Raw genomic sequence first — 72,089 nt, forward strand, 5'->3', positions numbered from 1 at the left:
CCCACCAGTAGCACTTGCCACCTAAGCCCTAAAAATTAGGGCAACATTCTCTCATTTGCCTATAAATAGGCCTTGGGATTTGTGCAAAGGGAGGAATTTTTGATTAACTAAGGGAAACTCTACTATTTGAAAACTTAACCTTAATCAATGTAAAACTTGTGTTTTTACTTTGATTCTAGGTTTCATTCAATCATCTTTGGTAAAAACTCCCTGATTGTTGATCAGGAAAACCCACAAATAGTCACATTAAATCTAAAACTTGGTTTTGTTTAAAGAACAAAGCTTTTGGGTGTTCTTTGATTCATTTTCCCGAAATTTTCGTCTTTTTCTTTTTATTTTGGTGTGAAAACACCTTTTCTATATTGGTTGGGAGAGAAATTTGTGAACAACCAAAAGGCTTCTAACTATGTCAAAAGTGGCGCACAGCACTAGGTAAGGGGCGCACGCCCCTACGTATGGCACACGCCATTTATCCTACAGTCAAAATGCCTAGAATCATGTTCTATATCTTCTTATCAGAGTAAGCTCCTAGCGCCGCACGTAATGGCACACGTCACTTCTCTAGTGGCGCATAGACATTCATTTCAGAAGCCTAGGAACATGAAACTAATGAAATAAAGACCTAAAACTTGGTTCTGTGACACCCTGATCTGGGTAAGATTCGAGGGCCACTACGTGTGGCGCATGCCACTTCCCTTATGGTGCACTGACATTCATTTCAGAAGTCCAAAACTCCAAAAATTCAATAAAATTATCCCAAGTCGGCATTCCATTGTTCAAGCACTGGACTTTATTATTCTGATCGCGATTTTGACCTATAATGGATTAAACAAACATAAACTAACAAGAAATGGATAGTGACAAGTGTATTTATTCATCAACTATGATGAACATCAAGGCTTTGAAACCAATTCTTATTGAAACTCTTAATTTATTGCTTTTAATTTATTGTTCTTTACTTTTATGCACTTTTAATATTTCGTCCTTTAAATTTATGCACTTTTATTTATTGCTTTCTGATTATTATTTGACTAACCTATTAACTATTAGCTTAGGAACATAAACATGCACCATATTATCATTAATTGAATGAATGTATGTTTTATGATTCTGTGAATATTTTTTTTATTTCTATGCTTGTTCATGGATGACTATTTATTGCTTTCATTGTGTTAAGCTTCATGTAAAGTGTCCATAATGGATTCCTATTAATTATTTGCTTTAATAGTTAATTGGGTTTGAAATATTTTAAGGGGATTAATAGGTAGAATATACATTTAGGAGATGGGTTGTAATTATTTTCTCCTTTCCCCATCTTTGGATGATCATTTTGTGCTTTTGCATGTAATTATGTGCCTATTTGACATGGTTTCTAAATTGCATTAACATTTATTTTACATCTCAATTATAATTAACTCTATTATTAATCATTGTGAATTAATGGACAATAAGGAGGTGGTTTTAACCGGACGGTTCGGGTGCCTAACACCTTCCTGATACCATATCTAATTCTCTTACCCAACACTAGTTTAAAACCGAATTGGTCAATTCCAAAGAATCGATTAATTCGAGAATTTTTCCTAAATAGCTTGGCAACTCCAAAATAAAACTCTTACCAAAGTAAGAGACTTTTAATCCGAGGATCAATGAATGAGTCTAATAAAGAAAACCAATTTTCCAAAATAAAATGAACCAAGCTCGTCCTATTTTTCCCTAGTGCAAATTATAGCATCCTCAGTGGCTATCCGTGAATTTTAAACGTATGTGTTCTAAACCCATTTAAATACTCTTTTAAGTACCCGTAGTCGAGCCCGTTTAAATTTTACTACCTGTATCTATTTAAAACTCGTTTAAAGTACCTTTTTTAAACAGGTAGAATGACAGCGAATCTTAAACTATTCAAATTCGAATTTATTTAGAATATATTTTTTACTAATAATGGATAGGGTACTGGCAGGTACCCACTACTGAACTTGTTTAATATAGCGGTTAATAGGTAGTGGGTATCCAAATATCTATACACATACCCTACCTGTAGTAATTTGACTACCCATATCTGTTCCAAACCCTTTTATAACCATCCATATCCTCTTTAAACGAATCAGAGCGAAGTGGACATCCCTTAAGATGTAAAACAATGTATTAATTATTAGATTAGTTTTCAATTAATTCATGTACTTAGAATTTGATATTTAGACAAATATTAATATTAATGGTACTACAAATTTTTAGAATTAATTTTATTTTTTTGGAATTTTTATGCGTTGATTTCAATTAAATAATGATTTCATCAAATAAAAGAATTGAAAAAAGTTTTGAAATGGTCAAAGAACCGAAGAATATAATCTGCCATTATTGTGGCCGAACCACTAGGCTTCGTGAACCGCAAGCAATGGGTCGTGCATCGATTTTAAATTTATTTAAAACTGCCTCCTTATTCAAGCTCTGGCAATTGTCGCAGGTTCTAGCTAGTGGTGGTTGCTGGTTTTTGGTTTTAAATTAATAATAATAATAATAATAATAATAATAATAATAATAACAATAATAATGTTTATTTATTTAAACCTATAATTTTCCGATGAGACAGTCGTCGTTCGGTCAAGGATGAGAAGCTTAAGTTCTTCTGACCATATTGTGACTGTTCTGGGAGCGTATGATGGCACTGTCGCTAGTCATTGCAAACCTTTCACTGTCGGCAGCAGTAAGGTCTTAATAAAGAAAAAAAAGATGATTTTGAGGGAAAATTATTATTTCGTCCCTGAGGTTTTACATAATTATTTAAGTAGTCCTTGACATTTATACATATATTTATAACGTCCCTGAGGTTTGCCAACGTCATATTAATTGGTCTTTCCGTAAAAAAAATACACTTTTTCCGTTAATTTTGAGAAGAAAAGACGAAAATATCCTTTGGAAAAATAATTATTTCGTCCCTGAGGTTTGCCATAATTATTAAGTAGTCCCCTACATTTATACAAATATTTATAACGTCCCTGAGGTTTACTTTTGTCATATTAATTGGTCCTTTCATAAAAAAATACACTTTTTCTGTTAATTTTGAGTAAAAAGACGAAATTATCCTTTATAAGTTTTCATTGACATTATTCTTAATCATTTTTCTCTAAAATACCTGAAACTCATATTTTCACCATCTTCCTCAACCCAACGTGGTCTTCACTGCCACCACCGTGTCAATGAAAACTATCATCTCCATAACCATATCACCACCAAAACTAAAACCCAACATCCAAACTCAATCAAACCACCATCACCCTTCATCCATTTATCTCTCTCTCCTTGATTAGAGGATTTAGGTTAGTTTGGTCATTCTATTAAAAATTAATAGTAAAAAGTGTGTTTTTTTGGACAAAAGGACCAAGTAATATAACGAAAGTAACCTCAGGGACGTTATAAATATTTGTATAAATGATAGGGACTACTTAAATAATTATGGCAAACCTTAGCGACGAAATAATTATTTTCCCTTTTAGTTTTGTTGGTGATCTGGTTATGGAGATGATACTTGATAGAGATACGGTGGTGGCAATGAAAACCGCGTTGGGTTGAGGAAGATGGTGAAAATTTGAGTTTCAGGTATTTTAAAGGAAAGAGATTGAGAATAATGTCAATGAAAACTTATAAAGGATAATTTCATCTTTTCCACTCAAAATTAACAGAAAAAGTGTATTTTTTTTATGGAAGGACCAATTAATATGAGAAAGTAAACCTCAGGGACGTTATAAATATTTGTATAAATGTAGGGGACTACTTAATAATTATGGCAAACCTCAAGGACGAAATAATTATTTTTCCAAAGGATAATTTCATCTTTTCTTCTCAAAATTAATGGGAAAAGTGTATTTTTTTTGACGGAAGGACCAATTAATATGATGGTGGCAAACCTCAGGGACGTTATAAATATATGTATAAATGTCGAAGACTACTTAAATAATTATGTAAAACCTCAGGGACAAAATTTTCCCCGATTTTGAAGAAGATGACACATTTACTTTTGGTCCCTCATTGTTTTTAAGTTTTTAATTGGGCTTCAAAATCTTTTAATTGGTTCAATTAGGTTCTGAAATTAATTTTGATTAGATATATAAAAATTACTATAATTCTATCAAAGTCAATCAAAATCTATAAAAAAACTTTTACCAATCCTATAAAAACTATATATAGAATTCTAATGAAACGTGGAGAAATCATAGGAAATTTTTTAATACTTTAAACTCAAATTCTTTTAAAATATTACAGAATCCTAGTCCAATACATCCTTTAAACGTCCAATAAAATTGAGTTGGTTAATTAGGTTGATTCCTAGGCATTATTTGATTTGATTTATTTTTCATTTTTGGTTTGTAAGAATCGCTTTGGTTTATTTTCGATTTGAACCCACCCACGGCATACGCACCTTTTAAGAACGAGTGGCCAAAGTAATCTGGGGATTTAACAAAACATGGCTTCGATTAGTTCTTCTGCTCCACCTCTTCACCTCTCTTCCCTTTCCGTGGTCACTTTCACTGCCAACCGAAGACACACTCTCCCAGTAAGAATCATTGTTCATTAATATTTTCTCTTTTTCCTTTTTTGCTTTTCCTTGCTACTCAAACAGCAACGTTGATGTCCTTCAGGTTCTTAGCTCAGTTAGGAATAGGAAGAATCTAATAGGAGTTGTCTGCTGTAGTAACGGCGGAATATCAGAATATGGGCAAGGTGCACCTCTCTCCCTCTGTGTTTGCCTTTTGACTGGTAATATACATTCTTATAATTCCCTTCTTGTAGTCTTGAATTACAGGTGCATTTGATCCTGATCTTCGATCAGTGCTTGAACTCGCCACTGAGCCGGAGTTGTATGAGCTTGAGAGAATCCTTTTTGGTCCCAGGTTTTGATTTCAAACTCAAATTCGAGATTTGATTTTGTCTTCCATGTACATTTTCCAAACTTTTCATTTTTATACGTTCAGTTACTTCAGTCCCTTGCTAAAATCCGTAACAAAGAGGAGAGTAGACATTGATTATGCTGTAATCGAAGAAGACCTAGAAGAGCGGGAAGCTTTTATTGCAGCTCTCGAATCCCGGTTCTTATTCCTTGCCGCAGATGCCAGGTCTACATTGAGGTACTTGAACTTGATTTTTTTATGGCTATTAGCTGAGGACTTCGTGATTTTCCAATGACCATGTGCTATCACTAATTTTGTAATTTTTGCCAACTTCTTTGATTCTACTAGACATTCACCGTATGACAATTAAATGAACACAGGAATAGTCCATGTATATAAAAATGGGTATATCTCCTATAATCTGTAGCCTAATTGAATTTTTATGGCTATTAACGGAGGGCCTCAATATTTTCCAATGTTCATGAATCTAGGTGCACACCCAAGTCAGGTTGAGCTCTGATTTGATCTACTATGTGAAATTGATTTAAGAACTTGTACCTCAAAAGTTGAACTTGATCGAGATATATTCTTCATACTCGAAACTCACCATTAAAAACTCAACCCAAGTTTTTGGTTGATCTGGAATTCAAGCTTGAACCAACTTGAGTGAGCTTCACATTTTGCTCAAACTTGAGGTTTGTCTTTTCATCAGGGTAAGTTGAAACATGACAAGTAATTATTTGAATATTATACATTATTCATATATACAACAACACAACTAAGTCTTATTCCCAGCTGGTTGGTTAGCTACATGGATTTGATTCTTCCAAGTTGCTCGTTTAGCGTTAGTTTTTTAGAAAGACCAAGTATATCTATATCTTTCTCAATCACTTCCTCCCATGTCATCTTGGGTTTTCCTCTCCTTTCCTAGTCTCATCTACTTTAAGATGCTTTATTTCCCTAATGAGGACTACGAGCAGTCTATGGCATGTGGTTTGACCACCTTAATATTCTTTCTCTCATTTTATCCTTGACGGATGCCATTCCCACCTTCTCACAAATATATTCATTTTGAATTTTGTCCAATCTCATGTGACCATAGAGACACTCATCCTATCTTTGTGATTTTCCTTTAATGCCCAACACTCACCTTCAATTCTTGTCCTTAATGTAGCTAGTTTTTTAAGATCTCCACATCTCCTTTCTCTTGCCTTTGCCAACTTGTAGATGTCTCTCTCATTTCGTACCCAATTTAGATCATAAATCTTCTTTAGGGACTTTCCTCATATGCTTCTCCAATTTGAAACTTAGGTAGTTGTATATAGCAATCCCTTTTAGCTTTGATTCCCGTTGCACTTCCTCATTCCAACACCACCTCTTCTTTAAAGGTGGTGCATTACCTTTTAACTCAAATACTACGACCATTGCTACCTCCTTTATTTTAGTGGCCATCTCTTATATCAAATATTATAAAAACATTAAAATATTCATTTAGGATCTCAAGTTGCTCTATTTAATTTTCAGTTTGACTTGATTACAACTAGTTGAATTTGAATATCTTATGACTTGGGTTCAAAGAATTAATTAGTAGCTTAAGTTTGTCATATTCCCTATTTGAACTGATGATCAGAGTTGAATGTATTACATCTTGACTAATATCTGTCATTCCTTGTCGTGGTAGGGGTTGGAGGCCATCATATAGAAATGTCTTGCTTGCTGTTAGGAAAAAGTTAAACATTTCTTGTTCAAGGAAATTGTCCACTGAAGACCTAGAGGCTGAGATTTTCCTTCATCTAGTTCAAGATTATTCAAGGTACCTTTCACTAGTCCTTGCTAGTCATTTTACTGAATTCTTGCATGAGAAATGTTGAAATGGATCTGAATTTCATTGTATCTAATTGCATTCGAGGGAGACGGAGTGAACTCCATAAAAAGTTTGAAGTTGATTATCAAAAAATTAATGCAAAGTGAAACAGTTGGAAATGAAATGAAAATTAGAAGTAATTGATAACACTCATATTTGCATAAAATACAACTTCATGTTCATGATTTAATAATGGCCACCCATCCCTTATTGTCTGAATCATAGTGGATTTTGCTTCTGATTATTTGGGTTTGGGTGAAATGTTGTGATTGCAAGTCCACATTTGTCTCAAGAGCATATTGGTTTTGTGATGCTGATTTGTATAGTGTTGTTTGGGGTGTCCCATGTTTATAGTTAAAAGAAAAATTGTAAAATGGCATATGTTTCAAATGCTCTCCTTACTGACACTAGAAAAGGAAGGCATAAATAGAATCATCCATACTAGCCAATGTTGATTTTTTGTTTTCTTCCAAAAAAAAAAAAAAAAAAAAAGAATAAAAAATCCCTCTTGTTTGATCAGAGGTATTGGTTGCTAAAAGTTGAATAGGGAAGAAGTGGTCTCAATTGTTCAAACTACCGAGCACCATATCAAAAGAATTCTTCTCTTTGTTGAAGAAATTCTCAAAATTTCCACATTTGGCCTACCATTGTTTCCAAGAAGCCTATCAAGGTGGATGGAAGAAGCTTATCAATGTGAATTGTTTTCAAGGCTCGATTTAAAGTTGTTTGTGAAAAAGATTTTGAAAATTTGTAACAAGATTATTAAATGTTCTCAATTTCAAAAATATTGGAAATTGTTTAATGCATACTTATCTTTGAATCAAGAGGAATAGAAATAAAGGAAAGGATTCATATCGCAATCTTGATTAGTTTAGAATTAAGGTATTTTTGTTCTTATTATAATTTTTTTCCTAAAAAATAAAACTACGAGTAATTTTTTACTTTTTTTAATGCACAAAACACATTTAAGTTTAATCGTTTGCTAAATATTTGTCTATAATTTTATATTTTATTTAAATAATAATTTGTTTAAATCTGAAATAAATATTTAACATTTCATGTAAGATGTCCATTGGTGCTCATTTAATATTTCCTTTATTAGAGCTTGTTAATATGAAGGGGAATTTTTAATCCGTACTAACTTGATCTTGTTGCCCCTGGTAACAAACATGCATGAACCATTTCACGAAGTATGTGTCCGGACAGCCCAAAGTCTTGATAGTTAGCTCTCGATCTTCCATATTTCCTTCAGCTATAGTGTTAATACATGATATATTAATCAATTTGTGTTTTATATTGATATAAGTAATTTTAGTGGGCTTTTATGAAAATTCACATGCTGTAATATGATAATATTCCAAATGGTCTGAAACCTGTGGCACTGTGATGATACCACAATCTATATTGTCAATTAAAACTCTAGTCATGGTTGCCTACTGTAGTGTCATTCATATACTTGGCTCCCATGCGGTTGAATATGTGATTATATAGAACTCATTGGTTAGAATGTGATACTGGAGTTTTAAGAAAATGCTAGTTTACCATATCCACATAATTTATATATTTTTTGGCAATTATTATAAATATAAAATTAATAACTTGATCTTTTCCTATTTTCCCTGATCCTTTTGCAATTATCATGAGGTTTTCATAATATTGGTTTAAATATTTGTTTTATAGTTTATAGTTCACTCATTGGAGCTGACTTTAAAGATGAGAATTTCATCTCTCCTAATGGGTAGTGATGGCAATTGCAAAACTCATCTTGTTGCATTGCCTTTTCTATTGGACTTCAATCTTATTATATGATTTCAATTGCAACATCTTTAATAAAAGTAAGATATAAGTAATCATATCTCTAGTGATAATAAAGAATATAAGTGATCTACATATTTCTTTTAAATCATTGATTATATTGTAATTTTTCTAGATGCAAGTAATAATATCTCTCATAATAATAATGAATACAAGTATTCTATATTTTTTCATACATCATTGATTATCTTGCAATTTTTCTAAATGTTAAGTAATATTAGCAGTATCTCAGTTTTATTTTCATATTTCATGCATTTAATAGTCAGTCACTAAGAAGGGTAAGGGTCCCATTGGGAGAAGGTACTTCTGGTGTGAATAATCCTTAGGTACTTCTGGTGTGAATAATCCTTCACCCAATTCATTGTGGAAACTTCCTGCATGGATCAATATGCAGCGTAAGCCTGGAGTAGACCCTAATCGTCACAGCAGGATGATGAGCTCGTCAACATCAACATATTATAATTATATCAATAATTATTGTCTTTTTAAAATATTTCTTAATATATCTATTTTATCAAAAACAAAAAAAAAAAAAAAGAAAGAAAGGAAAAAACGAACGAAAGAAAGATAAATAGAAAGAGAAATATGTGTTTTTCACTATAAAATATGAAATGCTACACATTTTTTCTACCTTTTATAGAAAATTTGCTTCATGAGGAATCTACCTTATTGGAAGAAAAAATTTCTGCTGCCATTTACATTTGACAAGAAAGAGGGGTATTTTACTTAGTTTAAAGTTGTTTTCTTATGCTTAAACTCAACCTTACTTATAATGGATTATCTGGTATGATTAATTACAATGGAGAATGAATTTAATTAATGGAGCCATATATTGAAAAGTAAACTGAAGTCTAATAAAATTAAACAAAATGGAAGTGCAAACAAAAATTACAAATTCTCTTGACTATAGGAACTCCATATGTTTGTATGTCTGCGCGCACACATATTAGATATCAAAGTTAAATAAATTTTAGACTTTTTAATTTCAAAAAGATAAATTCATTTGTTATTGTTATGGTTGTTGTCATTGTAAAGGTATCTATACTATACATAAATGTGGGAATAAGGGGGGGATAATGGGATTTCCGATATCGCTCTTAATGAAATTCGGAATATCCTAAAATAGCCTTAGTTGTAGCCAATTCGAAAATTACATTTTATGTCAATGAGTGTGTGGATGAGTGGTTCAGCACTCTTCCCCCTTAAGTGAGGTTGAGGATTTGATCCTTATGGATAGAGTAAATACTACGAGTTTTGGATGAGTTGTTTGTCACTCTTCTCCCTTAAGTGAGGGCGAGGGTTCAATCCTTATGGATGGAGTAAATACTAGCTGTGAGCACTTTACCCCTTCTTGGGCCGATCCGGTGTGAGTATGATTTATTTTTAGCCAGTAGGCTCGAGATACCTGTGGTTAAGACAAAAAATTACGTTTTATTATTTCATTGGATATAATTTCTAAAAATTAATTTTTAAATAAATACATATAGATAATAAAAAAGAAAAAAAAGTATAATCTTCTTTTTCTGTATGGTTGTAGGGAAAATTGAGGGTTTATTCGGCGATGATAGAACATTTCTTCTATGTAATCTTTTTTATTAATTAATTAACTTATTTATTTATTTATTTTAAACTTGCAATTTAGAAAAATAGAGTAAAAAAATTAGATCCTAGCATTATTTGCTTTGTAATTTTCATTTATTGACTTGGCTATAATCTTTTTCTTTTGTCTATCAACATCAAATTTCATTAAATTTCAGCATTTCCAGTTAAACAAGGGGTTGATTTTTTAAAATTCAAATTGGTAATTTTTTTAATATAATTTATTTCTTGTTATATGTTGAGTTCTGAAAAGGGTTATATTCTTAATAACAATTTTATTTATTTTTTATTTTCTTTTTTGTTACTAAATTAATTTGTAATTACTGTCATTTTAATTTAGTAAGAGATTTATATCTTCCTTGCAATAAATAGATGACCTCTTGATGATTAAATATTATTAATTTTCTTAATATTTTTGCTGATATATTCTAAATCTGTTTGACTTGAAAGAAAATAGTGTCCATAAAACTGGAAAAAAACTAGAACTACACAAGCTAATGAAACTACCCGCACTTTGTTGCAGGCTCGTCTTTAATTTTTTTTCCATTTAAAATTAATTTTATTAATATAATTATTAATTTTATTGATACGATTGCTATTTATTGTGTACTCAAATTTTTATATATTTTTTTAGGGAAAAAGTATATTCATTTTATACTTTTAGATTTTTGGTTTTCTTTTCAAAGAAAAAACTATTGGTATTTTAACTATCAAGAAACTTAAAAAAAAATTAAAATTGCTTATCATAATTTTTCCATATATTTTACTTTTATCGTTGAACAAATACATAGAATATATAGAAATCCAAAAAAGTTAGTGCTAAATATTTTAATTTGCTTAATATTATAGTTGCGAAGAAATATAAAAATGCTAAAGCAATTATTTAGTGAATTGGATAATTTTTAAAATAAAATGCTATAAATTTTTAATTATATATCTTTAAAGTAAGTTAAGTGATATTTTGACTTAAACTTATATCGAGTCAATTCTATATAAACAAAAAAGATAAATTATTTCTAATTATCACAAATTTTAAACTTGTAGCGCTAAATATCAAAGAAGCAAGTATGTGGTCACTGAGTGTTAGAAAGACATTAAAACGGAATTGTGATGTTAAAATGTTAAACATGAGTAGGGGCAAAATGGTAAAAACGGAAGCTAAAACATAGTTCATATGTTGTTGTGTGGCATTCTAGCTGTCACTTGGTAGATGAATAATAACTTTTAGTAGAGGACAAAATGGCAAAATGGCAGAAGCATAAAAAAGGACATGGTTTTCTTGGGTTTTATATTAGTATATATATAATATTTGTGTTTTGGGTCACTTTTTGGGTTTCAAGAATTTGTGTGTATGTGCATATATTACTTTCTCTAATGCACTGGATAAGTAATACTGTCTCAATAGCCAAAGTAATTATCATTATTAATTCAGATCATTTGCTCGTTTCTTTTCTTTACAAAAGTAAAAAATAATTTATTATTATTTTTCATTATAGTTGTACTGATAGCAGCAGCAGAAAATAAAAAGAAAAGAAAGAAAATTTATTGAGAAAGGGGAAAGGTTTGTTTGCTTAGTCCGTATGGAGAGCACTAGACTCCTTACAACTCTAATTAATACTTCAATAATGATGAAATGAAGAGCAAGAAAACGAAATATAAATAATGATAGGAAAGCAAATCAAATCCTAAGTAATTGGGAAAGTGGGGAAGTGGATAAGTGAACTGCAGCAGAAAAACCAGGCAAATGAAGTAGTTTCTGTACTTTGAGAAATTCCAGCAACTGATTAATTCCATCTTCTCCAACAGTTTTGACTTCTTTGAAACGCTCTAAACCCATGTGCAAAGCACGTGAGAAGTTACATTTCTTCCTTGAATAAGTTTTCAGAGGCAGGTTTGTATCATGTACATAGATATTGATTTGTGGTTGAGGGCAGTAGGTTGGAGATTGAGTGACGACTTGATTTTTGTTTTTTTGGGAACTTATTAAGGTTTTCATAATCTGCATTTATAAATTAGAGACTGAAGGACTAAGTATAGGGATTGAGTTTAATTTTATTTTGAGACCACTTTGTTATAAATAAAATAGAATTAAATACATAAGAAGTAGGATTGCGAGTAGTTTGCACGACAAAGTCCAGTACAAATTAAGGAATTAATTTATTTTAATCTAAACAAAAACTTATGCTTTAATATAATATAGATAAAAAAAAAATTAAAAGAGTACAAATATATAAAGAGCACAGTCAACATGCAAGGCAAGTTATATGACTAGTAATTATTATATATTAAAATGCAACACATATTTGTGTAAATTAACTCAAAATCCAATTGTTAAATAAGTAATCCTTATTATGAAAAATATCAACTTTTTATTTCATTGTATAGGATATTTGTATAAATGGCGAAACACTTGCATCTACAAAATCCTGTAAATGCTAAGGTTTTGAATTCTAAAATCTCATTTCAATGGAGCCGTAATCCTAATATTACTGTGATATTATCAGTGATGATATTCCGTGCGATAACCTTTTCCCTCATTCTAATTGAGGAAATTTGATGTAGTCATCAAAAAATCAGATTTAGGATTGTTTATTATTGATCATTTTTCCTTGCCAATTTTCCTATTTAGGACGTGTTTCATTCTAGTACTATCTGGAATTTTCTTTGTCATCAAAGATGTGTTATTTAAAAGGTTGTATTCTTCGAATTTAGTGATTGTTCCTGATTCCTTATTTTCTTTTTCATTTAGTCATACATTCTCATCCTTTTGCGGCCCCTAATGTTCCAATCTAGTGATTGTAAAAGGTGGTAGTTTTCCAATCTAGTGATTGTTCCTTATTCCTTATTTTGTTTTTCATTCGTTCATTCATTCTTATCCCTCTATGTGGCCCCTAATACGCTCTTTCCTCGTTCTAATAAACTTTAATTCGCAACCTGCAAACTGTCCCTTTCTAGTCTGAACTCGGGTGGTGGTGGTGGTTCAACTAATCTCTTATAGTGCATTTCTCTCATGGTTGCATGCTTATTAGCCAGTCATGGCCATTTTGATTTCTTAATATTTAAAGGGCCTCCTACTTCCAGGAAAAGATTAGCTTAAAGTGCATAATTAAATAAATATTCTTTATTTTTAATTTTCTGTTATTCTGTAATGACATTGCCACTTCCTTCATACAGTGAAGAAATAGGAACTTTTCCAGGCACGTGGGAATTGCCTGAGTTTTCAAATGATCAAGGTAGTTTGGAACATGGGCTTAGGCAGTGGAAGGGTGCATCCCTCGATGCTCTAAAACTTGGGCTAGGAGAACTCCAGTCAATGTTTTTGAAGGTATTCCTGTTTTCAAATTGGCTTAATTTGTGGGTACTTTTTAAGCATTAAACATTTCATGGAATTCCCCCTGCATTTTTTTAAAATTTTCCTTCTCTCTTATAGGGTGGTGCAGTGCTTACAATGTCAAGATTTTATCAATTGGTAAGAAAGACTTTTTTCTTTGTTTGTTATCTTTGAGTCTTTCTTCGTGTCCTTGAGCTACTTTGATTTTGTTGTTAGTTCACAAGGAAATTATCAGGAAAGGTATTTCTAGAAGCTGCCAACTATCAAATTAAGAAAGAAGTTATGAAGAAGGTACATGCTTGGCATCCTTGTCTCTAGCATTGAAGAAGCATTTTATTTTTTCTCTCGTAATACATACATATGCATTTGGTTTTTAATCTATTAAATTCAAGTATTTTATTGTAGAATTCTACTTAAAACAAACCTTTATTAAGTCAAGCAATTTTTCTAGCTGCTGTTAGTGTTGAATTTTATTTTTCTTTTGTAATATTGAACTTCAATTTTTTAATTACTCCCTCCTTCGTGTAATTCTTGCCCTACTTTCCTTTTTCATTTGTCTCAAATTACTATCCTATTTCCTTTTGTAGACGAAGCAAATTTTTTAAGTTTCTTATCCTATCCTATTTAATGTGAAGTTTTATTAAGATAATCATTATTCTTGCCACCAATATTAGTCAATCTATAACTTTATCGTCTTGATTCTTGCATTAAACATGAATTTTGATTAGTTTCAAGTGTAGTTTAGTATGAGTCATTTAATTATAATGAAATAATGTAGATAATTTAAGAATTAATATATGGGTACATTAAGGAAGAACTAAGCAAAGGTTACAGTTTAGTATTGACTTAGAGAATCCTTAGAATATCTTGTTTATTTAATTTAAGAAAATTTTTCGGAGGATTCCTTGTTTTTCCCTTTATTGTATATTTTCTATTTAGATAAAGGTTTATATATATATATATATATATATATATATATATCTATATATATACCTTTGATGTAAATCACAAACATAAACAGAAATAAAGAAACAATTTTTCTCCCAAAATCTGTTTTTAATTCAACATTAAACAATATTAACTATATTTTTCTAACATGTGAGTCAAATTAGCACAAAAATTATGGGATGGAGGGAGTATTTAATTTTGCAAATCAATTAAAGTTCATATGTTACAAATCATATTTAAAAATTATAATCTTTTGTTACTTATATGATTTATTCAATACTCTCTTGGATTTACTATCTACAATGTTGCACATTAAAAGGGGATAAAAAAATGCTTTAAGACCATGATCATAGTTGAATAAATAATTACCAACACTGTGGTAGTAGAACCAGTTCTTTATTCTTTGCATAATTATTGTCTTATTATAGGAAAACCTAGTAATCAAAATATGCTTTTATTGTGTGAATGAAGTTCATTCAAGGCCATTCTAACATGTAAACATAATGTTGAAAGATAGGCATCTGCATTGTCGACTCATAGATGCAAGCGATGGTTTGACTTGGAAAGGGAGTAGAGAGTCGTGATTTATGATACAAGATGACCCATTCGTTAAGATTTGTCCAAATATTGTTAGAATACTCTTGCCTGGAATCATGCATTTTGAGTTGATTCTCTACATTTTCAATTTGAATATACCGGCTAAACTGGCAGTATCCTTGAATGCAGGCTGAATTCAGTAAACCGATAGTGAATTGGGTGAATATAGTATGAATTGATTCATTCATCAGACCCTAGTTAGTTGTTGCCTATTTCATGCTTTGTCCTTTTTATTAATATATCAAATGATTTTTTCAGAATTTTTTTACAAAAAGTATTTCAAAACTTTTTTTCCGACCTATATTTTTCTTTGCTTTGGTTTTAATCTGATCAGAGTGGATATTTGAAACAAAAGATTCATATAATGGTTGTTGTGTTTTTTGTTGTACATTCATTTGATTATTTCGGTATTGTGTTAATAGAACCCAATATATCTAAAAAAAATAACTTCAATATTAACATGAAAACCCTATACTTAATCTTAGGAAAGTGTTTTCATTGTCTAAAATTCTAACCCTCTATAGTTCGTGTTTTCCAATTGTTCATTTGAAAAATTAAAAATTGGAAAACTGAGAAGAATAGAGAAGAAATTTAAGGGTTTGTTTACTTGTAGAAAACCAGGTTTGTTTTCTGGAAAGTATTTCATGGAAATTAGAAACTGAAGTTTTGTGTTCGAACTTATTAATTTTCCAAATAGAAATCAGAAAACCAATTTTCCAGTTTTCTAATGTTATAGTTTTAACCAGACTTTGAAAAAACATCTTTGAGATGTTTTCAGTGTTTCCCCATTAAAAGAATTCCTTATTTTGCATTTTAGAAAAACATAGAGCTTCATAATTTTACCACACTTCGGCATTGTTTGGCCGTGTTTCAAATTCTAATTGCAGAAATGAATTTCTTTTTTGCACATTGACTTTTTTCTGAAAACACATTTACTTTGGATCTAATTCTTGCACTGAGCTATTCTTATTTTATTTTCTCTATATTTTTTCGGTAATAATCCTTATTTCAGACTTTTGGTCCCTGCAGCTTGGCTCCAATGCCTAGATTAAACTTTTCCCTTCCTTTTCTAATTTTTGTTTCTCAATGTTTATTTTTTCTGTTTGTTAGTAGATTTCTTTTCTATTTTCAATTCCTTCTGAAAATTTCTAATGTGATAAAAGATTTGGTATAGAATTTTCATGGTTTTTTTATTTTTCTCAATTTCATTTGATATACAATCTATTATTTTTCTAATATATGTGAAAAACAATTTTATTAAAAGTCTATATTTTTTTTTAAAAAATTAAAAATAAGTTTTTTTGCTTTATAAATGAATATATTTCCCAAGTTTTCCAATGAAAATGACCACTCCAATTTCTAAGAAAACTGAAAACAGGAAATTATCTTCTGCAATGAACAGGCCCTAAATATTTTCCATAACTAAACACAGCCAAATATTTTCTTGTGTACTCTTAATGCTAGAAAATAATGTTTGATTTTTGATATTGCAATTGAACATCATAAAATAGGTGATTTTAGATAAAAGATTTCCTCGAAATATTTTTCAGAGATAAATTATTTTCTGCTAAATATATGGAGCCTTATATTGTATTATTATGTTTGAAGAGTAGGAGAGCATCTATAATCATTTTGTTTATAAATGCATCGTGTTGTTATTTTGTTCCTTGTGTGGTTCATATACCTAAATTTTATTGGAACACATGCACTATTTGTTGATATCAGTGCCAAGCTATTATTATATTCTAAACTTAAAAGGACTTATATTGCTGAAAAATCATCTAACTCTAAGGAAGAAAGGATCTAATATTGTTTTATTAGTCAAGGTATTTCATGTAGCTATATTGTTTTTGATCAATTTTGAGAATTGTATTCAATCTTACAATTCAATTTGATTCCCAATTTAAATAAAATGTGGATTTGAATTCTTGATTTGAATCTTGATTTGTCAAGTATCTGGCATCAATTAAATGCAACTACAAAATCGACTTGAGCTTCATTTTAGCCTTAACAAGGTGCACAGGTTTTACTTGCCCATTGCATGGTGAATTTGCATAGCCTACACTGAAGCATTTAGCCCTACGTTGTGTTTTTCAGGTTTTTACTTACTTTGAGACCTTGAGCTTGCCCTCCTTGGTTGTGTAAATGTATCAGTGACATTTTTATTTTGTGTTCTTCATGATTACAGGGCTCCTTTTCCATATGATTGCATCATCTAATTTTTTGGTCCCGTTGTGTAGTATCTTTTTTTTTTTTTTTTCTTTCAATTAAAATATCTTGGATGATAGGATGAGATACTATATGCATGATACTATAGCCAATTTGACCATCATTTATCTATTTCTTTCTTCATACTCAGGGCGGACAATTAGCTGCCATTAATTTGGAGTCTAGAGTGGCATTGCTTGCAGCAAAGCAGGTAAATGTTATATTGGGAATTAGAATATTGATTGAAAATGATCTATTATGTTTTTGCATAAGCTCTTAAAGTAGTCAGCTTAAATGCTGCAACTACAATTTCAAAACTTCACGACAAGTAATCATCCAATTTGATAATTTGCTGTTGAAATTTAAATGAATAAAAAGTGTTTATGTTATTATATCTTGGTTACTTTTAAAAATTTATTTATTGCACACTTCTGTAGTATTAATTGAAAATTTATTAGTTAGAATATATTTGGATGGCTTGGAAAGGATGCAGATAGTATGAAAATCTAGAGGGAAAAGTGCAGAAACATGTGACTTGGTTGGATAAATTGCTCTCATGGTCACTAAACTTATGCATTGTTTTTGTGCATCCTTGAAAATCAGTTTGTTGGAATGAGGTTATTTAAATTGTTGTGTTATGATAGGATATAACCAAGATAATTTTGATCGATCGTCATCAAGTCATGATGTGTCAACCAAACTTCTTTTTTCATTAAAAATTACTTGTCCCACAACCACGCTAAGCTAACCTTTTCTCTCCCAATAATTGTTAAAACGTCAAAGAAGTGTTGCACCATAGCACAAACTTTACCTCTCTCTCAACTCTCATCACGAGAATCACCCCAACCTAATTCACCATATCTCCTCTATCCCATCAACGTAGATTCATTGAACCATTCTAACTCCATCTTTGCCTTTGTCTCAAACAACTACAACTAGTGTCGTTTTGCTGTCAATTTGAATCAAGCAAGAAATACATGTAAGAGAGTGAGTTAGAGAGAGAAAATAACATAAGGAATTGATACTTTAATATGATAGTTTTCTAATGAATCAAGGTTGAGTGTTGTTAGTTTGAAAGGTAATAAGATTGAGGGATGTTTTTTGCTTACCTGAGCATTGAAAATGTTGATTTTGTGAGGAGTTGAAAAATTTCATTCAACCTTGTGAAATAAATTGTTACAAGCCTATTTATACTTAGAACTAGGACTATGTGGAAATACCAAGAATACCTTTTACAATAAAGAATAAGCTCCTAAAAACTTATATAACTACATAAGACAACACTCCCTCTCAAGTTGGTGCATAGATACTACACATGCCCAACTTGCACACACTTGTGAAAAATTTTACTACTTAGCCCTTTAGTGAAGATACCCGCTAGTTGATTATCAGAAGTCACATGAGTAAGCTTCAAGACACCTTGAATGATTCTCTCTTTTATGAAGTGTCTATCGATCTCTGTGTGCTTTGTTCTATCATGCTGAACTGGATTTTGAGCAATGCTGGTAGCAGCCTTGTTATCACAGAACAAGGTTGAGGCTTCAGACTTTGAAAGCTTCATTTCTTCCATTAACTTCTTAAGTCAAACCATGCCCTAGGTTACCAATATGATATTTTTTGTGTTGGTACCTTGAATTCAAAGGCAGAGGAGAATTCTCTGTTATAGTTATGGTTATTCTACCAGGTAAATCATGTCGAGAATAACACAAGTAATGGTGGCCATCAAAAGTATTTACTTTCTCCTCAAGGGCTTTCTTGTCCTTTCTAATTCTTTAAAATTTAAGCTCTTTTCATTTTGCATCTTCCCAATTTCTTGCTTTTTCCTTCCAAAACGATGAATTTTTATGGAGTCTTGAATTTTCTAGTTGAAAGAGAGGGAAGTTTAATATCCGGACTTGTTGAAAATCGAAAGCTAAGACTTTTTGGTTTAGAAAATCATGATTAAGTGTTGAATTGTGACATTGAAAAGAGAAGAAAGGCTAGAATGTGGAGCAGAGCTGGTTGTGTTGGTGTCGTGTGGAGAAGAGGACTTGGATTGGTCTTTCGCATGGTGATATCAATAGGTTATGGGATATGTGGACTTTTAAATTATTTTTCCCTTGCGTGTGTTGACGTCTGTTAAATGGTATAGTTTTATTTTAGTTAATCTTTTTTTTTTTTTAAATATTTAAGAGCAAAGTTTAAAGGTTAATGAAATTTAGATATGATAGGATTTGAAGGGTGTTAAGGATTAGTTGTAAATAGAACTATGTTATGAGTTAGACTTCTAATAGGTTTATAGTATCTTGTATGTATGTGTATATATATATGTGTCCCTATTGATGAATCATAAGTAAGAAAATATTTTTTCCACATTAAATTCACATGGTATCAGAGCCTGTGGCTCTTTAAACTTGATTTTTTCCCGTTTGCGTTGAAGAGTCTGGCGGCTGTCAGTGTTTGTGACCATTCTAGGGTCACTATGTTGTCTCACCGCCTACTTCAGGAACTGCCCCAGCTGCCGACCGGCATTCCCCTAAAATCCGGTCACCGATTCCATGCGCGTGGGCCTCAAGTGCCGATTGACTTTTCTGCTACAGTGCCACTTTCCGGCGATCGGAAATTGCGTTCTGGCTTCGTTTTTAGATTAGCAGTCTACTCAAGTGGTTGTTTCTCCGATCTGGCGAAGCTTTGGTAGGGTCGTTCTCAGTTTTGTCAATTTGGCGTTTCAGGTTACATTTTTTGCTCCTGTTTGCTCCTGTTTGTGTTGAAAGCCTATTTTTTTTGTATCCCTTTTTGCATTGTTGGTAGGGTGTTTAGTTTTTATTAATAATGGACCTTGCACCTACAGATTCTAAAACTACTATTACTGAATTGATCCCAGCAATGAATAAAATCACGGAACATAAATTGAAAGGAAATAATTATTTAGATTGGAGTAAGACAATTAGATTTTATTTGCGGAGTGTTGAAAAAGATGATCATCTAATTGATGATCCACCAATTGGTGACACTAGACAACGTTGGCTCAGGGAAGATGCTAAGTTATTTGTACTGATTCGCAATTCTATCGACAGTGAAGTGGTTGGGTTAATCAATCATTGTGAGTTAAAGAATTAATGGAATATCTTGAATTCTTGTACTCAGGAAAAGGTAATCTGTCTCGTATGTATGAAGTCTGCAAAGGATTATATAGGGCCGACCAGCAAGATAAGCCCCTTACAGCTTCTTTCATGGAATTTAAGAAGATTTATGAGGAACTTAATGTTTTATTGCCTCTTAGTCCCGATGTTAAGGTTCAACAGACCCAGCGAGAACAAATGACTGTGATGAGTTTTCTTGCAGGTCTTGCTCCAGTTTTTGAAACTGCCAAATCACAGGTTCTTTCAGGTAGTGATGTTACCTCTCTTCAGGAGATTTTTGCTAGATTGCTACGTACTGAGAGTTCTCATGCCCCTTCCGCTTCTGATGATAGTGCCCTTGTGAGTTGTCATCACAGGTAGCTAGGCAGCCAGGCAGCCAGGAAACAGAGAAAGAGGAGGAAATAACCGTAGTAATGGACCAATTACTCGGGAGGCAAGTATTCTTATCTGTCATTATTTCCGTGAACCTGATCACACTAAACAATATTGCAAGAAACTGATCAATAAGCCCCCAAAGGTAAATATGGCCACTCAAGATTCTGCAGTTATGTTGAAATCTTTGTGATTAAAGTAAATATTGTGTTTCCTAGTTTAGGTTTATTCCTAATTAGTGCAAAGATTGTGTTTCCTAGTTTAGGTTTATTCCTATTTAGATTACTTCCTATATTGGAACAATTTTTTTGTATATATATAGTGGAGTAGAGGTTGAAAAAAATAACACAATTGAAAGAAATAAAACATATTCTTTCCTTTAATTTCTACATGGTATCAGAGCCATTGCCCTGAAATTTTTCGGCAACGATTTCACTTTGCAAAGTGGTTTGAGATACACACAGCACCGCCAAAAGTGGGATTTGGTCCTCACTGCTCGTCTTAGAAGGAAGAATGACCGCCGAATGGCACTCTGTCCAAACCCTGTTGCTGTCCGACCACGCGCGTGTGCACAAGCGCCTCCAGAAGATTCTGATTGTTCTTCACACGCCGGCGCGCGCTGCTGTTTTCGGCGAGCTCCATCGACGATTCTTGTTCCGGCGACCTCGACTCGGTGTGGCGACTCGGACCTACTGGTTCTTTAGCACCAGTTTTGCCTTTTTTGGAATTTTTTTCCCTTTCCACCACTGCTGCTGCCTTTTACCGCTGCTGCCTTTTTCTACCACTACTGCCGTTTAAATTTTTTTTTAAGATATGGTTGACGGAAAGAAGGTAGATATGGTTTTTCACACAGAGAGCCCCTCACTTCAGATTAGTCCGGTAAAGTTAGATGGAACAAATTACTTGGCTTGGTCTCGGTCTTGTTTATTATTCATTACAGCGAGAGGTTTGCAAGGATACCTTGACGGTGGAGCAACTAAACCAGTTTCGACAGATCCGGCCTTTAACAAGTGGAAATCCGAGAATTCTCTTATTATGTCTTGGTTAATAAATTCCATGCAACCAACTATTTTCCGAGGATATTTGCTTCTTGATACAGCTAAGAAGATATGGGATGCTGCTTCACAGACGTATTCACAAATTGGAAACTATGCTTAGAGGTATGAATTGCGAAAGAAAGTTCACGAAACCAAGCAAGGAGATCTGACAATTGATCAGTATTTTGCTGAACTTAGTGGGTTATGGCTGGAACTGGATTATTAACAAGACTTTCAGGCAAGATGTACTGATGATGCGACTCAAGTTCAGAAGTTGATTGAAGTAGAACGTGTATATGATTTTCTAGCTGGCCTAAATAACGAGTATGATCAGATTCGAGTCCAAGTTCTTGGACGAGATCCTTTTCCATCCTTATGACAAGCATACTCATTTGTACAGCAAGAGGAGACTAGGAGGAGCGCTATGGTTCACAGATCTACCATTGACAAAGCAGGGTTGATTGCTAGTTCTGCAAGAGAACTTATCCAGGCTGCAAAGAGCAGTTCTTCAGATATAGATCAATTATTTTGTGACTATTGCGGTAAGAACAGGCACACTAAGGAGTTGTGCTGGAAATTACATGGATGCCCAACTAAAGGGCGTGGAGGAAAGCGGGCCAGTTCTTCTAGACTACAGGCACACACATCTGATAGTGGAGCTTTATTTGAGGAACCATCAATTGATGGAAGCTTTTCTGATAAGGAGATTCAGTCCCTGAAACAATTGTTGTCACAGCTTGATTCGTCCTCAACTCAGACTGTAGCCTCTAATTTTGTTAATTCAGGTAATGCTTTCCTTAACTTTCTTGCAAAAATTGCAAAACCCTCTTGGGTTATAGGTTCAGGAGCAAATAAACATACAACAGGCTCTATAAAACATTTCCTCACTATTCGAAGTATCAAGGCACAGACAAAATTCGCATTGCGGATGGCTTCTTAGTACCAATTGCTGGCACAGGTTCTATTGACTATACTTCCACTATTAAACTCTCCCCTGATCATCATGTTCCTAGATTTCCTATTAATCTGTTCTCTATTAGCTTAATCATAAAAGCACTTAATTACAAAGTAACTTTTTACCCTACTCATTGTATATTTTAGGAACTAAATTTCATAACTCTCCTACTCCTGCTCCTATTCCTGAACTTGCACCTGCTCTTGCTACAGCATCTGCTCCGATTCCCGCTCCTGCACTAGCATCTGCTCCCCCTCGTTTTGAACAGGTTTATTCCAGGAGACTGGGAATTGTTGACAGACTTCCTTCACCTTTCGCTTCAACAGAAGATCCGGTTCACTCCACTCAATCTGAGCCTGTGCCATCCACTCCCCAGTTAGACCTTGATCTTCCCATTGCTCTTCGAAAAGGTAAACGCAAGTGTACCTATCCTATTTCTTCTTTTGTCAGTTATGATCATCTTTCTTCTTCATCTCGTTGTTTTGTAAGTAACCTAGACTCTATCTCTACCCCTCAAACTATTGTCCAAGCTTTGTCCCATCCTGGTTGGTGTCCAGTAATGAAAGAGGAGATGGATGCCTTAGATACTAATGGTACTTGGGATCTTGTGCCTCTCCCAACAGGTATGAAAGCTATTGGTTGTAAGTGGGTTTTCACCGGCAAAGTGAATTTTGATGGGTCTGTTGCTCGCCTCAAGGCTCGATTAGTTGCTAAGGGCTATTCTCAGATTTATAGCCTGGATAATTCTGATACTTTTTCTCTTGTCGCCAAATTGTCTTCTGTTCGTTTATTTGTTTCTTTAGCAGCTACTTTTGACTGGTCTTTACATCAGCCGGATGTTAAGACTGCCTTTCTTAATGGGGATCTTCAGGAGGAAGTTTACATGGAGCAACCACCAGGCTTTGTTACTCGGGGGGAGTCGGGTAAAGTGTGTAAACTTCAAAAATCTTTTTATGGCCTAAAACAAAGTCCTCGAGCTTGGTTTGGTAGATTTTGCTATGTGGTACATCAATTTGGCATGCAGAAGAGTACTTCTGATCATTTTGTATTTTTCAGAAGTTCTAAGACTGGTTTGATTCTGCTCGTGGTTTATGTTGATGACATTGTTATTACAGGGAGTGATTCAGCCGACATCACATCAGTCGAGTCATTTCTCCAGACTCGGTTCCAGACAAAAGACTTGGGATTGTTGAAGTATTTTTTGGGTATTGAAGTGTCTAGGTGTAAGAGAGGCATCTTCTTATCTCAAAGGAAGTACGTCCTTGACTTACTGAAGAAAACTGGAAAGTTGGGTGTCAAGCTATGCAGTGCTCCAATGACTCCTAATTTGCAACTTTCAATTGATGGTGAGCTATTTGATGATCCTGAGATGTATAGAAGGTTAGTGGGCAAACTGAATTATCTTATAGTAACACGTCCAGATATTGCTTACTCTGTGAGCGTCTTAAGCCAGTTTATGTCTTTTCCTATTGTTATATTTTGGGAAGCTTTAGGACAAATTTTGTGCTACTTGAAAGGTAATCCAGGTCGTGGCTTACTTTACAGTAATCATGGGCATTTGGACATTGAGTGTTTTTCAGATGCAGATTGGGCAGGTTTGAAGGTTGATAGAAGATCAACTTCAGGATATTGTGTTTTTGTAGGTGGAAACTTGATATCGTGGAGGAGCAAGAAACAAAATGCAGTCTCACGATCGAGTGCTGAATCAGAATATCGAGCTATGGCACAATCTGCTTGTGAATTAATTTGGATTCGTCAGTTGTTAGAGGAAATTGGCTTCAAGTCATTCTTGCCTGCAAAGTTAAGGTGTGATAATCAAGTTGCTCTTCACATTGCATAAAATCCAGTATTCCATGAACGAACAAAACATATTGAGATTGATTGTCATTTCATTCGTGAAAGGATACAACAGGGTGTTATCTCTGCAGGGCACGTTAAAACAAGTGAACAATTAGGAGATATCATTACAAAAGCTCTAAATGGACCTCAAATGGACTATCTTTGTAACAAGTTGGGCATGATTAACATCTATGCGCCAACTTGAGGGGAGTGTTAAGGATTAATTGTAAATAGAACTTTGTTAGGAGTTAGATTCCTAATAGATTTATAGTATCTTGTATGTATGTGTATATATATTTGTGTCCCTATTGATGAATCATAAGCAAGAAAATATTTTTCCACATTAAATTCACAAAGGGACCCAAATGAAGTAGATGTTATGTCAATTGGAGAGAGGTAACATTAGTGGTAGAAAGAGGAAGGGAAAGTAGAGACACGTTGACGCAGGGGAACAATATAGGGCAATTAATTCTCAACAATTAGGCTAGAATAGGATGATTTTGGTTGGAACAAAGTAACATATTGGTTTCAAAGAAACCCTTAGAATTAAAATTCTGAATTCATAGATAAAAAACAATCCCTAAAACTAAATGCTGTTGTCCTATTTATATTAGTTAGGAAAAATCCTAATTCTATACTGAAAAGTATTCCTAATTAGTTTAGAGTCCTAGACTGAATAGTATTCCTATTTAGCTAAATCCTAAGTAAAACTGAAAATTGTTCCTAATTAATTAACATTCTTTAATTTAATTAAGAATTCTAAATAAAGAAAACTTCTGAACTAATCTTGGATGCTCCTGCATCACACATGGAGAGTCAGTGTGCATGGGGAGCAGTGGTTAAGCATTTGATAAAGTTTTCAACAGAAATATTAAAAAAATTCTGTGGTGGAAGCCATTCTGACTAGAGTTTGATCAGAATATGGAGTGAATGATATTATTTCTCTTAAATAAAGTTGAATGATTTTTGAGTGACATTGAAATTTTGAGACCATAATGTTTGTTAATAATAAATTCAAGGGCAATATGTAAAATTTGTAACTTGTATTATCCTATTATAAGTCCTTTTATGTCAACAATAAAAAGAAAGCACGTCCTTTTTGTTTGTTCATATGTTCATAACCATGCGTATTTTCATATATGTAACAACTATGGGTGTTATGTAACTACTTGAGAAGTGGTATTATGGTCTATAATCATATGGTTTTTGTATAGTTTTATTGTATCTTATTATTATATTGCTAATATGATGTTGGCCTTCTCTACATCATTATTTTTCTCTTGGATATTGACAGGGTTTGGCTGGTGCTGCATCAAGATATTTGGGTCTTAGGAGCATGGTGTCATTGCTTGGCCCAATGTATGATCTTTTTTGCAACAAAAAGCAACTTATCTGTGTTCAACCTTTGTTTGTTTCCAGTCTTTGCCTTTTGTTTGTTATTTGCTTTGGAGTTCTTTTTATTTATTAATTATGGCCAAAGGTTCAAATTTCCTGAGGTTCAAAAATCAAAAGTTAATTTGGTGCTCTACTTTCAATTTCTATCATTTGAGCCCTTGAACTATTAAATCTCACCAATTTGAACCAATAATTAACTCAGTTTGTCATGCCAGAACACTCACTGTTATTTTGGTCTTTCAAATGGCAAGTTGTTCTATTTTCAATTGAGATCAGGTCTACCTTGTGTGCAACTCATTTTCTTCAAACCAAACTTTTCTTTTTCTTTCTAACATTCATGTGTTTATAGGTCAAAGAAAGTTTTATTTATTTATTTATTTTTTTTAAGAGAGAGGACTTTGGCCAATCTTATCGGGACAAAATCCTGAAGATGAAAAGAAGAGAAGAATTTGTTTGATATCATATGATAGAGATTAGAACGTATTAACAGATAAGAAAATGAAGAGATGAGTAGATTGATAGCAATGGCAGAAATACTGTTGTATTAATGGAGAATATACATGAGGAAGATAACAAAATGACTGTAAACAGCCCCCAGGACTAAGCCCGTGCAGAAAATCTGCTCAATTCTAAAATAAAGGTAAAAAGATACCCATTACATGATCTCTCCTAATTATTTATAGAATCATTCCTAACAAACTTGCTGAGGTGGCTAACAAACTTCTTGCTGCCCACTGCTTCCCTTGTCTGCTGGTTTGTTTCTTCTGGAATAAACCAAAAACGGTTTTTCTTTGGTTGTTGACGTGGCATTCCTATCATCATATATTAGTAAATAACAATATAAATATTCCTAACATTGAAATCCTTTTGTATTGTAATCGTGTCTACAAGTCCTGGAACTCTATAATCAGTTCAAGATAGACCTACCTTTATATTAACCCATCTTAAAGCTGTCTTTCAAATTCAATAGCCACATTCTATTGCTCTTTGCTTCTGCCAATACACTTTGCATTTTGGAGAGTATTACATCCATATCTACTTGATAACCTAGCTTTTCATGTCCACAACGTCTCCAATTTCCCTTTAGAGTTCCGCCGATAACACTTTTACTTACATTGTCAGTTATATCAATGGTTTAGTTGTCAAAGATTGTCTCTACATTTCTCTACATTCTCTGGCTATGTATAGTTGGCAAACTAGGGTGCTTAAACATACAAGTTTGGCATGTTTGCTTTAGTCATGAATATGTAGTTGTTATTAACAAAGTAGGTTTTTGGTTCATGACTTTGGTGATATTGGCCACTATATGGAATGTTTCATTTCCATTAAAGATCAAACTTAATCAATAATCAATGAAATAAACTTGAAATCCTAGTTCATATGATCAGTCTCTGGTTCCATATTAACCTAAAAGCTATGTTTCAATTGTAAACAAGGGGTTGTGCTTGTTGCTGAAAGCATAGCATGCATAGGATTGTTCTCAACTTTTCATTTGCTTGGATGGGAAAAAGTGGAGAAGGAAGAGAGAGAAGGAAAAAAGAAAAAGAGAAAAGAGAGAGGGGGTTACACTTCAGCATTGATATGGCCATTGTGAACTCTTTTTTTTTTTTTTTTTTTTTTTTTTTTTTTTTTTATCTTATTATGTTGGATTTGCTCTTTTTTGTTTTTTTCAGTATTTTTTAAGTCTCTTAGATAATGGAAGTTGGTGTATTGTTAATTGACAAGGAATTTCAGAAACAATCGTTTCCTCTTTATTGTATATGTAGACTGCTCTATATCAATTCATTGTTACGTCCTATTGCAGATACATGTTTTTGTCTTATGAATTGGTAATTAATAGGGGAAAAAACTAGTAGAGCAAGGTTAAGAGTGGCACCAGCCTTGTAAAACAGTTTGGACCCCCCTTGACTTTCAAATTGAGGGTTCTGATTCCTTCTTCTTAAACAAATACATGATTTTGTTTGGCTTTTTCTAGTTGGTGGATGAACTCTTTCTATAAAAGTAAAAGTTTATTCTTGTATGATAATACTGTAAGTCAGAAAAACAAAGTTTTTTTTAATTCAGTTCTCTCTTCATCATTGCGTTCTGACATTAGTGCGTTTTTAACTATGAATAGAGTGTAATGAAGACAAAATCATACATGTAACTGACCCCAACTTGTTTGGGATTAAGGTTTAGTTGTTATTGTTATTATCTCTCCTCATTGTAACTTTGCATTGGGTGTCTTAATTATTGGCGGTGATATAATTTTCTAATAAACGCTTAAAAGATGCAATTATTTTCTGGTTATATGCATATATACACAAATATGTTTGTTGACTTATTTGATTTGGAGTATCTTTGTATAAGCTATTTAGGAGTGTATATTGCTCTTTCCTTATATGTTCTTTTCCTATTTAGAATTTGATGCTTGTGTATAGATAGGATATATAGGATCTCACTGAAACATAAGAAATATAGAAATTCTTTCTCCCATATATTTTTTCAACTTGGTATCAGAACCAACCTTTTTTTGGCACTGTTTCTTGAATCAAAACGGAACCGGATCAAAAAAGAACTTCTAGGTCTGTTTAGGGCATTTTCGGGTAAGCCCTATAAGAGAGAGAGAGTTGAACGACATAGTCCAACTAAGAAGGAAGGCCTGCCGTCGATTGACCCTTCCTTAGAAGCTCGCCGCTGTCAAGTCACATGTGGCCTCATGCGCTGTCAGAAGCTACGGTGCCCCTGACACGCGCCGGCGCATGATGTCATCTCCGGTGACGCACCTTGCTGCGACTCACTCCGGGTGACTCATATTGCTCCGACAACCATCTCATTGGCTTCAGAATAGGCATTGTGTCAACTTTCCGATTCTCTTTTTCTTTGTTTTTATGGTGTTGTCTTGACGTCAAATTTAAGCTGCGCCTCTGCCCAATCTATTCATGTGATTCGTTCTTCTTTGGTGTTCTGCTGTTTGTTTCTATTTGCTGCTATTTTCAGCTACTATCCCGGTTCTTTGTTGATTGTGTGTTTACCCTATTTTTTGGTGGATTTATTGCCATTATTTGACAATGGGTGACGGTATTAAAACCACGGATACATGTTGGATTGCATGGACGACCGACTAGGGACCGTGGTAGTAAAATGATGGGTCGTGGTGGTAAAAGGATTGGTCCAACTAGACTTGTTGCACACCTACCTAAAGCATCTTCTACTGGGAATTTTTGTATTGAAGAGGTACCATTATTACACCGTTTTTTTTGTCAAAACTTGACTCTTCATCCATAGCAGCTACTTTCAATTTTGTGCAGTCTGGTATGATCCTTCTTACTAATTCTGTTGATGATTCATGGGTTATAGATTCAGATCAAACAAACATATGACAAGCTCTTCTAATAAATTTTTAATCTATTCATCTTGTTCTAGTAAAGAAATTGTTCGCATTGCTGATGGTTCTTTCGCACCTATTTCTGGCACAGGTTCTATTAAGTGCGCATCCAGTATTATTTTAACTTCCATCCTTCATATTCCCAGTTCTCATGTAAACCTTTATCTGTTAGTGCCATTACGAAAGCTCTCAACTGCAAAATTGAAATTTTTTCAAACTCGTTGCGTTTTGCAGGATCTAAGAACAGGGAAAACAATTGGCTTTAGTATATTGCACGATGGCCTACATCTTCTCAAAAAAGGTTTCAATTCTCTGGCTCCTAGTATCCCTTGAGCTCTATTAAGGAATCATGGCAAGAAATAATTATATGACATAGGCGACTAGGACATCCTTCTTTTTTGGTTCTAAGAAAATATATTCTAGTCTTTTTGAGCATTGCCAGTTAGAGTCCTTATGTTGTGATGCTTGTGAACTTTCTAAACATACAAGGAGTCCTTATATCTCCCATAATAATAAAAGTTCAACTCCTTTCATGACTGTTCATTCGGATGTATGGAGTCCTACTTCTGCTGTTTCCTTATTTGGTTATATAAGGGTTTGTTACCTTTATTGTTGTTGTACTAGATTAACTTGGGTTTACTTGTTGAAAGCAAAGTTGAAATGTTTTCTTCCTTTAAATCTTTTCATAACATGATTAGTACACAATTGGATGCAAAGGATAAAATTTTGAGAACTGATAATGGAATAGAATATATGAATAGTATGTTTCAAGCATATTTAGACTCAAATGAAATTATACATCAAACTAGTTGTGTGAATATTAGTGCTCAAAATGGGGTGTCTGAAAGCAAAAATGGACATTTACTAGAGGTAGCTAGATCTCTTTTATTCACCATGAATGTTCCTAAGACTTATTGGGGAGATTCAGTGCTTTTTGTAGTGTATCTCATTAATAGGATGTCTTTTAAAACACTCAATTTTAGAAGCCCTATAGCAACTTTACAAGTTAATACCACATATATTTTTTCCTCCAAAAGTATTTTGTTGTGTTTGTTTTGTTCATCACAAGCATGGAGGCAAATTGGAACCTAGAGTCTTGAAATGTGTTTGTTGGTTATTCTGCCACTCAAGTGGGCTAAAAATATTACCATCCTCCATCTAGAAAATACTTTGTGAGTATGGATATAACCTTTAAAGAGTCTGTGCCTCATTTCTTATCAACTCCTATTTAGGGGGAGATTAGGATAGAAGAGGAAGCTCCTTTAGCTCCTATGTCCATATATGTTCCTAAACAGTTTATGAATTTACAATAATGATAAGAAGGAACCTAAAAAGGGTAGACTTAATAGGCCAAATTCAAAAAGGTACAGTCGAAGAGAGAAGGTTAATGCCATCGTGCTTGATACACCTAGTCAACCGTTGTCTCTACAATCAGCTCCTGAAAATCCATGTGGTGAGTCTTCTATAACTCCTGATTCTAATTCTGCTATATTCCTTTTGTTAATATTTTTGACTCTGACCCTATAGTTGATGTTGTTGATCTTTTCATTGCTCTCAGAAAAAAGGTTAGAACTTGTACCAAACATCCTATATCCCAATTTGGTTCTTATAACTCTTTATCTTCTTCCTATAGAGTCTTTGTGTTGTCTGTTTCTTTTGTTTCTATTCCACAGAATTGGCAAGAAGCAAATCAAGATCCAAAATGGAAAGCAACAATGGTGGAGAAGATGAAACCTTTGGCAAAAAATGGAACTTGGGAACTTGTTACCCGTTCATTAGGGAAGAAACCAGTGGGATGCAAATGGGTGTTCACAGTAAAACACAGGGCACAATTGAAAGATACAAGGCTAGATTGTTGGCAAAGGGATTTACTTAGACCTATGGGGTGGACTATCAGGAGACTATTAGACACTGTTGTCCTGTGTAGCCAACCTAGATTGGAGTCCACATCAATTTGATGTAAAAAAATGCTTTTTTGCACAGTGATCTAGAAGAAGTGTACATGGATATTCCTCCTGGCTTTGATGATGAGAAAACCAAAGGTCAGATTTATAGATTGAAGAAAGCATTGTGTGGACTGAATCAGTCACCTAGAGCATGGTTTGATAGATTCAGTAAGGCTAGGATTTCCTTTGGCTATTCTTAAAGTAATGTGGATCACACCTTGTTTATCAGACATTGTACTGGTAAGATCACTTTACTAATTGTCTATGTTGATGATGTGGTTATGACTAGCGATGATGAAGAGGAGATTGCTTGGTTAAAGAAGTTTTTGGCTTAGGAGTTTAAGATTAAAGACTTAGGAGGTTCGAGACACTTTTTGGGTATTGAAATTGCTAGATTAGCTAAAGGGATCTTTCTCTCTCAAAGGAAATATATCCTAGATCTCTTGAAAGAAACTGACATGTTGGATTGTAAACCAGCTGACTCTTCCATTGAAGTTAATTACATATTGCAAGCAGGAAAGGGAGAATAGGTTAACTTGGATCAATATCAGAGATTGGTTGGCAGATTGATTTAGCTCTCACATACTAAACCTGATATAACATATGTTGCAAGTCTAGTTAGTCAATATTTGCATGATCCTTGTATTTCTCATCTTGAAGCTGTCTTTCACATTTTAAGATAACTAAAGTTTGCACATGGAAGAGGTCTACTTTTCTCTAAGCATGGTCACCTCAAACCTGAAGCCTTTACTGATGCTGACTGGGTTGGATCTCCAGATGATAGGAGATCAACTTTTAGTTATTGTATCTTTGTTGGAGGAAACCTAGTTACTTAGAGAAGAAAAAAGCATATTGTAGTAGCACGCTCGAGTGCAAAAGCGGAATATAGAGCTATGGCTCAAGGAGTTTTCGTATTATTATGGCTAAAGGAGTTTTCATATTATTATGGCTAAGGCAAAATAATGGAAGAATTGCGAATGTCGAAAGGAGAAGATTCGACTTTGTTTTGTGATATGAAGGCTGCAATTAGCATTGCTCAAAATCTAGTTCAATATGACCGGCAAAGCACATAGAGATCAATAGATATTTCATAAAAGAAAAAGTCATCCAAGGGGTTTTGAAACATACTTATGTGACTTTTGTATAATCAAATTGCAGATGTTCTTACTAAAGGGCTTAAAAACAATCAATTCCATAACTTGGTTTACAAGTTGGGCATGTGCAATATCTATGCACCAACTTGAGGGGGAGTGTTGACATATCTGATTTGGAGTATTCTTGTATAGGCTTTTTAGGAGTGTATATTGCAATTTCCTTATTTGTTCTTTTCCTATTTCGAATTTGATACTTGTGTATAAATAGGATGTATAGGATCTCATTGAAACATAAGAAACATAGAAATTCTTTCTCCCATATATTATTTCAACTATGTTCTTATATTTCACCTTTGAGTTTATTCTTCATGAGGGCATTTTGTATAATTGCTTAATTAATCAATTAATTTGAATTGCATTATTAAGGTGTTAAGAGTAAAACAATCATCAAATCTAATGGTGGTGTTATATTATCCTTCATATGATAGTACATTGGTGATAAAATATAAACAACAAAAGAGGACATATTCTACCTGATGATTTTATAATGAGGCAAGTAATAATAGTCGTTGGGAGTATCCTTATTTCTTGGGTAATAATGGTTATATATTTAAAACAACCAAGTGGCATTTACTTGGAGATTTTTAAGTGAAAGAAAAGTATACAAGTGGTTTAGCCTGGCAATTTTTATTTTATCGAACCAAATGTTGTTGTTGAGGAAAGCTTTTGTTGGGAAGCTTTAAAGATCTATGTATTAGAGCCTTAATGTTCTACATTATACTGGGAACTTGATTTGGACAAATAGAACCTTGGGTTCTGTGCCCCCCACCCCTTAGCTTCAATGGCTAGCTTCTAGGGATGAATTCTTTTGAGGCACCAATCACTCTTTCTAGAATATTTTCAAATTTTTGAAATATTACAATAATTTGTACTCTACTTTTCTTAGTTTACGCATGCCTTTGAAAGATAAATATAGGTGATGATGTTGGATTTCTTATGCTAACCTAGACTCTTAAGGATTTTGGATGATTAGGTACCTGGTGGAGCCTTAGTTTATGTCATGCTAGCTTCTATTGCATAGCAAAAAGTTGAAACAACCAATAGATCATGCTGAGTTTAAATTTTTCTTCAGGCGGTTGTTAAAATGCATGGTTTACCTTATTTCATAGCATGACGTAGGAATGGTAGTTATGCTTGTTACTACTGAAGAAATTCTGAAATTTAATTTAATTAGTAACTTTTGTATTTTCTTTAACTTTTGACCTGTGGAGTATGGACAAATTCAAAACTTAAGGTTATTAACTATATTTTGGTGATCTACTCAGATCCATTAGATGGGGAAGCTCATTGTTTTCCCTATTCTCTAATTTTCTAAATTAGTGTATCAGTTATCATACTCATAATGACATTTTTATAATTGTCCAAGGCATATATAAACTTGTTCTGTTCCCCTTAACATTTTAATTTTCTTTTTTACTTTTTATTTTTTTATTTTTTTTTTTGGAAATGGAGGATGCATCAACTTTATGAGCATTGTTGAGCCTCCTACAACTCTGACTGCTGATGTTCTTGCTAGTAAGCTTCTGCTTGAAGCACCAAATGTTGCATAAAAAGTGTTCAAAGATGAATTGTTGCTTGTTTCATTGGTGGTTTTGTTATTATGTTATGATTTGCATATTTTTCTTATTTATTTGGTTTTTTTTCCCCATTTTGTAATTGCCTTTAGTAGAGCACTCTAGCAAATTTTGAAACTTAATGCATGTTTGCATTGCTTAATCTTTGGCCTATATTTAAATTAGGAGTCATTATACTCCCTCTAGTCTAGTTAGGTTTTGTAATTGCTTTCTCTACCTACTTCTAGATGTCAAATGCAAAATCAAATTGTTATCATAATTGATTGAATTCATTTGTTCTATTATCGTGGTAGATTTTTAGCTTGCTTTCTTGCTTAAGAATGGTCAAGTATTGCTTATTTGAGGAATCCCTTTCTCACAAACAATCTTTGAGCAAATAAGAAAGAAGAAAAAGAAAGGGAAAAGTTGGGGAAGTAAAAAGATTTAGTATTGTCATTTTATTTGCATTTCTTTCCTATGCAGGATGTGGGGCACATTTCTTGCCGATGTCGTAATACAAATGCTTGGAACTGATTATGCAAGAATCATGCGTGCAATTTATGCATTTGCAAAGGTAACATATTGTCGTGGTTGTTTAGTTTGATGCATTTATGGTCAATATCATGCCAGATTCTGCGGCTTAGAGCCATTAATATTTTATTGTTTTTTCTAGACACATGCACTCTTGCAGTCTTTGCATGTAATTTATTCATTTTCAGTTCCCTTGGGTTCGCTTTCTGTCACAAGTTCAGAGAAAAGAAAACAAACAAATGAGGAGAACGAGAATCGATAATCTTCATTCCTTTTCAAAATCTGTACATACAGGCTGTATGAGAGCAAAGTCTCTTAGCTGGGACTATAACTAATTGTGTCCTAGTCAGCATACATAAAATTGTATTTCAATATTACATAAATTAATTTAACTAATTACAAAAGCACTAAGTAACTGCACTATTACAAACAAGTTCTTCCTTTATCTTTACTTTGCATAGATTCATACTCCCCCTCAAGTTGAACATAAATGTTCTTTATGTTCAACTTGCTCAACAAATACCTCAATTGAGAAGGATGCAGTGCCTTGGTAAACATATCTGCCTTTTGTTCACTTGGCTTGATATATAAAGGCTTAATAACACCATTTAATACTTTTTCTCTCACAAAGTGAATATCTATCTCAATATGCTTAGTCCTTTCATGCATAATTGGATTCTTTGCTATGTGTATAGCAAACATACTATCTGAATATAAAAGCACAGGTTGAGGAATACTGGCTTGAAAATTCTGCAGTAAAGCTATGAGCCAAATTATCTCTGAAGTAACAGCTGCCATGGATCTGTATTCAGCTTCGGCTGAACTTCTTGAAATTGTAGGTTGCTTCTTCTATTTCCAACTAATGAGTGTGTCTCCTAGAAAAAACACAATAACTTGTTATAGACTTTCTTGTCTCAACACATGATGCCCATCACTGTCAGAGTATGCTGTCAGTTCCAATTTAGATGTTGAAGACAAAAATAAGCCTTGTCCTGGACTGTTTTTCAAATACTTTAAGACCTTAAAAGCAGCTTCCAAGTGTAACTCAGAAGGAGAATCCATAAATTGGGCAAGTATATGCACCCCATAAGAAAGATCAAGTTTTGTTAAAGTGACATACATAAGTTTCCCAACTAGTTGCCTGTAAACTGTAGGATCCTTAAGTTTGTGAGCATCTTAAGCCAATTTATGTCTTCTCCTACTGTTATCCATTGAGAAGTTTTAGGATAGATTTTGTGCAATTTGAAAGGTAATCTAGGTTGTGGCCTCCTTTATAGTAATCATAGGCATTTGGACATCGAGTGTTTCTCAGATTCGGATTGGGTAGGTTCGAAGGTTGATAGAAGATCAACTTCAGGATATTGTTTTTGTGGGTGGAAACTTGATATCGTGGAGGAGCAAGAAACAAAATTTAGCCTCACGATCGAGTGCTGAATCAGAATATTGAGCTATGGCACAATTTGTGAATTAATTTGGATTCGTCAGTTGTTAGAGGAAATTGGCTTCAAGTCGTCCTTGCTTGCAAAGTTATGGTGTGTTAATCAAGCTGCTCTTCACATTGCATCAAATCCGGTATTCCATGAACGAAAAACATATCGAGATTGATTGTCATTTCATTGGTGAAAAGATACAACAGGGTGTTATCTCTACAGGGCACGTTAAAACAAGTGAACAGTTAGGAGATATATTTACAAAAGGTCTAAATGGACCTCGGGTTAACTATCTTTGTAACAAGTTGGGCATGATTAACATTTATGCTCCAACTTGAGGGGGAGTGTTAAGGATTAGTTGTAAATAGAGTTCTGTTAGGAGTTAGATTCTTAACAGGTTTATAGTATCTTGTATATATGTATATTTATATGACCCTATTGATGAAAATATACACAATAATGTTTTTCCCATATTGCAAGAATGATACCTTTACTAGATCTTGCAACTTCAAGTCCAAGAAAATAATGAAGGCGTCCCAAGTCTTTTAATTTGAAATAAGTCTGCAACCACGACTTCATTTGATCTACCAAAACTTTACTACTGCTGCCAATTATAATGTAATCGACATACACAAGCAGCGCTATGAAACCAGAATCTAAAACTTTGGTGAACAAAGAATAATCAGACTTAGATTGAGTAAAACCTTCTTGTAGTAAGCTGTCAGTAAACTTTAATATTCCATTGCCTAGAGGCTTGTTGCAAAACATATAGAGACTTCTGAAGTCATACAAACCACCTTTGAACCACAAACATACTCCCCCTTAGGCACATAACCCGGAGGAAGATCCATATAAACCTCTTTAAGCAAGTCTCCATTGAGAAATGCATTGTTGATGTCCAGTTGAGAAATGTGCCAATCAAAAATAACAGCAAGTGACAAGAAAACTCTAACTGTGGTATGCTTGGCCACAGGACTAAAAGTCTCTTGATAATCAAAACCGGGTTTTTGGCTATACCCTTCAGCCACTAACCTAGCTTTGTATTTTTCAATTGTACCATATGCTTTGAACTTGAGTTTGTAAACCCATTTACACCCAACAACTTTAACATTTGGAGGCAATTGAGTAACAATCCAAGTAATATTGTCTTCTAGGGCAGCAAGTTCAAGGTTCATATCTCCTTTCCAATGATCATCCAAGATAGCTTGTTGATAAGATGTGGGCTCGGAAATAGAAGAACTAAGATTCACAAAAGAATGATAAGATGGAGATAACTCATTATAAGAAAGAAAATGTTGAATGGGATAAGAAGTGACACATGCATGTGAATGAGGAAGATATGCAAGGTGATAATCATTAAGGTAAGAAGGCACTTTATGAGATCTAGAACTCCTTAAAACAGGAATAGGATTAGGCAAGGTAGGAACTATAGAAGAATTGGAGAAACAAAAGGAGAATTAGAAGGAGAGTCTGGTAAATCAGAATTAGGAAGAGGAGCAGACACATTTGGAGAAACATTAAAATTTGTTGGTGACTTAAAATCAGAGGAAGGAAAAGCAGGACAAAAGGAAGGAGGGGAAGGTAAAGGCAAAGTAGTCATAGTATGAGATGTTGCAGAATGTTTAAAAGGGAAAATTGTTTCATGAAAAATGACATCCCTAGAGATAAAAGTGGTTTTGGTATCTAGATCATACAAAACATATCCCTTAAACCCAGGTGGATATCCAATGAAAATGGATTTTCTACCTCTAATGTCAAATTTAGTCCTATGAGAAACAAGATTAGATGCAAAACACAAGAAGCCAAAAGCTCTCAATTGAGTGTATGAGGGAGTTTTGTGAAAAAGCATTTCAAAAGGAGATTTATTGTTCAGTTTAGAGATATGAACTCTATTAATGATGTAGGTGGAAGTGAGAACAGCATGACCCTAAAAGTAAGAGGTAAGCTAGAGTGAAATAAGAGTGCCCTAGCCACATTTAGAATGTGTTGGTGTTTTCTCTCAACCACCCCATTTTGTTGAGGGGTGTAAACACAAGTGGATTGATGCACAATACTAGAAGAAGCAAAAAATGAATGTAAAAGGAATTCAGTACCATTGTCACTTTTAATGGTTTTGATAAGAGTATGAAACTGAGTTTGTACATATTTACAAAATTTAGGAACTAAAAATAACACTTCACTTTTGTGCTTCATAAGAAAAACCCAAATACATTGAATATGATCATCCACAATTGTTAAGAAATAATGGTTTTCATTAATGTCCTTTTGGGAATATGGACCCCAAATATCCATATGTACAATATCAAATGGATTGTTTGATATATCCCCATTACATGGAAAAGGTAGCCTTTTCATTTTAGCTCTAGGACACGTCTCACAAGGAACAAGAGAGTGTTTACAAGGTATAGAAAGTAAAGGCTGCAATAATCTTATTCTATCATCTGCTAAATGTCCTAATCTGTGATGCCAAACTTCAAAAGAAACAGCAGAGTATGAAGAAACGGAATTGACGGAAGTGACAAACTTAGGAAAAATAAAAGCAGGTTGTAGGAAAAACAAACCATCTACAGTTCTAGCCAGTCCAATCGTTATCCATGATGAAAGGACCTGGATAAAACAGTAATGAGAAAGGATAACAAAGCACAAAAGATTTGTAGCAGTAAGTTTACCCACTGAGATAAGATTGAAAGTGAAAGTAGGCACTAGAAGAGCATTCTCAAGGACAAAATTCTTATCTAGTTTCACAGTTCCTGTGGCTGTAACTTGCACACATATACCATATGGCAATCTAACATAAGAATTTTGTAATGGAAATGAATGCACATAAAATGAACTATGACAGATGATATGATCAGCAGCACCTGTATCGATGATCCAAGGTGACTGATCACATCTAGAATTTTGCAAACGATGAAAAACAGAAGAGTGAATACCTGCAAGATTGACTTGAGCAGTATTAGATGAAGGGATTGAATTAGATTTCGAGTGAAAAAGGAAATGGACTGATCATCTTAAAGAGTCATAAGTCGTTGAACTTGATCCTTAGAAAGCGTAATACCAGAAAGATGCTCAGAAGCAGCTCCAACAAAAGTAAAAGCAACTTCAATAGAATCGAAGGATTGAGTTGTGACTGAGTTAACACCAGCAGTTCCAGATAATTGCCTTAGAAACCTTGACTGTGTTTGTGAGGAAACATGAGTTTGGGACAAATTCCTTGGCTTAGTAAATTTGAAATCTGGAGGAAAACCTATAAGTTTGAAACAATTTGCCTTGACATGGCCAGGTTTTCCATAGTGGTAACATACCATAGCAGCTTTGTTTTTATCTCGCTTAACTGCTAAAGCAGAAGATTCGTGAAAAGAATGTGTCTGAAGCATAAGAGATTGCTACGTTTCTTCTTGTAAAACTAGGTTATAAGCTTGATCCAGAGAAGAGAACGGTTTCATCATCATTATCTGAGATCGAACTCCTTGAAAAGTTTCATTTAAACCATTAAGAAAATGGAAGACTTGATCCTTTTGCTGTGATTCCACAAATTTTTGAAAATTTCCACAGGTACGAAGAGGCAAAGGCCGATAGATTCGTAATTCCTCCCAAATTGTTGTGAGTTCCGTAAAATAAGCATCTATGGACTTTGTTCCTTGAGTAGTGTTACACAACTGATGTTGCAATTGACCAACCCTAGCATCATCGGGCTATGAGAATTGCTGATGCAACTCGTCCCAAATCTGCTTTGCCTCTTCAAGATAAAACATTGTAGATGCGATTTGAGATGAAATTGATCAAAGGAGCCAAGCCACAACCAAATTATTGCAATGAATCCATGTCAAATATAAAGGATCAGAAGGCTCTGGCTTAGGAATCGATCCATCAAGAAACCTGTTAGAGTTAAGAACGCAGCAGGGATAAATTAAAGAAGAAGAGAGAAGAAGAAATAGAGGTTAGATAAAATTAGAGATTGGAACGTCCATTAAATGAGATTTCGGATTTACAAGCAGGTCTTGATTGAGGAACAAGAAAGATAATAACAGAAAAGGAAATAAAGTAAAAAGGTTGCAAGCAAACCACAAGACCAGCCCGATACAGAGAGAGACCCCATGCCAAAATAACAAACTCTATATTTTTCGATAACCTCTCATTCCAATCACTAGCTATATATATGATTTCCCCCTAACAGAATCTGTTGATGTGTCCAGCAATGTTGCTAATTCTTTTGTTGTCCTCTTTGTTCTTTGTTTCTTCTAGAATAAACCTTGTAGGCCTTGGGTTTTTCTCTGTTATTTTGGCATTTTTGTGAGTATCGGAAGGAGCCACTAGTATTTGATAAAATCCCTATTTCATATCCAGCTTTGAGAAGAATTGGGCTCCGTGTAGTTCGTCAAGCAATTCTTGAATAACTGGAATAGCATATTTGTGAGGAACGGTTGTTCTGTTAAGTTGGCGGTAGTCGACGCAAAATCGCCAGCTTCCGTCTTTCTTCTTAACCAATAAAATTGGACTAGAGAATGGACTAGAGCTGGTATTGAAATCTTTGTGATTAAAGTAAATATTGTGTTTCCTAGTTTAGGTTTATTCCTAATTAGTGTAAAGATTATGTTTCCTAGTTTAGAGATATTCCTATTTAGATTGCTTCCTATATTGGAACAATTTTTGTATATATATAGTGGAGTAGAGGTTGAAAATATATCACAAGTTGAAAGAAATAAAACATATTCTTTCCTCTAATTTCTACATGGTATCAGAGCCATTGCCGTGAATTTTTCGGCAACGGTTTCGGTTTGAAATAGGGCTGAGATACACACAGTGCCGCCGGGAGTGGGAGTTGGCTGTCACCACCCAGCTCAGAAGAAAGAGGGACTGCCGATCGGCCCTCCATCCAAGCTGCGTCGCCGTCCGACAACGCGCGTGTGCACGCGCGCCTCTAGAAGTTTTCGGCCGTTCTTCACGCGTCGGCGCGTGCGGCTGTTTTCGGCGAGCTCCGTCGACGGCGCGCGCGGCTGTTTCCGGCGAGCTCCGTCGACGTTTCTTGTTTCGACGAGCTCGACGACTTGTGGTAATTTTTCCCCTACTGTTCTTCAGCACCGATTTTGCGTTTGGAATTTTTTCCGTTTTTTCTGGTGTTTTTTCTGCCGCTGCTAGTTCTTCACACTTCTGTTTGAATTTTTTTTTTTTTAATCTGATAGTATGGGTGATGGAAAGAAGGTGGATATAAGTTTTCACTCAGAGAGTCCCTCACTTCAGATTAGTCCAGTGAAGTTAGATGGAACAAACTACCTGGCTTGGTCTCGGTCTTGTTTATTATTTATTGAAGCAAGAGGTTTGCAAGGATACCTTGATGGTGGAGCGACTAAACTAGTTTCGATAGATCCGGTTTTTAACAAATGGAAATCCGAGAATTCTCTTATTATGTCTTGGTTAATAAATTCTATGTAGCCAACTATTTCCCGAGGATATTTGCTTCTTGATACAGCTAAGAAGATATGGGATGCTGCTTCACAGACGTATTCACAAACTGGAAACTATGCTCAGAGGTATGAATTGCGACAAAAAGTTCATGAAACCAAGCAGGGAGATCTGACCATCGCTCAGTATTTTGCGGAACTTAGTGGGTTATGGCAGGAACTAAATTATTATCAAGACTTTCAAGCAAGATGTACTGATGGTGCGACTCAGGTTCAGAAGTTGATTGAAGTAGAACGTGTGTATGATTTTCTGGCTGGCCTAAATAACGAGTATGATCAGATTCAAGTCTAAGTTCTTGGACGAGATCCTTTTCCATCCTTACGACAAGCATACTCATTTGTACAGCAAGAGGAAACTAGGAGGAACGCTATGGTTCACAGATCTACCATTGACAAAGCAGAGTTGGTTGCTAATTCTGCAAGAGAACATATCCAGGCTGCAAAGAACAGTTCTTCAAATAGAGATCAATTATTTTGTGACTATTGCGGTAAGAACAGGCACACTAAGGAGTTCTGCTGGAAATTACATGGACGCCCAACTAAAGGGCATGGAGGAAAGTGGGTCAGTTCTTCTAGACCACAGGCACACATATCTGATAGTGGAGCTTTATCTGAGGAACCATCTACTGCTGGAAGCTTTTCTGATAAGGAGATTCTTGAAACGATTATTGTCACAGCTTGATTCGTCCTCAACTCAAACTGTGGCCTCCAATTTTGTTAATTCAGGTAATGCTTTTCTTACCTTTCTTGCAAAAATTGCAAAACCCTCTTGGGTTATAGATTCAGGAGCAAATAAACATACAACAGGCTCTATAAAACATTTCCTCACATATTCTAAATATCAAGGCATAGACAAAATTCGCATTGCGGATGGCTCCTTAGTACCAATTGCTGGCACAGGTTCTATTGACTGTACTTCCAATATTAAACTCTCCCATGTTCTTCATATTCCCAGATTTCCTATTAATCTGTTATCTGTCAGCTAAATCACAAAAGCACTTAATTGCAAAGTAACTTTTTACCCAACTCATTGTATATTTCAGGAACTGAACACGGGGAGAATGATTGGCAGTGGTAGCTTGCGAGATGGACTGTATCTGTTGGATGACGTTTGTCGTTTTTCAAATTCGGGTACCAGTCAAGCTTTGTTAGGAACTTCTAGAAATCCTTCCGATGAAGTTATTCAATGGCATAGGAGATTAGGACATCCCTCTTTTTCTGTCTTAAAACGTTTATTTCCCACTTTGTCTGCTAAGTGTGATTTTAATTCATTAGTATGTGATGCTTGTGAACTTGCCAAACACACCAGGCATTCTTATTCTCCGATTAATAATAAAAATTTGATTCCTTTTGCTAGTATTCATTCTAATGTTTAGGGTCTTACTAAAACTCTCTCTTTCTGGTTATAGATGGTTTGTGACCTTTATTGATTGTTGCACTAGATTGACTTGGGTTTATTTGATGAAAACAAAAAATGAAGTTTTTTCGTGTTTTCAGAATTTCCATAAAATGATTTGTACTCAGTTTGATGCACATGTTAAAATCCTAAGAACAGATAATGGTACTGAATACATGAATGCAGATTTTTGTACCTATTTAGATTCTAATGGTATTATCCATCAGACTAGTTGTGTCAATACTAGTGCTCAAAATGGAGTAGCAGAAAGGAAAAATAGGCATTTACTGGAAGTAGCTAGGTCCCTTATGTTCACTATGAATCTTCCCAAACCATATTGGAGGGATACTATTTTGACTGCTGCTTACCTTATCAATCGTATGCCTCTTCGTACTTTGAATTTTAAAACTCCATTAGAAGTTCTTCAAGGAAAAAACTCTTATAGTGTACCTCCTAAAGTCTTTGGATGTGTTTCCTTTGTTCATCAGAATGGTTTTAGCAAATTAGATCCTAGAGCCTTGAAGTGTGTGTTTGTTGGTTACTCTACTACTCAAAAAGGATACAAGTGTTATCATCCTTCTTCCAGGAAATACTTTGTGAGTATGGATGTTACCTTTCGGGAGTTTGAATCTTATTTTTCTTCCCAGTCACCTCTTCAGGGGGAGAAATATCAGATGGAAGAGGTGATGGATGACATATCTTTCCAGGGGGAGATTGTTGTAGACATAGATAGTAAGAAAGAGCAACCACCCAAATCTCTAGGAAGATTGGATAGACCTGATTTGAAAACCTACACAAGGCGGACTAATACAGATACAACCATAGAGCCTGAGACCTCTGATCAACCGTCCTCTCCAATTTCGGTCCCTGAAGATACAGAAGAGCAAGAACTTGGTGAGTCTTCTTTAATTCCTGTTGATTCTGATCCTAATTTTGATTCCAGTCCTTTTGATAATGACCTTGATATCCCTATTGCTCTTAGAAAAGGAGTTAGAACATGCACTAAACATCCCATCTCCCATTTCATCTCCTACAATGCTCTGTCCCCTTCCTATAGAGCTTTTGTTTTGTCTGTTTCTTCTGTTTCTATACCGCAGGATTGGCAAGAGGCATTACAGGATTCAAAATGGAAGGCTGCAATGGTTGAGGAGATGAGAGCTTTGGCAAAAAATGAGACATGGGATCTTGTAACTCCTCCCCCAGGAAAGAAGCCAGTTGGATGTAAATGGGTGTTCACAGTTAAACATAGGGCAGATGGTTCAATTGAGAGGTACAAGGGTAGATTGGTAGCCAGAGGATTCAGCTAGACCTATGGTGTTGATTATCAGGAAACATTTGTCCCTGTAGCCAAGATGAACACAATCAGAATTTTGTTGTCTTGTGCAGTCAATCTTGACTGGGAGTTGCATCAATTTGATGTTAAAAATGCTTTTCTACATGGTGATTTGAAAGAAGAGGTGTATATGGAGATTCCTCCTGGATTTGATGATGACAAAACCAGAGGAAAACTTTGCAAGCTGAAGAAGTCATTATATGGGCTAAAACAATCACCAAGAGCATGGTTTGAAAGATTTAGTAAAGCTATGCTTTCCTTTGGGTATATTCAGAGCGATGCTGATCATAATTTATTCATTAGACATCATGAAGGTAAGATCACGTTGCTTATTGTCTATGTTGATGATATAGTGATGACCGGAAATAATGAAGAAGAAATGACTCACTTGAGAAATTTGTTAGCTAGGGAGTTTGAGATTAAGGATTTGGGAAAGTTGAGATATTTCCTTGGGATAGAAGTTGCTAGGTCAGAAAAAGGGATTTTTATTTCTCAGAGAAAGTATATCCTTGATCTCCTTAAAGAAACTGGTATGTTGGGATATAAACCTGCAGAATCACCTATTGAAGCTAATCATAAGCTTCAAGCTGGAGTGGGAAGTTCAGTTGATATTGGCAGGTATCAGAGATTGGTTGGAAAGTTGACATCCTTTTGGAGATGCCCATATCTGTAAGGCTTTACTGAAATAGGGCCCTATCCAGGTTGGAGTATGATTCTATGGTCTTGTGGACGGTTGGGAGGAAGGTATTTTAAGTCCTCAAAGATTGTAGGGAATTTTGATTGGAGCTACTGGAGTTGCTGAGATTTACTAGAGGAGAGGGCTGTTGAGTTGGCTGGATATGTTGTGTCTTCAGATAATTCCCATAAAAACCCAGAAAATCCAATGTCATCAACAGCTACATTTGATATGGACTTAATAGAAGCTGAAGAACGGGACAATGAAGGATCCCAAGTGAGAGTTACCCAATTTCCATTATAACTGAATCCCATAGCCATTTTCAGCCAATCGACCTTGACTTCCCCCCAAAGTCTCTAGCCAAGCAATACCCAAAATAATATCAACTCCGCCTAAAGGGAAAACAAAGAAATCCACTATTATCTCAATAGAACCAAACTGAAGCTTTAAATTCGTTCAAACACCTCTGGATTGAATCCGATGCCCATCACCTAATTTGACAAAGAAGGGAGTCGTGGGACTAACCATTAAATTGAGTGATTGAACCATATCTCCAGAGATGAAGTTATGGCTGGCACCACTATCAATCATTATGGTGACCGTTTGAAGTGATTGGGTGCCCCTAAGCTTCATTGTACGAGGTCGTGAAATACCCCCCCACTGAATAGAGTGGTAAATCCAGTTCAGAGAAGTGAGCTTCATCCAGTTCAGTAGAGAGAAGATTAGAGGAATTGGGTTCCATATCTGCAAATAAACCATCATCTGTTAGAACATCATCTTCACTGCCAATCAGAGCTCTTAGTGACTTATTGGGGCACTCGTGTAATGGAGAATAGGGCTGTTTGAACGGAAACACGGTCCCTTGGCTCGAAGCCCTTGGCAATCATTATGGGAGTAGTGGCGAATGCCACGAAATCTGTTGGTAGTATTGGGTGGTGGTGGAGGAGCAGGTAGGGGGAGAGGTTGATTTTGGTGGGTTAGGGTTTGTGTTTGGTCGTTTGATCTAGGGGATGGGTGGGAATGATTTCTGTCCGGGTCGGGTAAGTAATTTGGTGTGGGGCACAGGTTGTAATTGGGAAAACGGGTTTTGGGCCAAGGCCAAAACGTTGTGTAGTATGTAAGTCGCTAACGTTTTGACGATAGGTTTGTTTAAAGAAGGCGGTGGTCGGATTAAGCAAGGCGACTTCCATTTCAACTTCTCAAGCTGTGCGTAGAGCCCTGTATAATTCGCCAGTATCAGAGGAACGGATTTTTACACGTATTCCTTCCTTGAGTCCATTGAGAAAGTAACCAATCAATTGAGGATCAAAGAGAGCTGGAGCTTGAGTAGCTCTGAAGATGAAATCATCAATATATTGGGTTATAGTACCCGTTTGTCTGACAGTGGTAAGAAGCTCATGTGGGTTAGAGGACACATCGCCGTTGTATGCATTGATGAGTTCAGATTTGAATTGGGTCCAACCCGGCTGAGGATTTCGAACACGGAGCAACCTAAGCAAATGAAGAGGTGCTCCTTCCATAGAACACATAGAAATAGAGATTTGGGAAGCTGGTGGGGTGTTATGGAGTTCAAAATACTGTTCGGCTTTTGCTATCCAGCCAATAGGTTCTATGCCATTGAAGGTAGGCATATCCAGTTTTTTGGGTATGAAGGACGAGTTCTGATTTGTAAAAGGTCTGGTGGTGGTGTGGTTTGTATGGGAGGATGTTTCTTGTTGGACGTTTGGGTGAGGATGGGTAGAGCTTTCAGAGATAATAGCAGGTGCTTTTCCGGCAATTAAGGTCTTGAGGAGGGATTTGATTTCTATATTATCAGCTGGAAGGTTTTGCAAGGTGGAAAGGGCGTCTTCAATAGAGGATATTTGTGCTTGAATTGTAGATACGTTCTTCTCTAACGTTTCTACTCTGGATTCCATCTACGTTTTTGGCATCCGGCAGGTCGGACCAATTTGTTAGAGTTAAGAACGCAGCAGGGATAAATTAAAGAAGAAGAGAGAAGAAGAAATAGAGGTTAGATAAAATTAGAGATTGGAACTTCCATTAAATGAGATTTCAGATTTACAAGCAGGTCTTGATTGAGGAACAAGAAAGATAATAACAGAAGAGGAAAATAAAGTAAAAAGGTTGCAAGCAAACCCCAGGGCCAGCCCGATACAGAGAGAGACCCCCTGCCAAAATAACAAACTCTATATTTTTCGATAACTTCTCATTCCAATCACTAGCTATATATATGATTTCCCCCTAACAGAATCTGCTGATGTGTCCCGCAGTGTTGCTAATTCCTTTGCTGCCCTCTTTGTTCTTTGTTTCTTCTAGAATAAACCTTGTAGGGCCTTGGGCTTTTCTCAACAGTCCTATCAAAACCCTAACTAGTTTCGAATTGAAACAGTGAGAAGAAAAGAAAGATGCCAGGTCGCAAAATTGCTCGACGTGAGCTCTGGAGTTACAACAATGGAACCATGGTTCTCCGAGTGATGCAGATAATAAGGAGAATTAATATCTTCCAATGGATGAGACGTCAATGAAGGAGGAACGGTAGAATTCGGTGTAACAGGTGAATTCGTCATTGTTGATTAACAAAAGAAAGCTGAAGATGTGAATAAATGAAGATGAAGATGAACAATAAAGCAACCGTCTCTTGAAAACTTGTGATTTACTGCTCTGATACCATGTAACAAGTTTAGAGAAAAGAAAACAAAAAAATGAGGAGAATGAGAATCGATAATCTTCATTCCTTTTCAAAATCTGTATTTACAGTCTGTATGAGAGCAAAGTCTCTTAGGTGGGCCTATAACTAATTCTGTCCTAGTCAGCATACATAAAATTGTATTTCTATATTACATAAATTAATTTAACTAATTACAAAAGCACTAAGTAACTGCACTATTACAAGTTCTTCCTTTATCTTTACTTTGCATAGATTGATACTTTCAGTTAGTGTTCTTTGCTGAGTGATTGCTTACAATCTAGCTGAAAAAGCTGGTCCACATTTTATTCTTGGGTTAATGATTGCGAAAAGTAATAGGCATTTTTTAATGTAATACACTAACATTTTCTCTCTTTGGATCATGTGCCTTAATTGATGCATCATGCTTAGCTCATGGATTCTTTATTATAAATGAAGCTGAATGTGGAATGCACTTTGCTAAGAGGGGATGGTGTTTTTTCTTTTTTTCTTTGCCACTTAGGTACTACCACTTTGCTAAGAGGGTTTGTGTTACCTTTTTTTATTGGTCAACACTTAGATACCACGTCCTTCCTCCATTAAGCACATTGTTGCCAATTGCCTTGATGTTGTCTGGTTTGATAACGTGGCAACAATCTGCAAAAATAATAAAAAAAAAATAAAAAAAATTATTTCTATTTTGGAAGTGAAACCGTGGACTCATTTCATATAATTGGTATTTTTGAGTTGCAGAGAAACACAACTCTCTCAAAAAATGGATCTAAATTCTCTCTCTATCTAAAAATAGATTTGATAACTGCAATACATATCTGATGACATCAGTATTGACAATTCCTCCGGATTTATTGAAGAGAGAGATAGTGGGAGAGTTGCATTTTTTACTAGATATAGTTTTGTGGTTGAGAAAGCAAAAAGGATTTAACTTATTTGAAAACACAAGGATTTCAAAGTGTGAGGTGGAGCATTTGAGTAATAAAGCCTTGTTTTTGAGCCTGAATTCAATCTTGTCTGTGAAGGTCAACATAAGATGTTGGCTCGTTACAAGGAAAATTGTATATTCTTTAGAGATGATTATGATACTAATGGTAATCATAGGTTTGCAAGGAGAATATTATGGTATCTATAATATGCAAATTGAGAGGATTGAAATGGGTTTAGAAGATAATCATGTGAATTGCAGTACAACCATGTCGATTGAATTATGACCTTCTGAAGGTATTTGCCTTGTCATTAGTGAGAGCATGTTAATTGCAGAGGTATTATTCCTTTGTTTGAAAACCATTGAATTATGACCTTCTGAAGGTATATACCTTTTCATTAATGAGAGCATGTTAATTGCAGAGGTATTATTCCTTTGTTTGAAAACCTCAGATTCCAAGTGCTTGAATTGGACTCAGAGACTAGCAGGATCAAAAGCTGAACAACAGTGGGTATAAAGTTATGCTCTTGGGGCAGAGTTCATCTTTCTCCATTGATGTTCTGAAAGGATGTGACTTTAGTCCACAGTTTGAGGAAAAATGTAAGAGAGTTCAGGTCTATTTATAATGAACAAAGTAAGAAGTAGATGCATAGGTCCCACTTCATAAAAACATAGTCCTAAACTTAGCATATAATATCCTAAAAACTTGGCATAAACTATAACTCACCGCCAAATCTTCATTCAAGTCCTCATTAGCTTCAGCAACACCATCCATTTCACATCCTTTAACTTGCTCCATTTTTATCTGTCTTATGCTTGTTTATTATTTAATAAAACAAATGATTTTAAAAATTTTAAAAAATTTACCAGAATTATTTTCTTTTATGAAAATCGTTTGTTCCCTATTTTGTACTTTTCTTACTTCTTGTTAATAATTGAACAGAGTGGAAATGGTAACAAAGGACTCGTATAGCTGACTCTAACTAGTTTGGGACAAGGCTTAGTTGTTGTTGTTGTTTCATTTGATTCAGCTTCAATCTATTCAAAATTCGGTTGTGGATGTGAGGCACTTGAACATGGTTTGCCTGACTCTGCTTAATCTTTTGTCTAATAGCTTCTCTATTAGCTGGCATGTCAACCCATTATCAGCATCACCACCAAATAACATACCCTTCAGCATCTTTATCTATGTATAATACCTATTTTATCAATCAACAATCCATTGGTTTCATCAATAATCTCTTTGATCATAATGCAATTTGCGAGCTTGATTGTACTTCACAAAACCAAATCGTTTAGCCTTTGTTGTGCAAGTGTATTTCTCCTGTGTATGAATCTAGGAACACATTCGAATAATGGCAGAAAATCAATTGAAAATTCACTCTAGGACTTTTTGCTTAAAAGTAATGGAAAATTATTCTACACTTGCTAAGAACACTCGAATTTCATTCACAACCTGATGGACGACAAGTTAGGCTAAGAATTTCAACTTTTAGCTGCTTTAAATTTGGAGTAGAACTCCCACAAAGGCCCCACCTTTCAGCTGCACATTTCTTTTTAATTGTAAAACTTGCTTATACAACTTATGAGCTAGCTTTCCAATTATTCACTAAACTGATTTTAAAAGTAAATAATTCAATATATTCTACATCACAAGTTTTCCTTGATCTTATGGCCAATGGAATGCCAAAAAACATTTAACTCCGTTATACATGGATCACTCATAATTTTGTTTTGACATCTTGACTTGGTCCAATTTTCCCATGCAAACACAAAGTCAGTCGTAATGTCTTTATCAAAATCAATGGATGGATTATCATTAAAAAAAAAAAAAAATTCTGGATTTAAGAAATGGCCAGTGCATGTAAAGGTCAATGAAGTTGGCATTCCCATTTCTGATTGATAATTTAAAACATCCTTTTACGTATTTATTTCCATTGAAAGTTTTTATACTAGCTCATGTGTGTGTTTTGTATGCGTGCATGTGTGTATCCCATGGGTGGTTTCTTTCCATTATCAAGAAGTTGAAGAACTCGATTAAGTTCCCCCATGACTGTAAATTCCAAAAGAAAGGCATCAGAACTATTTGTACAACATACTTGGCTTTTGCTTCTTTTGTCCATATACTAGAAACCCATTCCTCCAGTGTGAATGTAGTTCTTGATGAGTTCTTTTGTTGGTGAATGCATTTCTGTGTGAGACAGGAAGTTCAAACTCTGGCTTTAGAGGCGTATCTGCTAAGGCATATGGTTTATAGAGAAAATGCTAGTTGGCTGCAATTGGTTTAATTGTTAACCCCTAATTTCACTATTGATAATTTTTAAAGAAAGGTTACAAATGAAGAACTGCTTTAATATTTTCTTTTTATTTTCTTCATTAGCCATTTGTTTGTTTTCTTTGTCAAAACATTATATTGAAAATTAGGATCCTTAAAAATTCCAATTGTGTACTGTACCTGCTGAAGCAACCGATATGTATGGCATCAATCACTCTGATGTCTTGAAATTTCATCATGTTATTCAGCATCTGATTATTCAGCATCAATCTTTTGATCTCAACTGAGTTTCTTTTGTTTGCCTCAGATTCGAATCACCCGCTCCTATAGGTTGCAATCTGACATCGAATGACAAAAATTGCGCTTAACTTCTGCATGTTAGATTGATAGCTTGAGTTGGTTCTTTGCTGCACAAGGCCAGATACTCATTTTCATTAGCTAGTGTAACAACTCCAGCTTTTTTGGGTATATTTTGCTTCATATTTGTCATCCATGTATATAGTATAAAGTCGAACTAAGCATGTGATCTATTCAGTTTCGTCTAGAAGCAGGATGGTTTCTCTGGATGTTGACGGACCCCGGGTTTTCAATGGGTTAGTCTGCTTTTTCCTTCCTGTGTTGTTCTTTGTACAAATTTTGATTGTGGAAGTAAATAACAGAAAATATGCTACATATATACAGAAATTTCTTTTTTAACATGATAAAAGAAGCAGACAATTGTAATGAGTGAATTATTATTCAGTTTCAGATTGGGTTCAAATCTACTAGTCAAGGTTCTCATTTTTAGAATTTATTTACAGCATCGTTTGGTTTTATTTGTGTTAAACTATTTAATCCACTACAAGAAAATAAATTAGTGACAAAAATTTGTCCCTATTTACATATATTTTGTCACTAATATAATATTATCATCAAAATAGCGACAAAAAAATTTTGTTGATAAGACGCTTGTCGCTATTTTTTGAGTGACGAAAACAAATTTTGTTGGTAAAGTAGTTCCCTTTTTTTGTCGGTATTTTGCTCTAAAAGTAAGACAAATTTTATCGGTATTTGTTGGAATTTTTTCGCTATTTTGCCATTTTGTCACTATGTTATCCCTTTTGATTGATATTTTAATATAATAAATTTATTTTGTTGGTAATTTATAGCTAATTTGTCGCTGATTCCATAAAAAATTGAAAAAATTTTACCTAAATTTGCATAATTAACCTGCTTTAATATGTTATCAAAACTTGTTATTATCAATATTATCAATTCAACACCATATGCCATAGCACATATATATAAACATATCTCGCAATTTAATTTAGCTAACATGTTGGACTGTTAAAATTACAAAATCATAGGAATTAAAAAAAAGGGTCTGCAACATATAGTTTTATATTTCAAATGCTGAAACAAAGATGATATTAGTTTATTAGGATGACTACGTACTAATCAAGATCCTCATGTTGATCATCTTCTGCACCATCTGTAGTACGATCAACATGGAATCTATTGATAGTAGATGCATCAAAACGCCCATCAGGCCCAACTATAATAGTAGGAGCACTAGGTGAAGTGGAATCAGATCGCCCATCAGGCCCAACTATCATAGTAGGAGCACTAAGTGAAGTGGAATCAGATGGAGGAGCTGTAGAGGTCTATCTTGGTTGCATCTGAAGTTGCTGATGAAACTGTGCAAGCATATCAGCATGCTATTGCACCAATCTCTTTAACGCAGCTATCATTTCTGCCTGAGACTAGGATGACTCACCTATCTCCATAGCTGGAGATGAAGCAGATGTAGCACATCGGCTAGTACCGGAGTAATAACTCGATGTCTGTGTCCTAATGCCATATATTCTCCTATAATGCCGTTGTCCTGTAGCCTCAATGAAAATTTCTGTCATCATGAATATATTTTTATGAATCTTCTTCTGTGTAGTATTGGGAAGTATTATCCATTTGAGATTGGTAGTTAGCATTTACAAATGTTATATTATATAATAATAAGTAGCATTTTGAACATTCTTGTATCAACATGATAATTAATAAGTTAAGAATGAAATTTAACAAACTTACAAATACTCGCTTAGAGTGATTATCAATAAAATTGTGATCGACACCATCTTTTTTCTTTGCGGAGGTGATAAAAAAGCTCTACAGTCTATATAATAGAGAACAACAATCATTATATATATATATATATATATATATATATAAACATCCTCCATAAAAACGAACTAGCAATTTTTTTCGTTAAGTAGAAATATTACCATATTTTCTTATCCTCCAACACAGAAATGGATCCTCTAGTATGGAGAGACATACTAGATCCTCTGTCGTCCTTCTCTAACCTGCTGTTTTTGGATAAGAGTTCTGACTTCTTAATAACCTCAGGTCTCTTCCAATATTCACTCCACTTTTTCCAAACATAATCGTTAACATTATGGTTTCTTTTCCTCATGCTTTTAAGTAACTCAGAAGATTTGAATATCTCAATGTTGCTTGTTTTTCCGATGCAATCTTTATGGCTATATCCATTGCTCGATCCCAATCACAACGTTTTTGAAATTTGGAATAAGTAATCTTTATGATATGCTTTTTCAAGAATTCCATAATTTGCATATTATAATGTTGATTACACAAGCAGCAATATATATATATATATATATATATATATATATATATATATATATATATATATATATATATATATATATATATATATATGGATCGTTTAAGCAAATAAACAAACAAAACAAATTTCTGATGTGGAAGATCAGACTAAGCTGCATCCACAGAGCATACTTATAAGCAACACACAACACAATTAATTTACGTTTTAAGGTTTAGGGTTCCTGCAACCTTAACCTGGGATCCCCAGAATTAAGTCAGAGTGTGGAGGGAGAATAGAAGAAAGCCTTTAACAGGGCTTTAGATCGTAGCAATTTTAATATAACATATAAACTTTTATTTAATGAAATAAAATAAAATACAATACTTAAATATGAAATATAATTTAAACTTACAAGAGTTTTAAGACTTTCAACTTGAATCCTTTACAATCGAACTGGGAAAGGAGGGAGATGGTTTTGGGAGAGAATATCTACGCCTATATTGAATTATATGCTATATTATACGCTGCCTTCACAAGGGGAAAAGGCTCCCTTAAATAAAAAAAATTTTGGAATCTTTACTATTTACTTTTACTGTTGGTGAACAGTAGTCTCTGTCGAAGAATCTCTACTGTTTGCTTTTACTGTTGGTGAACAGTAGTCTCTGTCGAAGAATCTCTACTGTTTACTTTTACTGTTGGAACAGTAGTCTCTGTCGGAGAATCTCTACTGTTTGCTTACTGTTGGAACAGTAGTCTCTGTCGGAGAATCTCTACTGTTTGCTTACTGTGCCAAGTTGACCTTTACTGTTGGCGAGTGGACCTTTACTGTTGGCGAGTGGATCTTTACTGTTGCTGAGTGGATCTTTACTGTTGCTGAGTGGACTTTTACTATTCTTGAATTCTGGCATTTTTACAAAGGTTGAAGGAATAAGGTTCCTTCTGCCTGTTTATAATGATTCAGAACAAGATGAGGACGATGATGTGTCCTTCTTTTTCTTTTTAGCTTTTCTTTTCTTTTTATTTTTTCTTTCTGTTTTAACTTCTTTTTTCTTTCTTTTTCTTTTTTACCTGCTTTACTTTGGATTTTTATGATATCGCTGTCTTCACTTTCGTCACTAGATGAACTAGATGATGAGGATGATGGTAAAGCAATTTTACCCTTGTGTTTATGGTGTGTAGTGTTTGAAGATTTACTGGAGGATGCACTTTGGGCTTTACTGGTGGATGGATTTATGGGCTGTTTTGAACTGGTTGAGAGTTGTTCAAACATCTCTTGACAGATCAATTTATATTCTTCTGGTGTTTTGGCTGCAGCTAACCGGGCCTGACATTGGGCTTTTTGGATACCAAACTGGGGGTTATCCTGAATAGCTAATGTATGGGCATAGGTTAAAGCTGGTTTAGATGGGCTGGATAATTTATTGCGGATCCATTGACTAATTTTATGTTCAGTGGTGGAATTTTTGAATGATCCCCACCATTTTATTTTATGTCTTTTTATTATCATGGGAATTTGGCTTCCCGGAACATACTGATAATCAAAATACCATTGATATACCCATGGAGTGAAGAAGGTCATACAATAATACATCAAAGAAGGAATATAAACTTCTTCAGGTTTAGGTTTATAATGGGTCTTAAAGAACTGGTATAAATAGTGGATATCATGAGGAATGATTTCCTCAGAAATTCCTTTAAATTGCCACCATCGTTTAAACCAATTTGGTATTTTTAAATCAGTGCGTATATTTTGATCAAAATATATTAACCATGAATGAGTAGTGGTGGGATTTTGAAGACAAAATATCGTATCCCACGCTTTTTTATAATCAAAATAATTATAACTCATATTATATTTATGTAATCCTTTAAATTTTACTGGCGTTGTTAAGGAAGATACGGGCCAATCCTTAGGATGGATGACGCGTTTTATTTTTATAGAAGAATAGGAAATTATTCCATTTTTATCAAAAGTATGTTTGACGTTTACTGAATCAGTATCTAATAATATATTATTATAATATGCCTGAGGTTTTGACAAGTCTGTTGGCATAAAAAACCAATTCTCAGGATAATAATTTTTTATAATTTGCCAAGGGTTGGTATGATTATACCCATCCTCAACTTCGATTTCAAAATCAAATAAATTTTTATCAAACCATTTATGTATATTACCAGTAGATTTCTATTGGATTTTTGGCAAATCCACAGCCATCAACGGATTTGATAACTCTTTACTGTCTACCGTTTGAGACAGAGTAGCCGTATCATGAGCGGATACGATCGCTTTAGATTTAGAAGACATACCTGGGTCCTCTGTGGAAGAGGATGCCATTCCCTGCAGTGCTTTGATTACTTCAGGAGATTGAGAAAGTTCCTCAATCCATTTTTTAAGGTCTTTAGGAGAAGTGGTTTTAGTGTTTAAGGTTTTACTAAGATCTTCAGAGTGCTCAGAAAGAGCTTTAGTTGGGGAGCTGGAATCTTGTTTAATTTCTTTCCCTTTATCCTTCTTTCTTCCCATTGTTCTGTAAGAATTCTCTAGTTAGAAAGTCTGGAATATTATTATCATTACCTTTAATATACTCTATGTCAAATTCAAAAATACTTAAAAGCGCTTGCCATCGAGCAAAAATTTGTTTAGAGGCAAGGTTTTGGACATCTTTCTGCAAAACTTCTTTTGCAGATTTACAATCAATACGAAGTAAAAATTTTTGATTTAAAAGATCAGATTGAAATTTATTTATACAAATAACAATACTTAAAATTTCTTTTTTAATGGTAGAATAATTTAATTGAGTTGAAGTCCAATGACCTGAAGTATATTGGATTATTCTTTCTTTACTATTAATTTTTTGTTTTAAAATGCCGCCATAACCAATATTAGAAGCATCAGTTTCAACAATTTTAAAAGCATTAGGATCAGGAATATATAAGTAAGGAATTTCTTTTACTAATGATTTTATCTTTTTTACGAGTTGAGTATGCTGAGTTGTCCAAGGACCAGCATTTTTACAAAGTCTATTATGTAAAGGTTTTATCATGCAATTTAAATTTGGATAAAAATCAATTACATAATTTAAACAACCAAGAAAACGTTGTAATTGGGGTTTATTAGAAATTTCATCAGGAAATTTTTCACCAAAAACAAGTGCTCTTTCTATAGGTTGAATCTTACCTTGTTCTATATAATGACCTAAAAATCTTATTTTAGTTTTAAACAAATCCATTTTAGCTTTACTTAATGCTAAACCATTTTTCTCGATGACCATACAAAATGTTTTTAAATGTTTAAAATGATCTTCAAGAGTTGTACTAAATATAAGCACATCATCAATATAAACAATACAAAATTTAGAATGAGGGTTAAAAATATCATTCATGATCCTTTGAAATTCAGAAGGAGCATTTTTTAATCCAAAAGGCATTACATTCCATTCGTATTGACCAAATGGAACTGTAAATGCTGTTTTATATCTATCTTTAGGGTCAATTTGAATCTGCCAATAGCCAGATTTCATATCAAATTTACTAAAAATATTTGCATTATAGAGTTGCTTTAAAAGATCTTTTTTATTTGGAATAGGATACCTAATCCATTTTAAAGCTGTATTTAATGGTTTATAATTTATTACTAATCTGGGAGCACCACGTTCTATTTCAGCGTTTTTATTCACATAAAAAGCTGCACAAGACCATGGGCTTCTAGATTTAGAAATTAATTTTTTATTAAGTAAATCTTGAATTTCATTTTTACAATGGTCAATGAATTCAGGATTCATCTGAATTGGTCTAGCTTTAGTTTTAATGGTTTTTTCATCAAAATCTTTTTCATATGGTAAGTCCACTATGTGTTGTTTACGATCCCAGAAAGCATTTGGATGATCAGCACATAATTTGTTTTCCATAAAATCTTTTAGAGTTAAAATTTTATTTTGCATGTCTTCAGTATTTAATTGGTTTTTAATTCTATTTAAACATGCATGATTTTTCAAATCTTTTAAGTTTTCTTCTTTAGATTTGATCAAAGAATTTATTTCTAACATTTTAATAGAATGAGCTTTTAACAAATTTAATTGTTTCTTTTTAGGCTTTTCTGTAAATTCTAATTGAGCTTTACAATTTTTTATTTTAAATTTAATACAATCTTCTTTAACTGAATATGGTGTTATGAGATTTATAAATGGAGTGCCTAATATTACCATATAATTTATCTGAGGTGATAGTAAAAATATTGTGTTTATTTCTAATTGTTGATTTATGATTAGTGCATCTGTTTTTCCTATAATTTCAAGTTTAGATTTGTTGGCTGTACTTAATTTTTCACTAGTTTTTAACCAATATCTTTTAGGAACTAGATCAGATTTTATACAGTTTAAATCTGCACCTGTGTCAAAGAGTGCAATTGCATCTATCACAAAATCATTTATTTGAATGTTTATTTTTACTAAATATTTTCGTGAAGTAATTTCTTGTAATAAATTGAGAAAATTACAATCTACATCTTCATCTAATTCATTTATTTTTAATTTATTATCTGGTTCGTCTTCTTCTGAGGAAGAACTGGAAATAAGTTGAGATTCTAGTATTTTTATTTTTTTTAGAATTTTGTTGAAGTTGGGTTTTTAGTTCTTTTACTTCATGTTTTAGCGTCCTAATTTCTTTATATAATTCTTTAGTAGATTCATCCGCATCTACCTTTTTAGGTTTATTTTTATTTAAAATGGTAGTTAAATCATAAGTATTAGATTGAATTTTAGGAGTAATATCTTTTACTTCATTTTCTTCTTCAAAACTTTTTATTAGTTTTCTAAGAAGTTTAGCTTTAGTTTCTTGATCTTCAATACCATTAACTACTGTTAATAAATTACTTTGATCTTTAGATAACATGTTTAAAGAAAATTTTGATGAACTGGAAGAACTTGTAGTAGTTCCTAATTCATCAATTTGATTTTCACTTTCATTAATCTCAGATTTCGAAGAATCCGAATCAATATATAATTCATAAATTTTATTTAAAACATTATCTTCTAAATTTAATTCATGTAATCTTTTATTAAATTTACAAAATTTAGATGTATGCCCTTTTTTACCACAATTGTAACAAGTCAAATTTTTATAAGAAGTTTTAGTTGTAGATTTAGAAGGTTGTTTATTTTTGTGTTTATAAGATGATTTTGTTCTCTTTTTACTATAAAATTTATCTTGACTAGGTGTAGACCTATATTGTTTTTTAGAGTATTTATTTCTATAATATTTTTTAGGTTTATTTGTTTTAGAACATTGGCCATCACATTTCTGTGGAGAAGTTATACTATAGTCAAATTGTTTACAAAAAGATCCTAATTCTTTTTTAGTTTTCTGCATTTCATATTTTATTGTTCTTTGAAGTTTTAGATCATGACATATTTGTAATCCTTCCTTTTGAATTATACTAATTAATTGTCCATAGGTTAACTTACTATAAGGTATAGGTTGACCATGTTGTTGTTTAATATGATTTCTAACCTTTTCTCCCAAGAAATAAGGTAACCCCGCTAAAAACTTTTCTTTCCAAAAGCTTTGATTAGAGTCTTCCCTTAATATTAATCGAGTGAGAAAAGTCGTTTTATAATGTTGAAAATCACCTAAGTTTCTACATTTTAAATTACTAAGTAACTCTGCATTTTTATCTTTTAAGTGAGATGGATCTCCTATAAAATGAAGTGAAATAGTGAGAATTAAAGATGACACTGCATCTTGAATTACTTCACCATTTTCATCATATATAGGTTCACCTTCATCATCTATTTGAATTGAATTTAGGATTTCTAAATGTTGTTGGTCAGTTAGATGATAATCCCACCATCTTTTAAGTTGGCCAGTAAATCCAGCAATTAAGATTTCCGCTATAGCTTTATCAGAAATGATTGACTGTGTTTTATAAGCATTTGCAGCCATTGTCATTTGTTGCAAAATACTTAAGATATTATATTCACTTAAACCATCTATGTTCCATTCATAGATTGTTGAAGCATTATATTTAAATTGAGATATAGTATTAGGTTTATCAATTATACCTAAGTCTGGAGCCCTATTTACTATTTCTCTATGATGATTTATAGGATTGATTTCAAATTGTTTAATATTTTCTGAGTCAGGTTCACTAACATCAGAGTTGGTGTTTTCTTCTAAAATATTTACAGATGCTTGAGGAGTATCAGGAGCTACTTGTTGAATAGTCGCAGAACGAACCTCAAGTTTACTTAATTGATCTTTTAATTTGTTTACAAATTCTTTTTTACTTGACTGAGAAATTTGGTAAGGTTTAAACATGTGAGATTTTACTATTTCTTTACCTTTTATATTTTCCTTAACTAAAGGTTTATCTTCTAACATATGTTCTATTCGTTTTAATTGTGAGTTTAAACAAATTAAACTTGCATTACTAAAATTATTTTGTTCAATTATCTTACTATTTGTATCATTATCTCGAGCAACTTTATATGGTGCACAGATAATTTCATGATCTTGATGTTTTAATTTACTAATTGTTTTAGGAGGAAAATCACTTTTTATGGTTTGTTCATTTACTATCCATTCAGGTCTTTTATCTCTAAGTGTTATAGGGTTTAATTCTTTTTCAGATTTATTTTCTTTAATTAATTTATACCAATCAAAGAAATTAATTTTAGTTTGATTATTTATTTTATATTCTAAATATTCATATTTTAATTCGTCAAAAGTGTAAAGTTTTAATATCTTTTTCATTTTAAGTAAATTTTTAGTTTTAGATATTTCTTTTATTAAACTTTTCTCAATATCTATTTTACTAAGAACATTTAATTCTCTGTTTATATCACTAACATTTTCAGTGATAGCTGAAGCTGTTGGTGATTCAGGTGAATTGACTAAGGTTGACTGTTGATTTACATAATTATCTACAGGATTATAAACTGCCTGTGGTATAGAATTACTATAATCAACACCTTTCATTTTACTTGGAATATCTGAAGTTGAATATCTTGGTTTTACTATGGTTTGAATAATTGGTTTAGATTCATTATCTTTGTATTTAGCATAAATCACAGAAGGTATGGATGAACTAGGTTTATCATTTTCATCTATTGTAACAGAGGAAGATGACCCTGTATACCTCATACTTTGACTGCGATTAAATTTTAAAGTTACTTTACCATCTTCAAATTGTTCAATTTTTTGCAAATTGACGTTTGGTTTTACTTTATTAATAACTGGAGGAGGTACAACCCCCTCTAAAATCCATTCGTCTGGAAGTGTTATATCCTTCCATTGGATGGTTTTAGGAATTACTGTGTTTGTTTTAGTCAAGTCTGTTTGAAGAAATCTTGTTTCACCAATTTTAGGTTGTAACTTATATTTAGTTCCAAAAGCTGAATTCATTGCTTTATAATGAATTTTATATATTAAAGCTATAGGAATTGATCCTTGCTTCATTTTATAATTATGAGTTTTAATTTCCAAAACTATACTTTCTAGAATATTTAAATCATTTAACGAGACAGTCATATCTGGATATACCTCAAAGGAGATTGGTCCTTCACTTAAGCTAGTCTCAACTGATCCTAATAAAGAATCTTGAAAATTTAAAAATCTAGCGTCCCTTACTACTGCAAGAATACTAGTATTTAATCCTTCTCTGGTTAAAGGTTTTATTCCAACTTGAATTAATCCTATATGAATATATTTATATTTTTTACTTTTATGATGTTGCAAAGTTTTAGAAGATAAAAGTGTTATTCGTTCAAAAGGTTTACTTAATTGGAAATCTCTTTCTTCAGTTTTAATAACATAATCAGTTTTAAATAAATTAAATTTAGAGATTTTATAAATTTGTTCTTTATCAACTTTAGGAATTTCCCATTCATCAATAGCTTTACTAAAATCTTGTAAAATTAATTCATTTCTATTTATTACCCTTTTAATTTCTGAGTTATCTGAGTCTTCAGATTTATTACTACTAGCCGATCTACATAAGAAAGGATCCATTTTATTATATACCAAAAGCTTTAAAGACTACCTGGTTATACCCTCCTGGTTATACCCTTTCGATGCCACTCACATGGGTCTTACTCACGGGTTCAGTAGGAACGGGTTCAGTAGGCAAAGTCAAAACCGCTTAAGATATATACTAAAACGAAGTCTTTATATGTATACAGATAGTAGATCTAAATCCTTTGGCTCTGATACCAACAAAAGACAAAGGATCGTTTAGCGGAGCGATTTATAAAGAATATATTAAAATTTAAACAAACAAAACATTATTTGATTTAAAGAAATGATGTATATATATATATATGAGAAAAACCAGACCTGGAATTCTCCCCAATAAAAACCTTTCGTTTCAAGTTTAATTGTCTTCCAATTGGTTCCTTCCTTATCTAGCCTCTCCTTGAAACTATCTCTAATGCGCTGCAAGCATTTAGAAAATGGGTAAAGCTTGTTTTTTTTTTTTTTTTTTTTTTTAAAAAAAAGCAACATATAACATCTATAGTCAAGTTAAACTAATAAATTTGAATTTTTTAAAAAAATTATGCAATACTTACCTTTCACTAATAAGTCGAACAGATAGTCTGCCATCATCTGATAAATGAGCATCTGAAAGTGTCACCCCTCTAACTCGACCTTTGCCATGAGATCTATGTGGTTCTAGAGGTGGAGGAGGATCTGTAGATGCTTCTGTAGGTTGAATGACTGGATCTGTACTTGCCTCATTAGTAAGTGGTATTTGAGGAATATTAGAACCTTCACCTATCGAGCCGCGACCTCTACCACTAGACATTTCTACATAAACCAATCCATGTATAATAGGTCTCAAATAGCTATAGTACATATAGACATAACCACGGTTCCGGAAACGGCAGTTCTGGTTCCAAAAAATTTGGAACCGGACTCGAACTATAAATTTTCAGTTCCGGTTCCAGTTTGCAACTAAATGGTTCCGGTTTTGATTTCGGTTCCTAAACGGTTCCAAAACTGATTGTTCCGGTTGGTTCTCCAACCAATTTTCCAACCAATTCCGACCGGTTCTGGATGCTTCCGACCGATTTTGAACGGTTTCGACCGATTTCGGACAGTTCCGACCGGAATTAGAACCGCCGGTTCATGGTTCCAAAACTGGTGGAACCAAAATCGAACCGGTTCGGACCGATTTCGATTTCGGTTGCCACCGGTTCCGATCGGTTCGAAACCGACGGTTCTGGTTCCGAAAATCGAATTTTGGCCACCCTTAAGTACATAAACCAAACAAAACATTTCTACTCTCTACAGCTTACTCATTTGTTTAATTGAAGTGCTTCCAGGCTAGTGAATCTAAGGGATGACGCATATATCCTGGTTCAACATTATGCTCAGCATGCCATCTCATGTGTTTTGCTGTTGCATTGGAAGAATATAATCGTTGAAGACGAGGGATCAGTGGAAAATAGTACATTTTCTTATATGGTTTGCTAACATCTCGGTTGTGATTGCCATTGGTCCTCTATTGTATCTAAGGTGATAACAGAACTTACAAACAAGTAGATCAATGTCCTCACACACAAAAAAAAAAAAAAAAAAAACAATTATTTACCACAATCAATTTTCTTCACTGGAAGACCTAATAACCCGTAGACCATCCCTTTTGTGCTATAGAAATTGTTAGGCATGGGATTACCTTCTGGAACAACCTCATGTAGAAACTCAAGAAATGCATCGAAGCATCTTTCTGAGAAATTGTGCTTCGATTTAAGGTACAACATTCGTGCAACAGCTGACAACTGAGAATGATTCCGACAACCTAGCCATAGACCTTTGTTTGCAACATTTAACATACCAAACAATTGTTATGCGTTTGGGTTTGGTGTTTCCTGCATATCATCTATTGTCCTATGCATCCCCATTGCGTCCATAACCATCTTATGCTACTGCCCTCCTATTTTAGAATCCACTTCACATCTTGGATTGGCAGATTCTTCCACCTCTTGGGTACTAGAGCTTGAACCAATCATTGTTTCTCCATGTAAATACCATACATAATAATTTGGTATGAACCCACATTGAAGAGGTGGAAACGCACTGTTTCAATATTTAAGAAGTTACGATTTCTGCACTTTATGTTATTACAAGGACATTGCATCTTCTCGCCAATCATACATGTGGGATGTAATAGCGGGAATTCAATGAACTCATTTACCCCATCCGAGAATTCAAGTCTTAAGAAATCATCCTCAAGCTGTTGGTACATCCATAATCGATATGAACTCATTCTGACCTGGTTGATGGTTATTTAATTTTTCATTATATTAACAAAATTGCAAAGCACCAAATACAATTGGAATTCAAGTTTCCTTCATAGCTGAAAGCCTAAACGATAAAACAGTATTACAAAGGAAAATGTTTATGCTTAGTAATCATAATAATACGTACAAATTTGGTTTTACGCCTTTGTATAGCATATGAATTCTAGTATATTAAATCTGCGTATTAAGCATAGCTGAATTGCACTTGTGTTCTGTGTTTTAACTCTTACTTGGGTTTGAGCCTTAAAAAAAGATAGAAGTTCTTCATAGCTAAACATTTTACGGGAACATCACAAATTGCCTTATTGACAGATTCACGTTCAATACAAAATCCAAATTATAATAATTAAACTCTATACAAAAATAAATAAAATATCTGATGCAATCAAAATAATAATAGTAGTTATTGTTTTACCAAACCATATTTTTGGCTACTTTTTTTCCTAAAAAAGAAAAGGATTTCGGACACTACTTTTCTCATTAAGTATGCAAATCATTAAAAACTCAAAAAAGAAATTGATACTTCATAATCAAAAACTCATTTGACCCATATTTTTGTACTTTTCGTAGCCTTTTTATTAAAAGGAGAATAAACATTAATAAGCTAATATATATATATATATATATATATATATATATATATATATATATATATATATATATTAACAAAAAAAATCTTTAAATTAATTTTTCTTTTTATAAACAAGTATTTCTCTTTTTTTTCTTTTTATAAATTTTCTCATTTTCTAATTAATTTTTAAACATTTCTTTTTTTATATTTAATCTAATATATTCCATATCTAAAATTTTACATAATTAATACTTTAAAATTTTTTGAATTTTGAAATTAAATCTTTTAAAATTTTTAATTTTTTTATTATATCTATCTATATGTATCTATATCTATCTATATACCTCAGTTCCAATAATTTTCTTTCAAAATTGTTTTCTCTTTTTCTTTTGTTGCTTTTCAATTCTCTGAGTTTTGATTATTATTTTATTTATTTATTTCTTTATATATATGTATTTTCAATTCAAATATGTCATTGCCTTCTTCTTTGATTGAGGTAATGTTCTTCTTCGATTGAGGTGATGTTAACTCTTTGATCTCTTTTTTTCTTTTTAAGATTTTTTTTAACATTTTTGTGTAATTTTTTGTGGTTTTATTTATTTATTTATTTATTTTTTTGCATCCCATGACTTTTCTCATCTTTAATCTTATTTCTTTAATAATATTTTGTTTGCTATGTCACCAATTGTATGTGTGCAAGTGCATGTATGAAAAATGTCATGTTGACGGAGATGAAGATGAAGGAAAAGCTAACTACAAATCTATTTATGTATTTTTCATATTTATTATATTTTTAGCAAATTGTAGAAAACTGTAAATTGTAAATATTTTTCATTCATTGCTTCATATTCATATATGTTTATGTAAAATTTTAATTATTTATAATTATTTTGATTCATGTGTTATTATTATAAATATTTTAATTCATGTGTTATTATTATAATTATATATATTTTTTGTTCTCTAATTCTTGAGTTAGTATATTGCATACAATATAAGTATTTCATATTAAAATTGGAGATAGAAATATAAGTATAATCTATATTTATTTTTATTTATTATTATTATTATTATTATTATTATTATTACTACTACTACTACTACTATTATTATTATTTTACCATTTACATCAAAGAGTAAATCTCTTTAATATTGAAATTATATATATAAATTGAAATAACTCAAAAATTCAATTTCATAGATTTTTCATTTAAAAAATGAATCATAAATTTTTAACCAACGGAATTTAATGGAAAATAATTTTCTATGTTGAGAATCAAACCCATAAACCAGTTTGAAATCTTCAAATCGGATGAGAAACCTATGAATCAACTGAAAATCAGAGAAAACCACTGATTGGGCCAAACTCGGTTCAAATAGAACCTGATTACCGAGGAAACCCTAGAACGTTCTTTGTCTTCTTTTTTCTTCTTCTTTCCTTTGTTTTAATCGAGCAATAGTCAACCACACACTCTTTCTCTCTTCCTCCCTTTGTTTTCTGACCACTTGAGACAGGTCCAACGAACCATCTTTGCAATGCCATCGCTTCCTAGTTTCTCTCTCTGCTTTTGTTTTTGGAGAACGCAGTGGCGATGACTTCAACTTCGGTTTCCGATTGTCGCTTAGCATCAACCCTCCTCTATTTACTGCTCGATGTGGCGTTCTCTCCTCGATGTGGCATTCTTACTTACGCGTCTATTTTACACTTTGATGACATTTTGCTTGAAATGAAAAATATTATAAAAGTGGGGACAAACTGTAGACGCTTAAATTTTGCCCCTAAAAGGTTCAGTGATGATACACCGTTTTCCGCATAAATTTAGATCGGGATGCCTGATCACCCCGGTTCCTAGACCAATGGTCCGTGGTTGAAATTATCTATGTGTTTAACTATTTTTACGTTTTTTGGGTCACCAGGCATTTCGCGATGAAACCGAGCCCGAGAAGCGTGTCGAGCCTGCCAGAACACTTCCCAGTGATTCGCCTCATTTCGTGTGCCACTTGGTCTGATTTTATAAAAGTGGGCCCAGTCCCGTGATGGGGCCCGACAGTAGCATTTTTGCCATGTCAGCTCTAAATGGGGTCACCCACCCTCAAATGTCTATAAATAGACATTGTGGGGGTGAGCTTTGGAGGAGGATTTTGGGGATTAGAGGGGAAATTATTGCTTTTCAAAACTCAAGCAAAAGATCAAAGGCAACAAGTGTTACCCTTTGATCTTAAGTTGAGATTTTTGTTTATTCAATCATAAAAACCCCAAAGATCAATCAAAGAATCCTAAAAAAATATATATTTTTTAATCCTCAATCTCGGATTATTGGATCATAGACCAAAGAGTTAGGTTTCTTCTTCCATTTCCATCTAATCTTCAAAGAAATTTCCAAAAGACAGTTTCTGAGAACCTCAAACTTATTTCTATATCTTTTTCTTTTCTTTTTCGGTGTTTTAAATACCTATTCTAGTTCTGGTTGTGAGGAAAACCGAGAATCGATCACTAAGGGGGTTTCTGCGCCTCTGTGGTGTGTGGCCATGCGCCACATGCATGTAGCTCACGCCAGAAGTGCTTAGATTCCCCTGTTTTGCCCTATTAAATCTAGAAGCCTTCCTGATTTGGGAAACGCCCTACGCCACCGCATGTGGCATGCGCCATAAACATGAGGCATGGGCCATAGTTCCTGTGGCGCAAGGCCCTTTAATTCAGAGGCTTTGAATGTATAAAACCCAATAAATGTCTCAATTCAAATTTCTAGTGGCCAAGCTCTGATCTTAACTGATTTGTGATGTGAACTCAATCACATATGGATTGAACAAAATGAGATTGAGAGCCGTGATTGATGGATTTGTTTATCTTCTTTGATGAACATTAAGATCATGAGCTTAAATCTCATGTAATCATTTAAGTTCATGTCATTTAATTACTGTCCTTTACTTTACAAGCACTTTACTATTTCTGTCCTTTAATATTCTACCTTTTATGTTAATGCTTTAAGTTTATTATTGCTCTAACCCCATTATTCATTAATCTTGTATTATTAACATTCATCATTTCCATAATTATTAAATGAATGTATGATATGTGCTCCTGTGATTGTTTATTGTCATTTGTGTTTGTGGTTTCTTTATGTTTGGGTTGTGATTTAAGTTTTATTGCAATGTAAAGGGTCCTTAAAAGGATTCCTAATATTGGCATTTATGTATTAATTTATGGGTATTGGGAAATTTGGAGGGTTTAAGGCTAGATTGTATTTTAGGAAGTGGTTTGTACTCTTTTCTCCTCCCCTTTTCTTCATGAATGTTTTATATTTCATGTCTATTATGTTACAATAACTTGTACGAATGACATTTTTTTCTAAAAATAGCATGAAAATCATTTTACATCCAAATTTTAGTTAATCGCATTATTGCTAATTGTGAATCTTTGGACAATGTGGAGGCCGGTTTAACCGAGCGAAATGGGTGCTGAACAACACCTTCCCATTTCGTACCTAATTCCCGAATCCGTCTCTGATTTAAAACTGCATTAGTCTATTTTAAAGAATCGACTAATTCGAGAATTTTCCCTAAATAAGGGTGGCGACTCCAAAATAAAACTCTTACTAAAATAAGAGAATTCTTTTTTTTCCGAGGATTAAACGAGTTTAATAAAAGAAAATAATTTTGATAAGTAAAATCAATCAAGCCCGTTCGATTCGGTTCTTTCCAAATCCAATCTTTTGGGAAAATCACGACATCCTCACTAGAAGCTATAGATAATGTCATACATTCTAGCAGAGGCAAAATGTTGCTAAAATATTCAGAATTTAAAGCACTAACTATACAAAACATCTTCATCAATGTCGTCGGCTGAAGTTGTGAATGGCTTAGATGTAGTTATATTGGTTCTTGTGTCTAAGAACCTAAACTCTGTCCCGAATCCCCTAGATTGCTGTAATGTTTGAGCAAATGCTTGATATCTGCATATGTCAAATAACTAGCACTCTTAGGAGCAAATTTCATGGACTCCTCAAACTGAGCGGCCTTGATCTCAGGCGGTAGTAGTGGCAGAGGAGCAGCAAGGATAGGTGGTAGTAATGGAGGCTTGTTAGTCTTTTATGCAAGGGCAGAAATTGTCATTTAAAAAAACCTATCTCAGCTCTCTCTTCAATTTTGCCTCACTTTAACGGCAAAAACAACCAAAACTGGACAGAAGGACCATTTAATTAGATGGTGGCAGATGTGAGAGATGATGTAAATATAATATAAAATGTCGGAAACTCTATCCCGAATCCCCTAGATTGCTGTAATGTTTGAGCAAATGCTTGATATCTGCATATGTCAAATAACTAACACTCTTAGGAGCAAATTTCATGGACTCAAACTGAGCGGCCTTGATCTCAGGCGGTAGTAGTGGCAGAGGAGCAACAAGGATAGGTGGTAGTAATGGAGGCTTGTTAGTCTTTTATGCAAGGGCAGAAATTGTCATTTTAAAAAACCTATCTCAGCTCTCTCTTCAATTTTGCCTCACTTTAACGGCAAAAACAACCAAAACTGGACAGAAGGACCATTTAATTAGATGGAGGCAGATGTGAGAGATGATGTAAATATAATATAAAATGTCGGAAACTACTTAGATAATTATGGCAAACTTGAAGGACTAAATAATTGAGATTCCTTATTATTTATAGTTAAAAAAGATTCTTATCTAAATTTTAATTTTATTATCTAAATATTAAAAAATTATATCTAATAATTATATTTTAAAAATTAATTTTCATTTACAATAAGTATCTATATCTATATTTCAATTTTAAATTCATAATTTTTTTATTATATCACTTAAGATTTTTTTTTACAGTTCAAAAATTATTAGTTATTTAAAATAATTAACAATATTTATATTTCTATTTGAATATTTGAATTTCTTTTAGTTTTTAGATTGGATTGTTTTTTTTTTTTTGTGATCTTTTATTTATAATAATTATCTATCTTTACATCTTTTTTTCTTTTGAAGAGGATCTATTTTTACATCTATGTATCTTTATTATTGTCTTTATAGATATAATTTTTCTGTATGCCTTTCAAATTTATAATTTTGCAAAAAATTTTAACTAATAGTCATGTCTAGGACTTTTATATCGTATGTATTTACCCTATTTTAGTTTTGAATATACTTTTTATATATTTTTTTTCATTTCTCTAAAGTTGTAGGAATTTTTTTATAAATATTTATTTTTATATATTCAACAAAAATAACCTCTAATACTATATACAATAGCAAAGTAATAATCAACCTGTGCAATGCGCGGACTTCATCCTAGTTAGTCTAATATTTTTCAACATTCAACCATCACATGTCATTTTCCAAGCTCAAAACTTGGAGATCAATGGCATCTAACATTTAATAAATAACCACAACCAATCAATCCCAGCTACTTAATATGCTTATATTCAAATATCTACTTAATATGTTATAGATGCTCAGATATTGCCCCTAAAAGGAATCAGTAATGATAACTTTTTTTTAGAATAAAATATATGACTAGGGAATCCGATCGCTCTGATTTTTGGAATGATGGTCCGTGTATAAGAAAAATGAGACGTTTGACCATTTTTACTTTTTCGGGTTTTCAAGGGTTTCACATTGAAATCAGATCCGAGAAGTGCCTTCAGTCCGCTAGGGATGCATCCCAAAGCGTCGCCTCATTTTGTGTGACACTCAGACCGATTTAGTAAAAATAGGCCCGACCTAATTTTGGAGCCCACCAGTGGCACTTGCCACCTAAGCTTTAGAAGAAGGCCACCTCATCTCCCTATTTGCCTATAACTATGGCATGGGTTTAAGAGATGAGAAGTTTTTTTGATTACAAAAGGGAAACTCTTGCATTTTCTCTACTCATTCTTGATTCTAAGTTGAATTTTGTGATTCTAACTTGGATCTTAATGTTTATTCGTTTATTTTGAGAAAAACACCCCTGAACTTTATGATTAAAGACCCATAAATAAACTCACTTAAGTTAAACTCGAATTGTTCAACAAAGTTCAAAGCTTTTAGCTTTCTTGATTCATTTTCCCCAAATCTTTGGATTTTCTTCAAAACCAGGTAACTCTAGAGAGTCCTAACCCTTTTCCTTCATCTTTTTCTCTTTTTGGTGTATTAAAAACACCTGCTTTGCGTTGGTTGTGAGGGAAATTCCTGACCAACCAAAAGCCCTTGACTACGTTAGTAAGTGGCGTACGCCACTAGTCCATGACGCAACGCACTACGTGTGGCATATGCCACCATAGTCAGGTGGCGTTATAAACTTACTTTGAGATTCCTAATCAAGGAAAGGTCTACATGCCACTATATGTGGTGCACGCCATTAGTAGTGGCGCACGAAACTTCATTTAGAAACTCAAAAGATAAAAATGAATCAAAATTGATTCAGGGTCCCCTTTGAGTCAAGCACTGAGTAATCTTGCTTTGTAGCATTTCAATGACTCATTATCACCCAAATAACAAATAAAGAATGAGTTTTAGGTAGTGATGGTCATATTAGTTCATTCATGATGAACTTCACATTCTTGAACTCAAATCTTATTCAAAGTTAAAAATTAATCCTTTATCTTTCTATCACTTTAATGCCATTTAAGATGCTATCTTTTAAATTTTCAAAGTCTTTTTGTAACGCCCTATTTTTTTTATGTCGGAAATAGTAAGTTGACCGGTTTATGAATAGTACCACCGGTCTGTGAATAGTACTACCGGTCCGTTGATAGTATTTTGGTCCGAAAAAAATTACTATATATGTTTTATATTTTCTTTAATATTTTTGGAGTATGTATGCATGATTTTTATGGGTAGAAAGTAAGTAATAAATATTTTTGGAGAATTTAGATAATTAGTGAATACTGAATTATGATGCTTCATTAATTAAGGAAATTTGAGGAATTATTTTTATGGAGTAATTTGAGAAATTTGTTGAGATAAATAATATTTTGAAGGAATTGAATTGGAGAGTATTTTTAGCAATTAGATGAGATTACTTTTGACTTAATCTTAGCCATCCAATTGTGGAAAAAGGCCAAAACACCCTTAGTTGCTTTATAAAGATCAACTCCAATAATTGAGCAACCACTTTTTCTCTTCTTCTTCTTCTCTTCAACGCCAACTTCCTCTCCTTCTTCTCTTTGTTTTTCTTCAACTTCTACTTGCTAAATCCACCAAATTCACCTCATCCAACTTGATTTAAGTAATTAATCTTTGAGAGTGAAGCTGATACGGATCCACTACCACCAACTACCTATGGAGCTCAAGGGAACAAGGACCACAACAATGGCAATCCATTAGCACTTCCTAGTGGACCAATTACAAGGAGCCGTGCAAAGAATTATGGAGCAACCATGTCCTTATACATTCAAGGGCAAATCACACAAGAGCTCCATGACCTTGCTTTCAACAAGTGCTATGAAGAACTTGAAGAAACACCTAAGTTTCTCACATTAATAGAAGCACATGTTGAGTTGGTAAGCACGCTCGTGCAAGGTGACACGCCCCAGGCCGTGTAAGCTACTGCCTCTCAAGGAACAACACATGATCTGGAGCACGCCCGTGCCAACTAGCACGCCCCAGGCCGTGCACTTCTCTGCCTCTAGCGAGGGACACTCATACATGCGTGCACGCCCGTGCCAATCAACACGCCCCAGGCCGTGCACTTCTCTGCCTCTCGCGAAGGAAGTCATACAATGCGTGCACGCCCGTACGCCTTGACACGCCCTGGACCGTGCAACTCCCTGCCTCTCAAATATTAGTTAGTTAATTTTGAGTTTTTGCTTTGTTAATGGGTTGGGCCTCCAATATTTCGTCCACCCTTGAATAATTAGCCTTATTTTGATTAGATTTAGACAATCTTTAGTGGATTTGGATTAGATCTCCAAATCCTTAAGTTGTTATGATTTTATTAGTCTTA

The 72,089-nt window shown here is 33.7% G+C and overlaps 1 protein-coding gene across 6 annotated transcripts; it reads left to right on the plus strand.

The window, feature by feature from the left end:
* The first annotated feature begins 4,399 nt into the window (after positions 1-4,399).
* Positions 4,400-51,457, plus strand: LOC149494289 (uncharacterized). Of its 6 annotated transcripts, XR_016321986.1 has the most exons (13): positions 4,400-4,549; positions 4,635-4,716; positions 4,799-4,886; positions 4,968-5,120; positions 6,565-6,696; positions 13,336-13,486; positions 13,592-13,630; positions 13,709-13,783; positions 17,397-17,456; positions 25,865-25,929; positions 29,567-29,633; positions 34,469-34,559; positions 47,203-50,774. XR_016321986.1 is itself a non-coding variant. In XM_089724624.1 (12 exons), exons 1-12 carry the CDS (start codon positions 4,460-4,462, stop codon positions 47,203-47,205), a joined length of 1,029 nt encoding a protein of 342 aa, XP_089580750.1. In that variant the 5' UTR covers positions 4,400-4,459; the 3' UTR covers positions 47,206-50,774. The 6 variants fall into 6 exon arrangements, 5 of the variants coding, with proteins under 5 accessions (XP_089580750.1, XP_089580746.1, XP_089580747.1 ...); XM_089724624.1 differs by lacking the exon at positions 29,567-29,633; XM_089724620.1 differs by lacking the exons at positions 29,567-29,633; positions 47,203-50,774 and adding an exon at positions 42,452-42,799.
* The last annotated feature ends 20,632 nt before the right edge of the window (positions 51,458-72,089 follow it).

Source organism: Jatropha curcas, chromosome 8 (assembly GCF_041381405.1).
Source record: "Jatropha curcas cultivar XTBG-Jc1 chromosome 8, XTBG_Jcur_1.0, whole genome shotgun sequence".
NCBI classification, from domain to species: Eukaryota; Viridiplantae; Streptophyta; class Magnoliopsida; order Malpighiales; family Euphorbiaceae; genus Jatropha; species Jatropha curcas.

Bases quoted from the DNA above. Each gene is read 5' to 3' on its own strand.
- LOC149494289 (XM_089724620.1), top strand. From the start codon at position 4,460: ATGGCTTCGATTAGTTCTTCTGCTCCACCTCTTCACCTCTCTTCCCTT. The intron at 4,717-4,798 runs GTGCACCTCTCT...CTTGAATTACAG, and splicing joins AATATCAGAATATGGGCAAG to GTGCATTTGATCCTGATCTT. The intron at 25,930-34,468 runs GTATGATCTTTT...TTTCCTATGCAG, and splicing joins GTGTCATTGCTTGGCCCAAT to GATGTGGGGCACATTTCTTG.